A 51,459-nucleotide genomic window follows, 5' to 3' on the forward strand; every position below is an offset into this window, starting at 1 on the left:
AAAGACCAGACTTAATGGTCTGATTGAGGCTGGAGGAGCCCCTGAAGCCATGGCCCCCAGACGCTCTGCTAACCCAGAGCTAAAACCTTTCCTGAAGACCACTTTTCAGACAAAGATTGGACTGGTCTGTAAAGCATAAAATAATACTCGTGAAGAGTGTGCTTCTTACACAAGACCAAATGGGCAGCTCCTGTCCAGAGGCAGGATGAGAAGGCAGGAAAGGACAGAAGCTGGTTAGACGGACACGGGGAAACCCAGGGTGGAAAGGGAGAGTGTGCTGTCACATTCTAGGATTACAACTACGGTTACGAAACAATATGTGTATAAAATTTTGTATGAGAGGTTCACTTGAGCTGTAAACATTCACCTAAAGTACAATTTAAAAGAAAGTTGGGAGGGTCCACCCAGCCCTGCCTCAGATTCCCTCTGGGAGGGGGGGCCTCAGTTTCCCCACTGAGCCTGAAGAGGCTGAGTCCACGACCGCTCTGGCCCACTTCCCTGTCTGCCTCCCCGGCCCCACCCCACTCCACGAGATCTGCCCCACTATCACCGGCCCCACCCCTACCTCTTCCCACTTCCAGGCCACGCCCCTCCTCCCAGCACCCTGTTCTCTTACTCTCAGCGCTCCCGGGCCTGCCCTTCTGCTCTTCTCTCTTCCCACCCCCTTGCACCCTAGCGGCGCTCCACTTCGCTCCCCGGCCCCACCCTGCTGTCCTCCAGCCCGGCCCTAGGCCCCGCCCCACCCCTCTGGCCCCACCCTGCTGTCCACAAGCCCTGCCCCAGGCCCCGCCCCACCCCCTCTGGCCCCTCCCTGCTGTCCACAAGCCCTGCCCTAGGCCCCGCCCCACCCCTCTGGCCCCACCCTGCTGTCCACAAGCCCTGCCCTAGGCCCCGCCCCACCCCTCTGGCCCCTCCCTGCTCTGCACACGCCCCGCCCCCTGGCTTGCCCAGCTCCTTTGGCCCCGCCCTGGCCTCTGTACGCAGGGCCCCCAGGTCTGGCCCCAGCGTCCCCAGTTCTGCCCCTGCCCCTCCCCACTCCACTCCTGGGCCTCACCCTGACCACGCCCTCCCTGACCACGCCCCTTCTTTGACCACGCCCATACGCGCTCCGCCCCCCGCCCACCCGACGCCCCCGCCCCCTCCCAACGGCCAACTGCCGGCCGAGAGCTGAGGGACCGCCCCACATCCCCGCTGGTCGCTCCAGCCTCGCCACCCAGGTGTGTCCCCCGAAGAGGCTCACCTGCGATGCCCCAGACCCCGGCCACCCCGGGCCTACCGCGACCTCCCGGGCCGGGCTTCGGGATCTGCGGAGGGGGAGGTTCCGAGGGCCCTGGTACCCCCGTGGATGGGGAGACCCCTAGTTAGCCATCGGGGCGGCAGGACCCCCCCCCTCCTCCATCTCGGGGGCTGGCGGGACCCCCTCCATCAACTCAGGGGGCGGTGGGACACCCCCTCTGTCATCCCACGGGGCGGCGGGACTCTAGTCATTTCAGGGGGGTGGCCGGACCCCCCTCTGTCATCTCAGGGGGCGGCGGAACCCCATCATCTATGTGGCGGGGTGGACGGCGGGACCACCAGGTCATCTTAGGGGTAGGGACCCCCTGCGTCATCTCAGGAGGCGGCGGGATCCCAGTCATCTCAGTTCGGTGCTGCAGAACCCCGTCATCTCAGGGGGGTGGCAGGACCCCCCATCTATGCGGGGTGGGGGTGGGCGGTAGGACCCCCCCAACATCTCCGGGGCGTAGGAACCCCCTGGTCATCCCCGAGGGGCGGCGGGGCCCCCTCCCAGGTGGCCAGGCTCGGGGTGCCCCTCACCTGCCCTCGTGGTTGCAGGTGCGGCTCCTGGTGGGATCGAGCCGGGCGCAGGGTGATGTCCGGCCGCGGTCCCCTCTGCCGACATGGACGAGGCCCCTGTGTTCGGCGGGTTGTGCAGCCCCGAAGACGAGCTGGTGCCGGACCTGTTCGGCGCCGAGGGTCCGTTCGCGTCTGAGAACATGGTCCTGCAGGCCCCGGCGGCCGTCCAGCGCGAGGGGGACCAGTTCCACGTCTTCAAAGACGCCTACCTGAGTGCCGCCGACCCCAAAGAGCCGCTCCTGCGGGCGCTCACCTCCCCGCCGCCGGGCGCCGATTGCCAGGCCAAGGTCAAGGTGGAGCTGGAGGACGAGCGCGACGACCAGGAGGGCCTTGCGGAGTACCCGGGTCTCCCCGAGCTCAGCCCGATGGAGGACGCCCTGCTGGCTCGGGCCCCGCCGCCCGCCTACAACGTCCACTTCCTGTCCTCGCTGCTGGCCCCGCGCAGGAGCCCCGCGGTAGTGCCCCTGGGCGCCTGGCCACGGGAAGGGGCGGCCCACCCCGGCGTCCGCGTGATTCCAGTAAGAGCCCCCTGGGAGATGGGCGCAGCCCCCCTTTTTACATTCCCACGTGTACAGGACAGACTGGTGATTTATCCCGAAGGTTCCCTCTAAACACATTTTCCCATCCCACTGGATTAGCTAATTGAACCGTGGCACACCGGACTGAGCCCACTCAGATGAACTAGGGCCCTGTTGTTCATTGCCTCTAGGAAAGAAGCCCTGTTTGTCAGAATAGCTAGCTTCCATGAAAACAAGTGTAACACTGAGTTTTCATGCGTTTGCATTTTGCTTTTAAAATTGATTTATTTTGTTGTTGAGACCCTCCCCCATTAACATAAATTCACTGCCCCTTTAAAGTTACTATCTAATTTTTCAAGTTGCTGTTGTCATTTTGATCCCAAGCATAACACTCAGGCCAACACTCTGGTGGCACAGTGGTTAAGTGCTATGGCTGCTAACCAAAGGGTGGGCAGTTCGAATCTGCCAGGCGCTCCTTGGAAACTCTATGGGGCAGTTCTACTGTGTCCTATACAGCCTCTATGAGTCAGAATGGACTAAACGGCAGTGGGGTTGGTTTTAGCTAAACTACTGTTTGGTTTGGAAACCCTGGTGGCATAGTGGTTAAGTGTTATGGCTGCTAACCAAAGGGTTGGCAGTTCTAATCTGCCAGGCACTCCTTGGAAACTCTATGGGGCAGTTCTACTCTGTCCTGTAGGGTCACTATGAGTCGGAATGGACTGGACGGCACTGGGTTTGGTTTTTGGTCTTTTATTGTTTGGTTTTAAGAAGACTTCGGAGCCTATTTTTGGTTTAAGGCTTAAAGATTAACTCAGGGCAGTAGTTTCAGGGGTTCATCCAGCCTTGGTGGCTCCAGAAAGTCTGTAGTCTAAGAGAATTTGAAATTCTGTTTTGCATTTCCCCCCTTTTGATCAGGGTTCTTCTCTAGAATCTTTGGTCAACATGTTCAGTAACGGTAGCTGGGCACCATCCAGTTCGTCTGGTCTCACGGCAGAGGAGGCAGCTGTTCATGGAGGCAGTCAGCCACACATTCCACCTTCTCCTGCATTTTGCTTTTTAAAAAATTTTTTACAAGGCTTTTAAGTCTCAGCAGGGACTCAGAGTTAACACTTGTATTTGCTGAGCCCTGAAATCAAGGTGTTAGACCTTCCTTCTGCTAATAAGTGATCGTGCTTGAAGCACAGACTATATAAAAAAAGTCGACTATATAGGCGACATAAATTCCTGCTAATTTTCAGCAGCTCCGTGGAAGAAAGGCCTAGAGATCTGCTTCCAAAAAGACGACAGGCTAGAAAACCCTGTGGGGCAGTTCTGCTCTAACACATGGGGTTGCAATTAGTCGGAATCGACTCGACAGCGCCCAATGTGACACGTAACAATTCTCCATTATCTGAAGGAGCTTCGCTGTTGATGGCCACCGGTTCAAATCAGGTCTTAAAGGAAACAAATAAAAAAAAACCAAACCTGGTGCCGTCGAGTTGATTCCAACTCACAGCGGCCCTATAGGACAGAGTAGAACTGCCTCATAGGGTTTCCAAGGAGCAGCTGGTAGATTGGACCTGCCCATTTTTTGGTTAGCCGCCGAGTTCTTAACCACTGTGCCACCAGGGCTACATGTGCTGGCTTCCCAAAAGGCTCTAGTTTGGAAAACTAGATAAATCGCCCATTGGATCCCTTTAGCAAGTTATAGCCGGAGCCCGTGTGGAACGTTTTGAGTCCTCAGTAAGCTGGCCAGAGCCTGACTTCGCAGAGGAAAAGCCATGGCAGGAGGAGCTTGGGTGTCTGCTTTTCTGGGTTTCCCCTGGCGGGCCTGGCGGGGCGGAGGCAGGACCACTGCTCCTGGGCGTGGAGGAGAGGGTGGAGCCAGGCTGGTGGCCAGTATGTCCCAGTTGGTGCCCGGAGGATCCTCGGAGAACATGCAGTCCCTCCAGCCTTCACCCAGCCAGAGGTCTTCCTCAGAACTGCCCTCACTGGGGTGGACCTTGCTCTAACTAGTCAGTGGGAATTTCCAAGATCCCCTGTTAATATGGTCCAATTTTGACACAAGGCTGGTTTGGCAAAATTGAGATATTATTTGAATTAAAAAAAAATTCATTTTTTGCCTTTTTGAATTTTTACCAACACTTTCATATTCATTAATAAAATGAAAATGATTCCACGTGGACACGTTTATCATCGAAACAGAATGGAATTGTTTTCCGGTAAACGTTCAGGCTAAATTGCTCATTTCCTTCTAGAAATTCATTCTCACGTGCTGATCTTTGTTTCTACGCATTCTCTAAAAACGAGACTTTACCGTCATTTAGGAGCCCTGGCGGTGCAGTGGTTCACAGCTACGGCTGCTAACCAAAAGGTGGGCAGCTCGAGCCTACCAGGCGCTCCTTGGAAGCTCTCGGGGGCAGTTCTACCTTGTCTTATAGGGTTGCTATGAATCCGAATTGACTCGACGGCAACGGGTTTTTTGATTTTTCGGTGGTGCAGTAGTCAAGAGCTTGGCTGCTAACCAAAAGGTCAGCAGCTTGAATCCACCAGCTGCTCCTTGGAAACTCTGTGGGGCAAGTCTACTCTGTCCTGTAGGGTCTCTAGGAGTTGGAATCGACTTGACGGCAACGGGTTTGTTTGTGTTTTTACTGTAATATAAGTAGTCGAGGTATTAGTTACATTGATAAACTTATTATATAAGTATTTGTTAATTATAGGAGATAAATTAAATCTCAACTTTGATGACATGGGCATGGGGGGTTCCCCAAAGCAGGAAGCTGTGAAATGGAAGAAAATGCCCCAAAGCAGGAAGAAAATTTGAAATGTTCTATATTTCTAGAAAATTTGAAATATCTAAATAAAGCTGTAACTTGACATGCAGCTAAACTTTCCCTTATCTATTCTAAGATTTATACCTAGATACTAGGTGGCTGTGCCAAGTAATTTACCAGTTTGTGTTAATTGTTAGTATTTGTTTGGGCCTCTGAGTTTATTAGGTAGGAAAATCTCCAAGTTTGAACCAACATCCTCTCTTTGAAAAATAGTTACCTGTTCTGTGATTTTATATGTGAGGTCTTTAGGATATGACCTTGGAATACTGCACTTGAGACTCATCTTTTCTGAAGGACTTTATTGCCTCCTGGCCTCTTGGGAGGCTCCCATGGGCTCTGCAGTGGGAGAGAGACAGAGACACAGAGAGAGAGACGCAGACAGAGAGACACAGAGAGAGAGAGGAGGGAGAGAGGGAGCAAAAGTGATGCAAAATATGGGTAGGCTGCTGTTTCCTAATCTTCTTTCCATTCTTACCCAATTTTAAAAGAAACACCCTGGTTTTGAAACACTCAATTCTGATGGCAATTTTCTTAATTACAAAAAAAAAATTCAAAAATCAACATTTTCTTTAGTTTCTCATTTCTGATTTCCAGTAATGTCGTTGGTATTTGTCTACATCTTTGTGATTTTGCTGGTGTGTCATTGAATTGGGCCTCGTTGCAGAGGAGAGCTTTAAAAACAAAGTGGGCAGCCATTGCCCACCCTTGCTGCTTCACGTTAGTTATTCTCCCACTGCTCAGTTAGGAAAGTTGACTATTTTTTTTCTTATTTAAATCAGCTGTATTATAACTGAGTTTTTTTTGTTTGTTTGTTTTTATCAAACAGCAGCAAGGCTTTTGGGCTTCTTGAGGAAAGAAAACAAAACAAAGAACCCAATAAAACAATTGGCTAGGATATTTAATAAAACGAATGCATTCTAGAACGTCTGATGAAGGGTTAGACGAAGGGCTAGCGGTTCAGGCGATTTTAAGAACGCGCAGACTGGAGTTCCAGCTCCGTTAGCGTGTGGGGCTGTGAAGCGATGTAAGAAGCCACCAACCAACTGGGGGATCCTCTCAATTACTTTCGCCGTTTTTGGGAACAGCATGTGGGCCACATCAAAATCGTTTCTCCACGCCTCACTAGCCGCTGGTTTCTGTGGCCCTCAGTGGTCTCTCATAAGGTGACTGGTGAGGCTGGTCAGGTGGCTTGTTGCCCCGTAAAGAGAATAATAGTTTGAGTTTTAAAATCACCAGTGAGCAAAGAGAATTGGGGTGCTCTTTACTTTAAAAATGTAACTTCGCATGAAACTTGAATTTTCTTTTTCTTTTTTATGCAACTGGAGTCCTTGGGTAGTATGACCTGGTTAACATGCTCAGCTGCTAACCCAAGGGTCGGGGGTTCGAGTCTGCCCAGAGGCACCTCAGAAGAAAATCCTGGTGATCTACTTTGGAAAAATCAGCCACTGAAGACCCCACAGAGCACAGTTCCACTCTGACTCTCGGGGGTCTCTGTGAGGCGGAATCCACTCGGTGGCGATTGGGTTTTTTATTACGCAACTGCAAAACCCAGTGCCTACGAGCGTTGCCTAAAATAGCGACTGTGTTGTTTTTTGTTTTTTTTTTAGGTTGAAATAAAGGAAGCAGGTGGTACGATTACCGGTAACAACCCGGAGGAGGCAACCTTTCCGAATCCTCACGCCCAGGAATCCTGTTGCAAGTTCCCAGCATCACACGAACCCGAGGGCCCCTCCGACTGTTCCCACAAGGACTCGAATCCGATGGTAATTATGCCACAGAAAAGGTGTATGCTTAACACTCTAGTAAATGTTTGGCCCTTGTCACCACTCGGTCAGGTTACCTCAGTCATCACTTTCATCCTGGTACTTGTCGAATCAGCGTCTTCGGTTGTCTCACCTTAGAAAAGCACTGATTAAGGCCCTTTCCAAGGCTCCTTTCACAGCTAAGATTCTCATGTCTGCTTAATCTTGGCAAATTAGATAAAGATCAGGGCACTGCTGTCTTCTTTAACTGTCAGCGCAGAGCGGGGGTCAGGCACCGGGATGGGGGAGGTGTGGCCGGGCCGTGTGGTTTGGGGGATCGCTGGGAGCGTGGGGCTGGGCTTCTCAGGCTTTGGGGCCGAGGCTGCTTCCCTGCCTTTGCCTCACCCCCAAACTCTTAGTGACCTCAGCTAACGCCTGTAAGGGAGGAGCCATCGGTTAGTCACACTGTGGTTCCTGTCATATTTTTGCACATGACTTCACTTGATCCTCATATAGCTCTGAGGTGGGCGTTATTTGTATCCCGACTTTACGGATAGGAAAGCAGAGACATGACATGCGTGGCTTAAGTCTTCACAGCTTGTAAGGGGTGCAGCTTGGACTCCAGGTCTCCCTGCGGTGGGGGACCAGAGGGAGGGGCCAGGAATCCTGCCCAGGGGTTCCTTTTGGCAAGCTGCTTAGAGGCCAAAGAACAAACCATTGCCTTTTCCCACAGCGGTTTTTTATTCCAAGAAAGGGGCCCTGGCTCGAAGGCATACACTTTAACTGTGAAATCCTGGGAAACGAGCCAGCCCCAGCTTTGGCTTAGCGAGGCACACACCGGTAACTCTGTCTATGGCACAGCTTTCCCAGGCCACCCAGGCGGGCCATCGGGAGGTGGCTAGCATACTCCCCCAGGAGGGGACTATGGGGCTGGCAGGTCTGGAGATGCCACGCTGAGCCTCGCCCCTGCATGTGTGCCCCTGGTGTGCCCTGCGTGTGGGCGTGTGACACCAGGACAGTCCCACCTGCACACGATGTTGCTGGGGCCCTGAAGCTCTGGCCCAGGGCAGCTCCTCTCTGCAGAGGCTCCATTCGTGTTGCTCACATGGATGATAACGTGGGTACCTTATGCTTCTTTGAGTTTTCCTGTCTAGACTATAAGCAACCCGAAGTCAGAACCCACAGCTTCTCTGTGTATTTGTGGTTTTGCCTATGGAATTAGAAGCTGCCTGCGGGCAGAAACGGCGCTGCTGGCCAGCGATGTGAGGGCCGTGCTCACCCTCAGCTCCCGTCTCTGCTTTTGCTTGGTGCTCTGGCCGCAGTTCACCTGCTGGTGAGGACTTGTGTGAGGTTAGAATCCCACCTGGGCTACCTGAGCCTGCTCCTCAGGCCCAGGAAGATCGACACGCATCTTAGAATTTTCAGTTCTTAGATTAGACTTTCTAAGCTGCGCTTGTAGGAAATAAGAAAAGACATTAAAACAGACTCCTGTGTTAGCAATAACCAGAGTGTGTGGCAGGAAAGCCAGCAGTGCTGAAATTAAAGATGATTCTAAGTTCGCGGGCAGCCACAGGATCGGGGTTGGGGACACAATCTACCCTGCGCCGGGCCGCAGAGCAGCTCGTTCCCCTGACCGTGTAGACGATGGAGCCCGAGGACATGTGACGGAGGCTCTGGTGCCCAGTCGCCTGACCTTGACCCCAGTCTGCATGGCCAGACACCTGCAGAGAGGCCACGAGCAGGCATTCCCGTGGGCGCGCTGAGCCATCTCTGGAGAGGTTTCCCTGCTCTGTGGTCCCTCCAGACAATGCGCTGTTGCAGGGGGAGACACGGAGAGCAGCCCTGTTGTTCCCATTCTCCATTTCACCCGAAATCCTGGATAAGGCTCTTTCCTCAGATTTATGTTTATTTCGGTTGGTATTACTGGAATTAACTTTTGAAAACGAAACCTGATCGCTATTTTTCTTTTAGGTGATCTGTCAGTTGAAAGGGGGCACACAAATGCTGTGCATAGACCATTCTGGTGCAAGAGAGCTGAAAGCCCTGCATCTGCTTCCTCAGTATCAAGACCAAAGTAGTTATCCACAGTCAGGTACGAAGAAACTGATTAAAAAAAAAAAAAAGTTCTGGCATGTATCATATATAAGCTGCTAAGTGAATATGTTCGGGTTTTTATAGAGACTTGAAGTGAAGGAGGTGGCTAGGGTATCACACGGGCAGCTGGCCAACCTCACGGTCCGTCCGCGCGAGCCTGGGACAGGAAGCATGTGTCTCTGCGGACTGACCCGTAGCCATCGCGCGGGCCATCTCACACTCAGACGGTTGGCTCCACTTGAGCTACCTGCAGAGATTTGCATCCTGGCAGGTGCCTGCCAACCTGTACCTGTCGTTAATTCCACAGGGGGCACGCCTAGGGTGCAACACCAACCTTTCCCAGGTTGGGTTGGTCGTTCAGGTGCAGTAAAGATTTATATACACATTTATATAAACATGTGGCTGTAACCAAGGAGAGTGACCACTGCGGCTTAATCGCTGTGTGTTGTGAAATAACTCTCAAATGCTAACCTGTCTGACACGTATTCACTCAGAAACTTCTTTAAACTGGCACGGTGTTAATAAATGACCTATAAGTACTTGGTTATCCCAAAATGCCTTAGGAACTATTAAAGAAAGATTAAATGGCATAGTTTTAGGATTGTGCTTAACAGAAGTTAGACACTCGTTCTTGAACACTGGGCACCTCTGTGATTTTATACATAACCACGTTGCACTGGACGTCAAGTTATTCAGGGCGTTTCACTATCAGTGAGTCACTGGCCTTGCCAATAATTTAAAATCACATCAAGTCTAGAGGCAGTTTCCAGTGGACAGACTCTGGGAATCCAGGGCAAAAAAAGCGTGGCTCCTCACCTCCCTACCCCACCCTGACGTTGTCTTTATTGGAGGAAGGTAAACACCAAGACAGCGAGCCCCCAGAGCCCTTTGCTACACCAGCTGTGGGCTTTCTTCTCCTGTTTCCCGTAGGATGGTGCTGCATGGTGATCCCCAGCATGGGCTGGGAGGGGCTCTTCCTATCACCCATCCTCCCGCCCATGACAAAATCCCAGTGCCTCGATTTCAGAGTGTTTATACAGTGTTCTGCAAACTGGCTTCCTTGTTCTTTAATCATAAAACCCCCACCAAATCAAAAAACCAAACCCTCTGATGCTGAGTCAATTTCGACTCATAGCAAACCTATAGGACAAAGTAGAACTGCCCCATAGGGTTTCCAAGGAGCGCCTGATGACCTTTTGGTTAGCAGCTAAGCTCTTAACCACTGAGCCACTAGGGCTCCAAAACCCCCACAGATCCCTCCTATTATGGTGTCCGTGTACACACTAAACCTCACCGTAAATGTTACCTGAGTCCCCAGGTAAACCTGAAAGGATGCTTAGGCCTCAGAAGGATGTGTATTGAGCCCAGTGGTGACTCGAGAGAGTAAGTCACCTCTGTCCTTCCACTTGGACTGACTTTCACCCTTAGCATCTCAGGAGCCTTTGACGGCACCCTTACCCGTTGCTGTTGAGTTGATTCTGACTCAGTGGCCCTATAGGGTAGAGTAGGACTGCCTCATAGGATTTCCAAGGGGTGGCTGGTAGATTCTAACCGCCAACCTTTCAGTTAGCAGTCATGGCTTTTAACCACTGCGCCGCTAGGGGGTAAAGAAATGCCTATTGGTGGGTGTGATTAAGTAGTTCAGTCCAAACAGCTTGATGGGTACTTATGTCCAACCAGCGAGCAACCTGTAAAAGAAGCAGGCACACAAATGAAAAGTAGTTCACATGGCGTCCAACAGATGGCGCTGTGTTCCCTCAAAAATGTAACCTGTCTGGTGGCGGGCGCCCTGTGTGTGTGCTTGGGAACCTGGGCGCTAACACATTTTTACTCCCTGGAAGCTTGGGTCAAGTAGTTTTATGACAAAAAAAAATTGGGTGATAGTTAAAAAAAAAAATACACAGACCCAAAATGTTTTGCAGAACAAAAAACATAAATAGGACCAAGATAAACTGGATAAGTGTACGCGATAAATCCGTAACCTGTTATTTCTGTACTTTCTTCCATGTGTAGGTGGAAGAGGAATAATACATGCTATCAATTAATTTTAATTGTCTTCCTTACAGATGTCCCTAAACCAATGACTACTTTAGTAGGAAGATTTTTGCCAGTACCAGCAAAATTAAATCTCATTACTCAACAAGTGAGTCATTGCTTTATTAAGAAAAAATACAACCGGGCATTGTTGTCTCTGGAAATTTTGATGGTCGCAGTTGGGATTACTCAGGAATAGAATTTCTCTTCCGTTTTAAAATCAACAGGGAAACCTTCACCAGTCCTCGCTGTCTTCAGCAGTGGGAGGAACGGAGCAGGTCTAAGGCACGGCTCCTTGCCAACCCTGAGAAGCCGCTCTGCCCTCCCCAACAGCCTCCTGCCCACTTGTGCCCTGGTCTTTGCGGCCCTGCCATCAGCACACTTGGTCCCTCACCTTCCTCGGGGTCACGGAAACGTTTTCTAAAGTCAGCTTTTGTGATGACACCGTAATACACATACGTTAGATACAAAGCACTGTGCTCCTTTACCCGCGTCTTCCTCAGGAGAGCCCCCCGGCCCTCAGGGAAGAGCAGTGGTCCTCACTGCCTGCACCTGCTTCTCACTGTACCCCAGCACTGTCACCATTCCATGTGCTCTGGTTTCTCTGCCTGTACCCGCCCACGGGGACGTAAGTGCCACAGGGGCTGAGGGTTTGTTCATCCCGTGAACTGAGAGCCAGAGTGAAGCCTGCCTCACACTGGGCCTCTGCACACCTTTGCCAGGGATGGCACCCATCTGAACTAAGTGAGCCCCAAACAAAACAGAGCACCCAGCTCTGCCCTCCTGCAGCTTGCGTCTCAGCATGGGAGACAGACAATAAGCACAGCTCACAAATACACAGCTTACACACTAGGAGAGCAGAGGAAGGGGCTTGGGAGACAGGTGTGGTGGACGGAAAAAAGCCGCAGTTTTACAGAGGTGGTCACAGTTGGATTCATTGAGAAAGTGACATTTGAGCAAAGACTTGAAAGTGACGAGGGAATGAGCCATGTGTATATCTCATGGAAGAACATTTGAGGCGGAGGGACCACCATGAGCCTAGGGAGAGGTCAAGTCCTCTGTAGGGCCAGCAAGGCAGCCGGTGGGGCTGGGATGGAGTGTACGAGGGACAGTCACCCAGAGGAAGCTGAAGGCAGTGGAAGGACCGAGTTTCCGCTCTGCTTGAAAAGGGGGCCCTAGGATTTTAAACAGAGGTGTGACCTCCTTTGAAGGCAAGGATCACACTGGCCTGTCTTAGATGCACTCAAGGGAGGGGCTGGTGGTGGGGCAGAGTGGAAGCAGATGAGCTACGATTGTAGCAATCTGGGGAGGGATGAGGTGGCTCAGACCAGGTGGTGGCAGCGGAGATGGTGAGAAGCTGACTGTCAGCTCTGGCGATGTTCTGACAGACAGACTACCAGCTGGGGTTGCTGATGGATTAGATGTGGGATGTGAGACGGAGGAGTCCAGGTCTGAGCCTGACAGCTTGATGTCAAGCTTTTCAGTCTGAACAATGGGAACGATAGATATTCCATCAACTGGGACGGGACAGAGTTCCCTCTGGACAAGTTCGGTTTGAGGTGCCCCTTAGATACCCAAGCGAGGACATTGTGTAGGAGTCGTATCTACAAGCTGAAGTCCAGCGTGAGTGAGGGTTGGGCTGAAGGATCAAGCTGAAGTCGCCAGCTGTGGAAGGGATTTTGAGCCATGAGACCAGACGAGATCCCTAAGGGAGTGACCATAAAGAGAGTTATATGCTTATTAAATGAATACATGAAGGAGATTTTTCTCAAATGATGCATCGGCCAAAGGGGAGAGAACATTGAGCGGTGCAGGTAGAGTCATCCTGAGGCTGTGTGTAGATGAACAAGCTGAGCCTGATCGTGTGAGCCCAGACATGGAGTCGTCCTGAGGCTGTGTGTAGGTGGTCCTGTGAGCCCGGACATGGAGTCGCCCTGAGGCTGTGTGTACACCCTCGTCTCCTGGCCTCCTCCACACCAGACCTTCCTTCCCTCACTGCTTCAGCCGCTGGTCAGGAAGCCACGCACTGGGCTTGCTTGTGCAGCCCCCACCTCGAAGCCCGTGCCCTGTGCAATGCGCTATTGGACCACAGGCATCCCCAACCCACCCCCTCCCGTCTCACCCTGACTGTGCTGACGGAGGTCCCCATTTTGGCTCCCCAGACCTCTTACCCAGCGGGGACCTCAGAGGCAATCCTTTCTGCAATGCTTCCCTTGCTTCCTTGCCAAACCCTCAGTTCTGGACTTTCTCTTGAGCCCCGCTACTCCAAGTGCAGTCCAAAGGCCAGGAGCATTGGCATTGCCTGGGACCTTGTTACAGATGCAGAGTCCCAGGCCCACATGAAGCCCACGGAGTCAGAATCCACATGGTGACAGGATCCCAGGCAGCTAATGTGCACAGTACAGCCTGGGAAGCGCCATCTTAGGGCCTACTGGCCTCTCTCCTCAGTGGCCAGGCATTGCCTCAGAAAGCCGTGGGCTCCAGCATATGATGCCCTAGACTTAGGACCTCTGTAATGCTTCAAAGAAACCTCGTTTTCTCTGCTTTGCTTTGGGGCTGAGAGAGCCAGGAGAAAACAGAGTCATTGTGCCTGGTTTACACAGACAATTGCCTCCGCCCTGACAGCTGGAAACCCTTTCTCCAAGCGAAAGCACGACTCAGCAGACAGTGTGCGTGAGGACGCAGTTAGATATCTGGATGGCTGCAGAAGAAACGCTCGTTTGAGTAACTTCTGGACACTTTCCTCCTATAACCCAAGTGCAAGGACCAGACTAAAGAAAAGGGAACTCTTGGGGTGAGAAACCCCTTTGGGACTTAGAATTCTTATTTGTAAAATGAGGGAGTTAGACCCAGAGTGATTTCTTGATGCCTTCCAGCCCAAACAGTAATTATACAAAATTTAAAAAGGGGCAGAAGAGAGAAAACGAAGAGGATGAATAAAATGTGTTTTCCCAAGACTATATAACCACCACAGGTATGTCAGTTTGTCATACTGTGGTGGCTTGCATGTTGCTGTGATACCGGAAGCTTTGGCACTGTTATTTCAAATATCAGCAGGGCCGCCCTTGGGGAGAGGTTTCATCGGAGCTTCCAGACTAAGACTAGGAAGAAGGACCTGACAATCCACTTCTGAAAGGTTAGCCAGTGAAAACCTTATGAATAGCAGTGAAACACTGTCTGATATAGTGCCAGAAGATGAGCCCCTCAGGTTGGAAGACATTCAAAATACCACTGGGGAAGAGCTGCCTCCTCAAAGTAGAGTCCACCTTAATCATGTGAATGGAGTCAAGCTTTCGGGACCTTCATTTGCTGATGTGGCATGACTCAAAATGAGGAAAAACAGCTGCAAACATCCATTAATAATAGGAACGTGGAATGTATGAAGTATGAATCTAGGAAAATTGGAAGTCGTCAAAAATGAAATGAAATGCATAAAGATCGATATCCGAGGCATTAATGAACTGAAGTGGACTGGAATTGGCCATTCTGAGTTGGACAGTCATATGGTCTACTATGTCAGGAACAACAACTTGAAGAGGAAAGGCGTTACATTCATCGTCAAAAAGAACATTTCAAGATCTGTCCTGAAGTGCCACGCTGTCAGTGATAGGATAACATCCACACGCCTACAAGGAAGACCAGTTAATATGTCTACTATTCGAATTTATGCACCAACCACTAAGGCCAAAGATGAGGACATTGGAGGTTTTTACTAACTTCTACAGTCTAAAATTGATAAAACTTGGAGTTAACATGCATTGATAATTATTGGCGATTGGAATGTGAAGTTGGAAACAAAGACGAGGAACAGTAGTTGGTAAATATGGATTTGGTGATAGAAATGGTGCCAGAGATAGTGTGATAGAATTTTGCAAGACCAACAACTTCTTCGTTGCAAATACCTTTTTTCAACAACATAAACAGGGCCTATACACGTGGACCTCTCCAGATGGAATACACAAGAATCAAATCGACTACATCTGTAAAAAAGAGGATGGGAAAGCTCAACATCATCAATTGGAACAAGGCTGGGGCCAGTTGTGGAGCAAACCATCAATTTCCCATATGCAAGTTGAAGTTGAAGAAAATTAGAACAAGTCCATGAAAGCCAAAGTATGACTTCAAAGATATCCCACCTGAATTCAGAGACCACCTCAAGAACAGATTTGACACATTGAACACTAATGACCAAAGACCAGACAAGTTGTGAAATGACATCAAGGACATCATGTATGAAGAAAGCAAGAGGTTGTTTAAAAGACAGGAAAGAAAGAAAAGACCTGAATGGATGTCAGGAGAGACTCTAAAAGTTGCTCTTGAATGTAGAGTAGCTAAAGTGAAAGGAAGAAATGATGAAGTAAAAGAGCTAAACGGAAGATTTCAAAGGGCAGCTCGAGAAGATAAAGTACTATAGTGAAATGCGCAAAGACTTGGAGTTAGAAAACCAAAACGGAAGAACAATCTCGGCATTTCTCAAGCTGAAAGAACTGAAGAAAAAATTCAAGCCTCAAGTTGCAGTATTGAAGGGTTCTACGGGGAAAACGTTAATTAAATGATGCAGGAAGCATCAAAAGATGGAAGGAATACGTAGTCACTGTACCAGAAAGAATAGGTCGACATTCAACCATTTCAGGAGGTAGCCTATGATCAAGAATCAATGGTACCGAAGGAAGAGATCCAAGCTGCACTGAAGGCATTGGCAAAAAACAAGGCTTCAGGAATTGACAGAATACCAACTGAGATGTTTCAACAAATGGATGCAACTCCAGAAGGGCTCACACTCATCTATGCCTTGAAATTTAGAAGACAGCTACCTGGCCAACTGACTGGAAGAGATCAATATTTGTGCCCATTCCAAAGAAAGGTGATCCAACAGAATGCAGGAATTATCAATATCGTTAATATCACACACAAGTAAAAGTTTGCTGAAAAACATTCAAAACCAGTTGCAGCAGTACGTTGGCAGGGGACAGTCCGGTGTTCAACCGGATTCGGATGAAGACATGGAACAAGAGGTATCATTGCTGACGTCAGCTGGATCCTGGCTGAAAGCAGAGAACACCAGAAGACGTTTACCTGTGTTTTATTGATTATGCAAAGGCATTCGACTGTGTGGATCATAACAAATTATGGATAACATTGTGAAGAATGGGAATTAAAGAACACTTAATTGTGCTCATGTGCAAACTGTAGTTACACCCAGAGGCAGTCGTTTGAACAGAGCAAGGGGATGCTGTGTTTTTTAAATTCAGGAAAGACATGTGTCAGGGTTGTATCATTTCACCGTACTTATGCAGTCTGTATGCTGAGCAAATAATCCAAGACGCTGGACTGTATGAAGAAGAACGGGGCATCAGGATTGGAGGAAGACTCATTAACAACCTGAGCTATGCAGATGACACAACCTTGCTTGCTGAAAGTGAAGAGGACTTGAAGCACTTACTGATGAAGATCAAAGGCTTCAGCCTTCAGTATGAATTACACCTCAACATAAAGAAAATAAAAATCCTCACAACTGAACCAATGAGCAACATCATGATAAACGGAGAAAAGATTGAAGTTGTCAAGGATTTCGTTTTACTTGGATCCACAATCAACATCCATGGAAGCAGCAGTCAAGAAATCAAAAGATGCGTTGCACTGGGCAAATCTGCTGCAAAAGACCTCTTTAAAATGTTGAAAAATGAAGATGTCACCTTAAAGACTAAGGTGCACCTGACTTGTGGTGTTTTCAATTGCCTCATATGCATGTGAAAGCTGGACAACGAACAAGGAAGAGCGAAGAAGAATTGATGCCTTCGAATTGCAGTGTTGGTGACGGATATTGAATACACCATGGACTGCCAAAAGAACAAACAAGTCTGTCTTGGAATAAGTACAGAATGCTCCTTAGAAGCAAGGATGGTGAGACTTCATCTCACACACTTTGGACATGTCATCAGGAGGGACCAGTCCCTGGAGAAGGACATCATGCTTGGTAAAGTAGAGAGTCAGCGAAAAAAAAGCAGAAGCCCCTCAACGAGACGGATTGACACAGTGGCTGCAAAAATGGGTTCCAGCCTAACAACAATGGTGAGGATGGTGCAGGACTGAGCAGTGTTAAGTTCTGTTGTACGTAGGGTCACTATGAGTTGGAACCGACTCGACATCACAACAATGACAAACTTATTTTTTAATTGCTCTTGGCTGCTAAGGGAAAGGTCAGTGGTGGGAACCCACCAGCAGCCCTGCAGGAGAAAACCCTGGCGATACAGCCTGGGAAGCCCTATGGGGCAGCTCTGCTCTGTCGCATGGGGTCGTTAAGAGTCAGAATAGACTCGACATCACTCAAAGGCAACATTTTTAAATTTCAATTTTGGGGAAGGGGACAAGGGATATTCAATTGTGATATACACAATCTCAAATTTTATCTTAGGGCAGAGTTGGGTTGGCTTCTTCTTCCCTGTGAATACCCTTCGTGAGCCCCGCTAAGGAGTAATATAATGAAAAAAGACGAGAACTTGCAAAGCAAAGGGCGTGGGTAATGCTGCCAGTGTGCTACTGTTTCCAAGTTACTAAAAATTGGCCACGAAATGATATTTTGAATAGAAAAAAAACGAAATTAATGCTTGTCAATGAGACTTCATATACCAAGATCGCTTATGTTATATTAAAAATATAACATATTATGTTATATTAAGACTGTAAAAATAATAATTTAAGGTCGTTTTCAGTTTAAAGGAATTTGTAATTGACTTCCTTTCACAATTTATAGTTCACTCAAATGAAAGATATTTCTCTTACAATGTCCTTGGCCACCAACTCCGGCTGTGCAGTCCTGCCCCCAGGCCTGCACCTGGAATGCAGTTCTCAGTGTCCACACTGCAGACCTCGGGGGAGGGTGGCCAGGCCAGGCGGGTCCCACCCTGTGCAGAGCCTGGGCCCGTGCCTGCTCAGGGTGGCCCTTAAGGACTGGACGTTGTTGTAAAGGGCTGGTGACTTAAACCTCTAGCAGAAAAAGCATAGTTTTTATCTGTGCCTGGGGGCTGAGGGTGGAGTTTAAAAAGCCAGCCTGCTAATTAAGAACACTCTTGCCTTTGACTCTGCAGCTGGAGAACGGAGCCTTGTCACCGGTAGTTAACTCATCGGCTCTGCCAGGACCACCAAAACTGACTTTGGCTGGGTAAGGATTAAAAGCAGTACGTTGTCACTCATTTTAATCAAGAGGTTCAGAGGCTTTGGGGTGCATCTGGGATTTCCTTCTGAGTTACGGAGCTAGTGTTCCCCGCCGACCTTCATGACCCCTGAGACGTTATTTCTTAGCTGGGTGGATGCTGAGAACGGCGTGGCTGCTTCCCGCCTGGTTTTGCTGTTGAAGCAAAGATGGCTCTGTAACCTTGGTTGGTTTCCACTTTACTGTCTGCTGTCCTGTGTCAGTGTTTCCCAAGTTTGTCACCATTTACCGCTCTCTCTTGGGTTCACATTGATCCAGTCTGAGCTGGTCTCGTTCTGTTTTGTGGTCACCAACATAAGTCAGGACGTGGTGGTCACTCAGCGTGGACAGGGGTCTGTCGTGTGCCTCTGTGGGCTGCCCCTGCTGCCTTATGTGCTAAGCGGGCTCTCCCTCCATCCAGCTGCCAAGATACACTCTCTCCAGGTGGACGTGGCTGCGTTTACCAGGGACCTTGTCTTTTCATTTTAGAGTCTCGTTAATAACTGTAACTAATGGAACTAATCAGCTGATTGGAGCTCTGTGGCAAGTCAGCATCGTGCACTAACAGTTTCGGCAGCCCTTGGGTCACTGAGCCCTACGGAGCTTGGGCATCCAATCTAATGCCGCTGTATGTGTTCCTATGGGCCTGCGGGCCCAGCACCCGACAGAAGTCAGGCCGAGCAATTGACAGCCTAGACTGTGTCCTCTAGTGCTTCCCGGCCCCGCAGGGGCTGCCACCCCTCATCATCATGGCCTTGGTAAGTGTGAGAAGAATTGTCTGGGGTGTGGACGAAAGGCTGGGCAAACCTTAGGGCAGGGTCCTGGAGACATCACAGAATTCAGTCAACGCCCTCACCTCCGAGAATTGTCACTGAAGTGTTTCAGTTGCGTCAATGCTTTGCTGATTCCGTTTTAGCGGTTGCTCTTCTAGCTGTTTCTAAGCCGTGCGACGGTCAATGGCTTTCCATCACTCTGGTGGGATGAGGCTGAAGGGGTCCTTCTCCTGGCTTCATGCTCTTGCTGTGGTGGGGCTGGGGGGCTGGGTTAGCGTGACGATATGTGGTCATGTCATTGTGGTTGTTAGAATTCCTGGACAAAACCAAAGCTGCTTAAGCAATTTCCAAATCCTGTTGACAGCATTCCATTTTTGGTGACACGGTGTGATCTCAGATGTTAGGATCCTGAAGAGACCTGCTTTCTCTTTCTTGTGACTGGGAGCATTTGGTCAACAGTAGTGCATTCCTGTGCGCCTCATTGTGCCCTGAACACTCGATTCAAGTATCAGTTAGAATCTGATATTCTAGAACTTTATCCCAAGTATTTTTTTTATGTGTGCACCCAGTTAGGGTGCCCTTTGAGGGGGCACCACTGGGGTGCCGCTGACGTTTGTTTACACGGAAGCACAGTAACGAGGCCATTCCAGCTCATTTCTCCTTCTTTCCTTTCCCCCTCCCTCCTCCACCGCATCTCTCTGTCCCCTTCCTCCTCCTCCTCTTCCTCTTCCTTGTTCCTCTTCAAGCCAGTCTAGACTAGATTTTCTCCATGAAGTAGTGTATTTTTCTTTATTTTGAAGTAATTATTCAGATTGTAAAGGATTTTTCCATTATAATTGATGTGTCAGAAACAACAGGGGCTTTGGGTTTATATTTTTGCTGCAAGGAATTGCTTGATTTGGTGTCACTCGGTGAATCGGCACTGGTGATTTTTATCTCGCCTCCCCGGTCCTGAGACGGCATTCCGGGATCTCTATCAGTTAAGTATTTGAGTCAGGAAGCGGAGGCAGAAAACTGCTGGCTGGTTGTTTCCTTCTGTACGTGTCCCCAGCCGTGATGAGTTTGCCGTCCTCTTCACCTCTTAGGTGCTTCTTTAGCCTTCTTTTTGACCTCCACGACTTAACTAGGTCTGAGATATCAGAAAAGAAGCTGTCAGCCCAGCCCAGTATGGGTCAAACACAGAAACAGGTCAGCTGGCTAACGCATTAACTAGCTTATCGTATTAATAAAAACCCTTTTAATCCAGATTGACACCCTGCCCCTTGGTATAGCTTTAATAATCTGATTATCCATCAGGTAGTATACGAATTCTGACACCTCCTTGACGCTAACGTTTTTGGTTAATTTAATGAACACCATAATAAAGAATATTCAGGAGTCCGCTTCTCGGGAGTGTTTTTCTTGCAGCTGCGTCTGTATCTCACTGTGGTGGAGCTGAGTCAGAGTGCCCTTCCCAGGCCAAGGGCTCTACCAGCCAAGCTCTCCAGACCTCTTCTAACTCTTTAATTTTCAGATTTGCGCTAGGAGAGTGATCAAGGGCTATGAGATCAGTGGAACTTTTTCGAGTTTTGTTTCCATCACAGTCATCTGGTCCCTCTCTGGCCCCTCAGTCACCCTGTGCTGCTTCCTCACATGGCCAGCGTCTTTGTCATGCTGTTCTCTGAACTGAAACGTCCTTTGGACCAATGAAAAACCCTCGCCACCTGAAAGGCCGACCGCACCTTCTGCCTCCTCCAGGAGCTTTCTTGAAGTCTCTCCACCCCCGTAAACCTCCCTGTCTCTGCATTCTTACAGCATTCGCAATCAGTCTGACAGGTGGTGATGTGGCACCTTGTGTACTCTGGTTTTTCAATGGTACATATCTCATGTCCCTGGCTATTTGGTGGATTTATGGAGGAAAGGCACCATAATTTTTTCAAGAAAATATCTTCGATGTCCCTGAAGCCCTCGTCAAAGTCCTGGCTGCACAGTGATGCAGCCTCAGTAAATGCCTGTTGGCACCTTAGATACTCACTGAGCTACACTCTATCCTTCCTCAGTCACAGTCAGGTCACTGCTGGGGTGTCTCCTCTGCCCCCACTCAGTTCCTTGGGGCCACTCTGTGTCCCAGCTCAGGGGCAGGGTCGGCAGGGCTGTGACTAGGGCAGTGAAGTAGGTCTCAGCACCCTCCTCCGAGCGTCCATATGTGGTCCACAGGTGGGCAGGCCACACCCGCCCCTCCTGGCACCCACCAGGGCATAAGCTACAACTGTCCTATCTATAAGGGGCAAAATCAGGCCAGATGAATAATACTTTAACATGGCATTTAGTGATGTGGTTTGGGGACATTTCCTTGAAAGTGGGAGACATCTCCAGAAGTCACCAGGCGCAGCCTGTCTATGTAGATGTCAGGCGTATCCTTCTATTTCCATTGAGGGGCACAAATAGCCAGCAGAGTGGGGAGGGCTGATGTGTCAGGCAGAGAGGGAGCCCATGCAGAACAGAGAGAAGGGTGGGCCGAGTTAGCATTTAGACCTGGCACCAATCCTGACAGCCAGTCAAGGGTGTGAAGGCACAAAGCATAAGACAAAAGGATATGGGCATCAGTCATACCCACCTGGCAAACAGCACGAAGTCACTCCCACGCTCTGTGTGGCAACGTGAGACTGGCAGCACGCGTTAATTGTGGGCCAAGCACTGTTGTAGTTCTCATAGGAAACCCAAGGCCAGGTACGGTTCTCGTGTGGAGGTGGCTGCTGCCTTGCAGAGATAGAGTCTGCATCTACCATCCCAGGAGTCCACTGGTGGAATGAGCCGCACGTAGTGCCCAGGAGTGCCCTTTCCACAAGGGACTCTACACAGTGCCTTCTTTTCGCCGTGACCTGTTAAGCTTCTTACAGGGCTAACATTCTGAGCTCCCTCAGTAGGCATCATTTCTAAGCAATCCTTGGGAACTTTCCCTCATGTCTAGCAACAACCACAGGCATGGGATCTTCCCTGTCATCAGGCCCCTGGAGATGGCTGGTGGGCTAACCCCCAAGTGCACAGTTAGGAGGGTGACCTAATCCCTTCTTCAGCTGGTCATGAGGCCCCCAGTGACCACATGATGCACTCAAACACGCTTAGACATGGTGGCGACGTCTTCACAGCACCTTCAGCTCTAACGTGGGCACAACAGAACACAAACCATGCTTTATCTAAAAAAAAAAAAAACAAAAAACCAGTGCTGTCGAGTCGATTCCGACTCTTAGCGACCCTATACGACAGAGTAGAACTGCCCCATAGAGTTTCCAAGGAGCACCTGGCAGATTTGGACTGCCAACCTCTTGGTTAGCAGCTGTGGCACTCAACCACTACGCCACCAGGGTTTCCATGCTTTATGTAGTGCTCTTTAATTCATACTTCCCAGTAGTGTCCAGATTTGGGAAAATATATGAAAAAAAAAAAAGAGCTGTTTGGTGGGTGGGAAAGGGGCACAAAATAGAGGTTTAGACAAGTCAGGGTAAGAAACTCCAGGAAGGCTTCTTGGGAAGGGGCCCAGCGTAGGAACCTGCTCCACACCCACAGCCAACATTCTGGGGTGCACAGCTGGCCCTGGCAAGGTGGCCCCACACTGCATGAGATAGGCTTACCTTTCCCAGGTCATGACAAGGCACCTGTAAATAGCACCTCTAGCTGCCTGATGTTGAGACTTTCAGTATTTGCTCAAAAACACCAGCTACTTAGTGAATTCTCTTTTTGAAGAGTAACCATCTGAATACATTTTCTCTTTTAATCTTTATAGAGTAACTCTTAGTTCATGGGACACAAAGTCTAAAAAGCCATGTAACTGTACCAAATCCCAGTGTCTGAAATTGTAAGTAACCATGAACCCTTCATTATTAAATAAGAAATAAGGTGGTTTAGAAACCAGCAAGTGAGCAGAGTCCAGACAAGCCTAAGTGGCCAGCAGTGCCCACGCTACAGTTAATGTCCAACAATTGTGTCCCCACGCTTGCCGCAAACCAGAACGAGATGGCGCCACCCTTGCAGTCTAAGCCTGGTTTGGATCTTTTGGTCTCATTGGCCAACTGTCTTAGTACCTGAAGCTGCCCACACTTGAAGCAGTGTCGAGCCTTGGGTTTGGGTTTACGTTCTCCAGCCCCTCAGACAAACGCTGAACACATCATCATTGTTGAACGTTAACTGTTACATTTCCCCATCCCAATTTTTTTTTTTTTTTTTTAAGTTTGGTGAATTGGTTTACTCTTTGTTTTTAATTGAACCAGATCAAAAACTCTGGTTTCTCAGAAAAATTCTCCCCCAGGGATGTTAGCTTCCAGACCGCTGGGTCAGAGGGTGGTAGGGTGTGGGCTGGAAGGAGAAACTATGGCTGAACTAGGAGGCGGTCCTCAAGTCCCTGAGTGACAGCACTGCCATTGTCAGCTCCCTTTCCACCCTGCCAATTCTAGACTGTGTTGTTCTTGCTTGCCCTGCTTGAAGCTCCTGCTCTGGGCTGCGGGCCTTCTGCCCCTAACACCCACCTAGCTTTAAGGGACACATTGGAGGAGAGAGAACCCGTTCAGTCCCAATGTCTAATAACCCTAACTGCATCTCCACATGGTCTTTCCATTGCAGAGCTCCTTCTGAAGTCGGAGAGAGAGCTCCGTTGGTGGAACAGTGATGTGGGGGTCAGACGTGGGTAAAACCCTGCAGCCCGGGAAACTTGTTCACAAAACAAAACTGACCAGACAGATTGAGTTAAAAAACAAAAACAAAAAACAAAAGAATGCTGCCTTCTAGGGTTGACTGGTTGAGCGTATTGAGCTGTCGTTGGTGTGGTCTGTGACTGCACGTCATTTACTTTCTGGATGCTGGAGACACCAGGAGACAACCAAACAGGAAGTTTAAAAAGCAGCTCTGGGTGAGGTGGAAGGAGGACAGAGGGGAAAAAGCCAGGACCGTGTGGCATTGTCAAGCCAGAATGGCCTGCCCAGATGGACACTCCCAGTGTGGCACAGGACAAGGTGGTAGTGTCTAGAGTGGACAGAGGCCATCAGAGTAGGAGACACCTCTGGACAGAGCTACTGGCTGGTGTGTGGGTCGGGGAGCTCCAATAACCCATGAAGCCTAGAGCGAAGTGTAGAGTGTAACTGGGGGCAAAGTGAGGCAACCCCTGAAGACTTGGAGCTAAGATGACCCTGAGAAGGGTTAGCTTGTTGAATGACCTCGTCATGGAGCTGACACGAATATCTGGCCTAGAAGCAGCTTCCTGGACTAATCAGTGGGTCCACCACTGCCTGTTCACTAATGAGTGGGCCATAATCTTTGTTAATAGCTTGTACCTTTTTACTCCCCATAGCTAAGTCATGTAACCAAGACAACGGAATCTCACTTTCATGGGGGCCTTTGTACTACTTTAATGGAAGTCTTTACTACAGAAAGGCGAGAGGGACCACTATTAACTGGCCATGAATAAAGGGACAAACAATCATCGTATTTTTTAAGAAAAAGTAATACATACACACAGGCAAAAATGACTAGAGTCGGGCTCCTGAGGGAAAGCAATAGAGCCCTGCTGCCCTTCCCCACTTTGCCCAGCCTCCTCCCAGGAAGCTCCGGGCACTCAACACTTATGGCTGAAATGAGTGTGCTTCTGAGGAACAGAAGTTTTTAGTTTAAGGTACTCAGAATTATCACTTGTTGTTCTTCTTATTATTCCTTGTTGAAGAGGTCCGGCCACATCCTGAGGTCAAACAGATGTCCTATTAGAGTTTCACCTAAAAAACTTAAAGGTCTGCTTTTCACCACTGAGGCCTTAATGCGCCTGGAATTGATTTTTGCCAAAGGCATTAGGTAGGGATCCAATTTTATATGGACACTTAATTGTCTAGCCCCTTGATCTGCAGCCCAGCCCCTGTTAACTCTCGAGGTTTGGTGTGCGAGTGTCCGGGGTGGGCTTCTGTCCTGCTCCACACACAACCCCACCGCATCTCAGGGGCTGCAGCTCCAGTCCAGGTGTTGACATCTGGAGGGACACGGCTCTCTCAGCATTTGGAGGTTTTGATTAGAATTGTACTGAACACGATAAGTCATTTGTGAGTTACTGATGTGTTTTCGAGGTAGAGCCGCATCTATGGAGATGGCAAATCTCTTCACGTATGTCTACCTATGTAATGTCTTTTAATAAAGTTTATATATTTTCTTCTTCATGCACGAATTTTAAAAAACTTTTGAAATGTCTTGCACATATTTTATTGGGGCTATTTTTAGGTAACTTATAGTCTTATTATTATGGTAAATGGTGCCCTTTAATCGCTGGGGTACGTAAATGCAACTGATTTTGATAGATTGATCGGATAGCCAGCTATTAAACTCTTCCTTATGGTCTCTAACAACTGTCTGTAGACTTTTTGGGTGTCCGTATCAGCTGTGAATACTTAAAGTTGTTTCTTCCTTTCTAAGTCTTAACCTTTTATTTCTTTTTCTGTTCTCACGTGCTAACGGGACTGTGGAACAGAAGTAGAGAAAACGAATGTTCTCTTGTCCCTGATTTCAAAATGAATATGTAATGCTTCTCCACTAAAAGTGATGTTACCGTCCATTCCTGGCTTCCTGAGAGTTTTTATCATTCATGAGTATTGAATTTTATCAAAGTTTTTTTCTGCGTTTATTCAGATTATATCATATGATATTCGTGCTTTAATATGCTAATGTGGTGACTGACTTTTATAGATGTCTTAATTCTTGCACTCTTGGGATTCCTGGGACAAGTCCAGCCTGGTTATTTCGGATCACCTTTACTTTCTGTGCTCCTGGACTGAGCTGGTTAATGTTCGGTTTAGAATCTTTGTGTCTGTATTTGTGGGGTTACCTTGTGGTTTTGGCATCTCGGCGGTTCTCGTATGGTTGTGGCATAAAGGTTAGGGTGTCTCCGTGGAACGGGTTGGAACGTGTTCTCTGCTTTATTCTTTGGGTCTCTGGAACACTTTGTATAAGATTGAAATGATCTGTTCCTTGAAAATTTGGTAAAATCCACCTATAAAAACACCTGGTTCTGACATTTTCTCTGTGGGAGAATTTTGAACTATCACTTCTATTCCTTTAATAGTCTTAGAACGGTTCAGGCCTTCTATTCCTTTAATTGTCTTAGAACTCTTCAGACCTTCTGTTTCTTTAATCGTCTTAGAACTGTTCAAACCTTCTATTTCTCCTTAACTCTGTTTTGGCGTGCTCTTATTTGCTGAGAATTTGTACATTTTATCTACGTTTTCAATTTTCTTGCCATAAGCTATTCATAATATGATCTTATTTTCTTTTAAAAATGTGTGTCTGCACCTGTGGGCCCCCTCCCTGCCTTCATTCCTAAGTCATTTATTCGTGCCTTCTTTCTTTCATTCTTGTTCGTTCTTACCAGAGGTATATCTTATCTGACTTTTCAAAGAACCACCTTCTGGCTTTTTGATCCTCTCTAGTTTATTTTCTATTTCATTAATTCCTGCTTTCATCTTCGTTCCCTCCCCCCCCCTCGCCCCCGCAACTGCTTCAGCTGGATGCTGATTACTTTTCAATCGCCCTTCTTTCTTAAGATAAGCACTTAGGCAGATAATCTTCCTTTGAAGTAACTGTCGCTCAGTTCCACCAGTTTTGATAGGTACTTTTTCCATTATTATTCAGTTCTAAGTATCCTAACATTTCCACGATGATGTCTTCTTTGATCTGTGAGTTGTTTAGGAGCCTGTTTTTGATTCCCAAATGCGTGGAGTTTTTAAACGTACTTCTCTGATATTGACCTCAAACTCAATCGTGTCGAAGCCAGGGAACAGGGAATGACTTGGTACCAGTCTCTGAAACGTGTTAGTCTTGCTCTGTGGCAGATGGTTGGTTTTTTCTAACGGCTCTGTGTGTGCTTGAAAGGAGGGCGTCGTCTTCATTGTTGCTTTGAGTCCCACATAAGGCCATTACTATAGAAGTCTCGCTCTTCAAGTGTGCTGTGTAGCCCTCCCGTACCTGGACGAACCTCGTCTGCAAGACCTGTCCATGTGCCAGGCCGGTTCTTGACGGCTCAGCCTGCGATGCCCAGCGTTCTGGTGTCTTCCTGGCCTGCCTGCCACCACCCATTCACTTTCAACTTTTCTGTGTCTTCGGGAGAGTCTTTGCAAGCAATTTAGAATTGGACTGAAAAATCCAATCTGTCAAGTTTTGTATTTTAACTGTGAGTTTAGTCATTGATATTGATGGTAATTGTTGATACGTTTGGGCTTGGGTTTTTTTTTTTTAATCATATTTTTTGTTGGTATTTGTCCCAGGTCTTCTCTAGTTTTCTCTTCTTGCTTGCATTTTGGGAGGAGGACTGATTAAGTTTGGTGGTTGTTGACATTCATTTTTCTTATCCTAGTTTTCCCCCAGTACCAGTTTGGAATTGATAGAGTGTAATTGTGGTTTAGTGATTTACCTTGACATATTTTTATTCATATCTAACTTGTTATCTTAACCTCATCTTGAAAAATAGCCTTTAACTCTGACCACCACCCTCCCCACCGCCTGAAACATGCTATTGTTGTCCACTTTGTTCGTCTGGTCCTTTTATTAATCCCAGAAATTTATCAGTGTCATTAAAGTCATACCGTACATTTTATTTGATCACTGTTTTTTCTTGGCCCTCATACTGCCTTCTGGTGTCATTTTCCATCTTGCTGAAGTACATTCTATCAAAGTTTCTTTAGCGAAGATGTGTTCCCTGTCAGTCCTTATTCTTTTATTTTTAACCCTCATTGCTAATAATAGGAGGGTATCTGGACAACTCCAGGTTGACAATCCTTTTCTCTCATCGTTTGGAGGTGTTGGTTCCCTGTCTCCTGGTTTCGTTGTTGCTGTCAGGAGGTTCTTCTGGATCTAACTGCTCTTGTCTTTTCTCTGGCCGCTTTTAAGATTCTTCTTTATTTTAGAATTCTGCAGTTTCGCTACAATGTGTCATTCTATCCTGTTTGATAAATTTTGTGCTTCCTAAATCTGTGAAATAATACCGTCCACTAATTCTGGACCATTCTTACCATCATTTCATCATATAATATCTCTATTCAAGTAGTTCTCTCCTCTCCTTCTGGGCACCCAATCGCATGTGTTTGGCCCTCTCATTCTGTCCTCCATATTGCTGCATCTTTCTTTTCTTTCTCTTAATTTTCCATCTCCTTATCTCCTTGCAAACAAGACCCTTGACCCTAAAGCTGATGGAAAGGTGGGGAGTGTTGGGCTGTGGTTCATTCTGGGTAGTATCTCGAGCTCTATCATCCAGTTCATGAATTCTCACTTCAATTTGCCTAAACTTCAGGTTAATCTTATGTACTAGGGAAATGAGCAGCGACTACACAGACAACCTCAAAATCCCACTGGCTTAACACCATGAAAGCTTATTTCTTATTCAGGCAAGGCCTGTTATGGAGGTTTCCAACCCACTTCCATCTCGTGGATCTGCCATCTTGTGATTTCAAAGTAGCCTTTCCATCATCCAATCAGTTGTTGTTGTTAGGTGTCATCAAGCCAGTTCCAACTCATAGCTAGCCCATACACAACAGAACAAAACACTGCCCAGTCCTTCGCCATCCTCATAATTGTTGTTATGCTTGAACCCATCGTTGCAGCCACTGTGTCAAACCATCTCATTGAGGGTCTTCCTCTCTTTCGCTGACCCTCTACTTCACCAAGCATGATGTCCGTCTTCAGGGACTGATCCCTTCTGATAACATGTCCAAAGTATGTGAGATGAAGTCTCACCATCCTGGCTTCTAAGGGGATTCTGGCTATACTTCTTCTGAGATAGATTTGTTCATTCTTCTGGTAGTCCACGGTATATTCAATATCCAACATCCTTTGCCTATGCCACAAGTCAGTCAGTACACAAGGGAAACAGAAAAAGGTCAACCAAGGAACGCTGCACAGGACGTGTCACGACCAGTCCTGAGGTGTCATCTACCACCGTCATCACTTTCCTTTGTCCAGACTCAGCAAACGGCCCGTGTAGATGCAAGGAGGTCTGGGAGATGGAACTTAGCTGTGTCTCCATGAAATGTATTACTAAGGAAGGAGAGCCACAGGTTGGCGAATGGTCTCCTGCCGCATGAGTCTGTTCAGCAATGAACGTTTCATTTGAACAGTTATATTGCTCATTTCTTCTAAGATTCATTTGGTTCTTTTTAGCTTAGAATATTTTGTAATTTTCCCTGTAATGGTCTTTAACTCAGAGTTGTTTAGACATGCATTTCAAGGTAGCCACAATGTATGTATATATGTGTATATGTGTATAATTATAACATTTTTTAAACATGTAAAACATTTTTATTGTTAATTTTTAAAATTTAATTATGCTGTGGCCAGATATTGTGGTGTGTTTGATATCAATTCTTTGACATCCATAAGACTTCTTTTATGATCTAATGCTTGACCAATTTTTCAAATAGTCTATATTAACTTGAACATGTATATTCTCTATTTGCTGGGTGCAGCTGTCTACCCATTAGCTCAAGTTTGTTAATTTTGTTGTTTGAATCTGCTATATGCTTATGAAGTTTTGTATGATTTATCTGTTTTTGATAAAAGTATGTTAAGACTTGTCACTGTGATTGTGGACTTCTCTGTATTTTTCCTTATAATTCAGTTTTTGGTTTATACAGTTTGAGTTTATAGTGTGAAGGGTACATAAATTTATGATTATTATATCTTTTCGGTGAATTCTTCTATTAACTGTTAAATACCATGCCTCTGTATCCCTGTGCTTTTTGCCTGAAATTCTTTTTTGTCTGAGGTTAGTATCGCTGCCCCATATTTTATGCTTTTTGGATTATATTAGCAAGCTGTGCTCTATAACTTCTCTTTATTTTCCCACTTTCTGTGTGGTAGTTTTGTTTTAACTGTGTCTACTGTGACCTATATATGGCTGAATTTTAAAAGAGTAAATCTAATAATCCATGTCTTTTAATAGGTTTCTTTAACCCGTTTGCATTCTTTGTCTGATTGTTGATATCTTTGGACTTATTTATCCACCTTACCTTGTATTTTCTGATTATTGCGTTTTCTTTGCCTCCTTTTGCGTGATAGATGTGTTATAGAAAATTAGCACAAAAGGTAAAGTTAAGGAAAGAAGTCTCAAGTAGAATTAGGACGCTATTGCACCACCAGAGACAAGAGGTGAATACCTGATCTAAGGCAGAGGTGGTAGCTGTAAAGGAAAGCCATGGGTTTGAAAGACATTTCAAGCATATTTATTGTAGCATTTTTCACTCACTCATTTATTCCACAAAATTTTTTGAGTGCCCATGATTTGAGGAACAAAGAAAACCGCAGTGAACAAGGTAGCCATGGCCCCAGCCCTTCCGACACTCACCGTCTAGTGGGAGGCGGCAGACGTGATTTAATAATCACAGAAATAAAGGTCAGAATGGGCTTGTGGAAAATGTGGCCAAGGAGCAGAACAGGCGGGCAGGCTGGGGAAGCTGGTTGACCCAGTGTGGCATCCAGAGTAGGCTTCCTTGAGGAGGTGGTATTTGGACGAGGAGGAGTTAATTAGGTGGGGGTAGATTGAAAGTGGACGGCTGAGAGCGTTCTACACAGAGGAAATAGCATGTGCAAAGACCCTGCGACAACAGAGAGCCAGTGAGCAGAGTGTTCTAGGAAGAGGAAGGAGGCCGGTGCAGCTGGTATAGTTTTGATTTCAATTCTAAAATGTTTAAAACAATCTAAATGTTCAATATGCAGGAAATGATTAAATAAACTATGATGCTACTATAGAAATGATACATTGAAATGATACATGAATCTATATGTGAGACATTCATAATATATTGATAAGTAATAAAAGCAAGCTGTGGGACAGTGTGTAGAGTATGATATAGAAATATATATGATATATAAACAACATATATTAATTTCAATGTGTATAATTTTAAAGAAATAGTCAAATATATTCACCAAATGACCATCTCTAGGGAGTGAAATACTGAGTAATTGAGTTTGTTTTTTGTTTGTTTCTTTGTATTTTAAGAATTTCTACAATAAACATGATTTACTTGTGTCAAAAAATGAAATCAAAAAAAGCATTTGTGAGCAGAATCAGGAACTCAGCAACCTGTTGGATGTGGGAAAAAAGAGGAAGGTATTGTCAGAATACCTTGTCAGAAATGACTCAGGGGTTATGTTACTCTGTGGGTGGGGATACCGTGAACCTGAGATAGGGAACACGGGAGGAAGGAGCAGCTTGAGCCAGGTGAGGGATGACGAAGAAAATCATAAGTTAAGTTTTGGACAGATTGAGTTGGAGGCAGAGATATATGGTAAGAAGTTGGGAATGTGGTTTTGAAGCATAATATCAAATGCTGCTGACAGATAAAACACATTGAAACGATCCTTAAGCTTTCCAATAAGAAGGTTGTTGATCAACTTGAGAATCAGTGGGAGTGGAAAAGTCAGAATTTGATAGGTTAAAGAATAAATTGGAGACCAAGAAGGTCAACCAACAAGTGTGGGCAGCCATTTCATGATGTTTGGGAAATAAGAGAATTTTAGGACCTAGAGCATGGGAGAAGAGAGCAGGTTTGGTGATACAAATTTTAAAATCAACGTAAAATTAAAAGTTGAGAGGCAAGAGTTAATAAAATCATTCAGCAAAAGTGTGTAGAACAAGAAAAGGAAATAAATGTGCCTAGGTAGTTGATGAGTAAAGATATGAGTAAAGATAGTTTAACTAGGTATAAAATTCTAGATCAAATGGTTTTCTCTCAATGGTTTGAAGATATTATCCTACTGATTTTCATTATTTCTAACAAGAAATTAACTCTCAGTCTAGGTAATCAGTCTTTTTTCTCTGGCTGCTCTTAAGACTTTTTTGTCTTTGGTGTTTTTTATTTTTATTTCTGTTTCCTGGGTTTCACTAGGCTTCTTAAATCTGAGGATCCACAAGTTACATTAGTTCTGGAAATCTCACAGATATTCTCACTCCGAATATGCATCTCCCCCATTTGTTCTCTTTTCTACTTCTGTAATGCCCATCAGACATATATTAGCCCCTCTAAAAATCAACCATTTCCCTTAACCTCTCTTCCATATTTTAATCTCTGTCTTTATATACTGCATTTTGGGTCTAATTTCTTAATATTTCAGTTTATTTATTCTTTCTCGCTCTCTTAGTTTAGTTGTTTTCATCCAAGTTTACACACACATATGCACACAGTTTAAAGAACCAAATAGTTCTACAAGGCGTGTGACAAAAAATAATAGTTCTCTGACAATCGTTTCTTCTTTTCTGTTCTCCAGGAACTTTCAACTCTTTTAACTTTTTTTAATTGGCATATTTACTTCCATAAATCTAAATAACTTGCCTGAATTGCTACTTCTTGACTTTTCAGTTTTGGCATGATCTATTTTTTTTATACCATGAAAGATGTGGATTTAGCTGTTTTTATTCCCCTCCCCATCATAATTCCTGTCCCCCACACAGATTCCCCATACCCAGACTTCAGATATACTTGGTTAGATCAGCATTAAGTATTTATATTTTATGAAAACACCAATCACCGCTGAGACATGATTCCTGTTCTTTTCCTGCACTTATTTACCTTTTCTCTCAAGTTAAATACTTAATACTTACTTCTCTCTGTACATAACACTGATTTAATCTTAACCTCTCTTCTGGTTGTGTAAATCTCTTCTCAACATGCCCAAATACATTTGTCTTGAAGAAGTCTTTCAACCTGCTCCACTCTGGAGTGGCTGGTCTCTAGGCCAGCTTGGTCTTGCCCTTTACCACCGTTCTAAGACTTTCATTTACTTCCGTTTTGTGTTTGATTCCCTGGATCCTGGATCTTCCTCATTTAGTTTACTGCCTTGTTTTGGTATAGCACATCCCGCAGTAGCTTTCTTGAGGAAGATTGCATGGGAGATAATTTTTTATACTTTGCATGTCTAAACAGGCTTTAGTCTATCCTCACACTGAGATGACAGTTTGTATTAGGAGTATAACTCCATGTTGGAAATCATTTTCAAAACTTTGAAGGCTTGGCTGCATTTTATTCTAGCTTCTGGTCTTGTTATTGAAATTTTGATATCATTTTTTTTTCTTGATTCTTTGTATGAAACCTGTTTTTTTTTTTTTTTTTTTCTGAAACCATATAGGATATTCTCTTTGTTTCCAGTGTTCTGAAATTTTATAATGGTATGTCTTGGTTTGGGTCTCTTTCATCTCTTGTGCTTGGCACTTTGCAGACTTTTAATTTGGAAACCTATATCCTTTAGTTCTGGGGGATTTCCTTGAATTATTTACTCCCCTTCATTTTAAAAATTCTGTCTTTCTGAAGCTCTTCTAGGTATTGGACTTTGTCTGGTCTCCTGTGGTTTCTTTCCCCCCTCCTCTGTTTTATTTATTATTTTGTTCTAGTTTTCATCTTTGTTAAGTATTTCATCTCTGATATCTTTATTTTCCAGGATATCTTTTTTTTTTTTTAGCATCATGTTCTTGCTTCATGGATGCAATCACTTTTCTCATCTCTCTAAGGAGATCAATCATCCCCTCATCCACAGCTTCCTTTTCCCTGCACAGTCTCTGTTTCCTCCATGTTGCTTTTATGGTTTGTTTCTTTAGGCCCTAGTCTTTGATACTGGAAGGTCTCGCAATATGTCTGCTGATTTCTAGTTGTTACTCTGCTGATATTTAAGGATAAGGCATAAGCTAACTGGGAGTCCTTGGTGCTGGGAGGGTGCTTGCTCACTGTGGCTTCACTATAGGGTGCTATGACTGGGCCATTTTATTGGGAAACCTCAATGTAAAGCTCTCTCTGTATTTTTTTTTGGGCTGTTCAGAGTCCTCAAAGAAGAATTTTCCAATTTCCTTCCAGAAACCTAGGAGCTGAGTAGGAGAAGACACTTGGGGGTCTCGGCATTCACCTTTCCTTCTTTTGCTCATGGTAACATCTCAGCCCTCAATTGTTTTACCTCAGAGCATAATTTCCATCCTCTGCCACGGCGGTGGGGGGGTAGAACCCAGCTTCTTGAAATGGGAAGGAATGTGGGGACTAACTGTGTCCAAAAATAACATTGATAATTTCCTCTGTTTTTTTCTCACCTTCACTCCACCTCAGGGGAACCTGGTGCTGCCAAGTCCCGACTCTATGGGAGCTGCTTCTCCCCTCTCCTCCTGCTGGCACAAGGCCAAGTTGATTTCCTCTCACCCCGCCGCTTCCCAGCCTCCAGGCCTTCCTGTTACTGTCTCCTTCCCCTTCGTCCATCCTGTGAGAGAGTCTCAGGAAAAACTTTCATTTTCCCCTCGTACTCCAAGCTCTGGCCCAGAGAGGGCTGTGTCAGCCCTCTCCGCCTGTTGAGTAGACTTGCCTCTAATTCATCCACTGGCAGGGGGCGGGGGGAACGAGGTGGTGGTCTTGTCAATGACCCATGCTGTGGGAAGAGAACTGGTTCCGATTAAACATGGTTTTGCCATGAGGCTCAGGCACTTCTGGGTCTTGTCTGGTCACTATCGGAGTGGAGTGGCCGGCGAGCTTCCCGAAGTCTCTCTCGGGTGCGGGTTACAGGTAGGATATTAGGAGTCCTTGCTTGGGCACCAAATTTTTACATGAGTTAAGGAAAGTGTCTTGTCCTTGCCCATGCTGAAAAATCTAAACCATAGGCCTGCAGATGCTTCCGTGGTGGAGCACGAGGGCAGTTCTCGGCTACAGACACTGATGGATGTCTGAGGAAAAGCCGTCAGGGAAGGGCCCTGCAGCTGCCATCCCGCCCCAGGAGCGCCGTTACGCTTCAGGAACCCCAGGATCACCGTGTTCCCGGAGGGACTCTACTGATGCCGCCATTTTTTAGAATCCAAATCCCCGGGCGACCCTGGCGTTATGATAACAGCAACGTGATCGTGTGATAATAGAAACGTAATGGCACTCGTTTCACACGTCAGTTTTCGCTCCCCACTCGTGTCTCTTTCCTCCGTGACACGGAATGGAAGTCATTAAGATAAAGGCCAGGCCAGGTTCACCTCCAGGTCCCAGATAACCATCGCCTGTCACTCACAGCCAAGGTCTAGCCGGGAAGTGACCTCGCCTTCCGTCGTGGCTGCAGCTGGGGGTGGTTGATGGGAAAACGGCCCTTCTGTTCCTACCCACCAGCTTGTAGAGCTGCTGGGAAAACCGCATGGGCATTTGGGGACGGCTTGTTTTTGTCAGGAAGGGGCTGCCCTTTGCAAAGTCCTGTCTTGTGAAAGCAGTGGTTCTTCACTAGTTTCTCCTTCTTCTGTCACCGGAGAACACCGTCCCAGGCGCTCTAACTTTCATATAAAAACGGAGCCGGAACCGTCTGCATGAAAGCGTTTCTGACCACCCTTTGCCAGCACGTTTCTGTCCCCCTCGCTGGCCGGCACCACAGCGTCGCCCCGTCCCTCTGGGCCCTTGCAACGCTGTCCTCTCCTTGCAGGTACTGCGACTGCTTCGCCAGCGGAGACTTTTGCAACAACTGCAGCCGCCATAATTGTTGCAACAATTTACGCCACGAAATTGAACGGTTTAAGGCCATTAAGGTAACAAAACTCCTTCAAATGCATGCATTTTAAAAAGCATTTAAAAGTGCTTGAGACGTTCATGAAGCTATCTCCAGAGATTTCCAATCTTAACATTGGGAGAACCCAAAGTTTTAAGGGATATCCACTGACGGTGACCCCGTTCCGGAATGTGGGGGTGCTGGCCCGTGGGGGGGCTGTTACAGAGCTCAGCTTTACCCTCCACCCACGTGGGGTGGCTTCAGAGGTGTGGCTGCATCCAGGGAAGTTCTGATTTAAAAACATGGAAATGTCCAATCCGTCTTGGCTTGGACTCTAGGAATTTGGGTCACATCATGCAGCAGATAACCAGAGTTCAGTGTGGTCTGAAAAGGTCAGGGTGGTCCTCTGTCTGCAGAGAACTGGGCGAAAGCTTGGCCATTGCATCTTGAAGAATTTATAGCCCCCGCACTTCTGGGTGAAGGGGAGAAGGTAGGCTTTTCTGAAGGGGCAGAACTCACTCAGATAGCCTGAGGGCTACTCAGCTGAAGTCTAAACGCAGGAGCTTGCTGTCTTTATACCTGTCTCTAGCACTGCAGATAGTCAGAGAGGAGGGACAGCCAGGTTTGGGACCAGCGACCTGCTCCAGGGAGTCCCCCCGAGAGCTTGACGGAGCCCCATCGAGAGTAGATTTCAGACTCTCCTGTGCCGACGGAACAAACTCATCATCCTGTGCCATGCTTGGTCTATTTATTTTGTCTAAAATAATTTAATTTTCCTCTTGAATTATGGACAAATCAGTAAATCAGCTTAAAAAAAATCAATTTTGAACAGCCAGATACATAGGACGCAAGAAATTCATGATGCCTCTAAACCTCAGTGTTGTAGCACTTTCTCAGGGGTAAAGGGGGCTGCCTGCAATTAAACATGTGAAAATCACATTTAAAAAGCTTCGGGATTCTCATGCGTTGCTGGTGGGCATGTAAATTGGTGCAACCACTTTGGAAGATTATTCGGCAGCAGCTACTAAAGCTAAACGTTTGCATATGCTGTGACTGAGCAGTCCCATTCCTAAAGCTGTAGCCAACAGAAAGGAGTGTGAATGTCTGCCAAAAGGTTTATAGAGGGACACTCATAGCAGCTTCGTTCATGATAGCCCCAAACTGGAAGCACCCCAAATGCCCACTGATGGTAGAGTGGGTAAGATCACTGTACTCTGGTATCTGGTGGAATATTACACACCAGTGAAAAAGGAAGAAGCACAGCCTTGGGGGACAAGGCGGATGAATCTCACAGATGGCTTGCAGAATGAGAGAGCCAGACAGAGGACCTGCCATGGGGCTCCGTTTACGTGAAGCCCCAGAGCAGGACTGATAGAGTGCTGACATCGGATCATGGTTCCTGTTGGGGTGCATCACTGGAGAGGAGACACGAGAGTTTCCAGGGGCTGGAAATGCGCTCTGCCCTGCCCGGGGTGTGTGCAAGTGTGCATGTTCCTTACTCGTCACCCTTGAGATGTGAGCCTTTCACTATGTGTCTGTCATGCTTCAGTAAAACGGTAAAAACAGTCCACTCCAGGCAACACTGTCCAATAGAACTTTAGCACAGCTCCCCATTGGGAGCCTCTGGGGTGCGTGGAGGGAGGCAGAGGGCCTCCTTCACCTTATCTTCTATATTGTTGGAATTTCCTCAAGAAGCACTGAGTCGCTTTGAAATTAAAAACTATGTATGTGATAGATGGATGACAAACAGAGAGATAGATAAGTAGGTAAGTAGATAAGCAGGTAGGTAGAAGAGCTGCAGGACACCAAGAGCTACGTGTGCTGTGTGAGAAAGACCCAGCCCAGTGGCTGAGAGCCTGGCTTTGAAGTCAGCATGTAGACTTTGGATCCAGGTTCCATCACTTACCTACCATCTTGGGCAATATATTTAACCTCTCTGTGCCTCTGCTTGGAAACCCTGGTGGCGTAGTGGTTAAGAGCTGTGGCTGCTAACCAAAAGGTCAGCAGTTCAAATCCACTAGGTGCTTCTTGAAAACCCTATGGGGCCATTCTACTCTGTCCTGCAGGGTCACTATAATTTGGAATCAACTCGATGCCAACGGGTTTGAGTTTTAGGTGCCTCAGTTTCTGTAAAATGGGGACAACAACAATAGTATTTACTTCCCCAGGTTGCTGTGAAGATTAGATGAGATAGTACCTATAAATCACACAGCAAGACATCCAATGGTATGAGCTGTTATTACAGTACCATGATCTAACTATCACGGAACAAACTGCACGAGAAGTGCTGGGAGGAAGGATGGCATGTGGAAAGAGTAATTTTCTTTGAGCCTTTACCTTCTATTAGCTTTCTACAATAAATACACATGACTTTGAAACTCATAAGAAAGCCAAGTCTGAAGGCGCTATGGGAGCCCTCGTGGCGCAAGTGTTAAGCACTCAGCTGCTAACCAAAGCTCGGCGGTTCCAACCCACCAGCCGCTCCGCAGGAGGAAGATGTGGCAGTCAGCTTCTGTGAAGATGACGGCCTTGGAAACCCTATGGGGCAGTTCTACTCTGTCCTGCAGGGTTGCTATGAGTCGGGATCGGCTCGACGGCACACAACAACAACAACATACGTGTAAGTGTGGAAATTCTTATAAACAAGGAGACACACCTTCTTAATTATGGAAGGAGCCTCACTGTTGATTGTGGCTCATCTAAAATTCCAAACTGTTTTAAATTATGACTGGTAGGTAAGGCACCTTTCACTGAGCATTATTTTTAAATAATAAAGTACGTCTTTATGGAGTTTTGCATTTTCCATCTTAGGCATGTCTTGATAGAAATCCAGAGGCGTTCCAACCAAAAATCGGGACAGGGAACCTGGGAGACGTCAAGCCTCGACATAACAAAGGCTGCAACTGTAGGCGGTCAGGCTGCCTCAAGAATTACTGCGAGTGCTACGAGGTTAGTAACCCGCTTCCTAGCATTGTTTAAAACAAAACAAAACGGGTCAACTTTTGGTCCAAGTAAAGAGAGGGAGCCCTCAGTCCCTGGCAGCCAAGCAGCTGGGAAGCTTCCTTCAAAGGGTGTCTTTCTCTGGGCTCAAGGCTCTCAGGGTGCCTGTAGGTTTGTTTAAAAGGCTGCTGTGAAAGGCCACGGAAACCCTTGTGTTATAGTGGTTAAGTGCTACGGCTGCTAACCAAGAGTTCAGCGGTTCGAATGCACCAGGTGCTCCTTGGAAACTCTATGGGGCAGTTCTACTCTGTTCTATAGGGTCACTACGAGTCGGAATTGACTCGACGGCAGTGGGTTTGGTTTTTTGGTTTGGTGGAAGGCCAGGCTTAAGAGACGAACATTAAAAGGTCGGAGTAAGCCGACCTAGCAGCCCCCCAGCCCAGGACTCTAAAACACAGCCAGAAATCTTTGCTCCCTGAAGGGCTCACCGGCCCCAGGAAACCTTTACCCAGCCCCCCTCCAAAGGCCCTGCCATGTGGAGGGAAGGGACATCACAGTCCTTTAGTGTTTGCATTCAAAAGGACCAGAAATCCTGAAAACCCTCTGCTCCAAATCCCCCGGGGTGCTGAGTAAATGACAGCCCCCCTTCTAGAGGCGTCTCTGACCTGGAAAGGGCATGAGGGAACCCATCCCCACCCCCAGGGCTGAAATAGAGGAAGCCGAAAACCACTTGGCAGCTCCAGCCTCTGACTCCCCACTGGCATTTGCCAGCGCTGGTGGCCGAGGGACACAGGCTGTGATTGCTCTGAGGTGAGAAAGGACAGGGCTTCAGGCTGGTGTGAGGGCAGAGTTGGGCCCGGGTTGCCAGGTGCAGCACGGACACCCCCCATGCACATGCTCACAGCCACAAACGCCCCGACATGGCCCCACTTACACCCATACACGCCCCTCCCCCTCCTGCCCTGGCTGTCAGCAGCACGGCTCTGTCCCCACGAGGACCACAGGCCATTTGCACCTCGATGCTCTGCCGAGGCTGCTGCTTCTCCTCCTCCTCTTCCTCCTCCTCCTCCTTTTGTATGAAAATTGGCAGATTACACACACATGCACACAAATATAAACAAAGGACTCTAAGGCAGGACTAGGGTTTGCCAGTCTTGACGACATGTACCCGTTAAAACCCACTGCCGTCGAGTCGACTCCTATGGTGGCGTGTGGGGTGAGCTAATTTCATGGAAGCATTTTATATTCCCAGGCCAAAATCATGTGTTCTTCTATTTGCAAATGCATTGGTTGCAAAAACTATGATGAAAGCCCAGAACGAAAAACGCTAATGAGCCTGCCGAACGCCATGGAAATTGGAAGACTGGACGACAGCCACTTTTCGTCACCAGCCAAATTCTCAGCCCTACCCAAATCCAGAAAAGATCGGTGGGTACCCTGATCTCATTCCTCCTAAGAGGGAAACAGGTGCCTTTGAGGGGAGAGTTCCAGACAGCCGGTGCATGGGAAGACGGCACCTGCAGGGGGGAGCGGGGCGAGGAAAGGAGGGACCCCTCTGCTCTGCTGGGGCTGCTCCGTGTTTCCTAGGGGCCGCTGCTGGAACCCGTTCCTCACTGAAGTGGTTATGGATCCAGAGAGTAACTGCGTATTTTCCCTTTTAATTATTTTGAGACCACATTATAATCCCCTTAGGTCTCAGACTTTGAGTAATAATTTTACTATGAGTTAGACAAGATATATTCATTTAAAAATGTCTTTGGGTTCAGTGTAATGGATCATGTCATGACAAAGTTCCTGATGTTGTTAATTAATACCATTTTGCAAAGCCAAACTCATGCTTATTTGGTTAGAGAGACATAACAAATGTCCATCACTGAACCTTGCAGAGGTCTTTGTCAGTGAAAACGTGCCAGAGCGTGGCCACATACTTGGTTAGGTTGTGGGTGGCAGTGTTATCCCTGAAATCGGAATGTGCACGCTGGGTTGACTGTTGTGGCGGTTGTTGTTGAGTTTGGTCTGGTGACGTCGCTGTACTTCTGTCCCGAGGGCAGCTCTGCCCTCTCACCTTCGACAAGGGCCATTTCATCGTTCGTGTTTAAAACCCAGTTGCCAACGAGTCGATTCTTACTCAGGGCGACCCCATGTGTGTCAGAGTAGACCTGTGCTCCATAGGATTTTTGTTGTTGTTGTGCTTTAAGTGAAAGTTTATAACTCAAGTCCGTTTCTCATACAAAAACTTGTACACACATTGTTATGTCACCCTAGTTGCTCTCCCGCTGATGAGACAGCTTACTCCTCCTCTCCACCTCGTATTTCTGTGTCCGTTCAATCAGCTTCTGTCCTCCTCTGCCCTCTTATCTCCCCTCCAGACAGGAGCTGCCCACATAGTCTCATGTGTCTACTTGAGCCAAGAAGCTCACTCCTCACCAGTATGATTTTCTGTCTTATTGTCCAGTCTAATCTTTGTCTGAAGAGTTGGCTTCGGGAATGGTTTTAGTTTTGGGCTAATGAGACTCCAGGGGCCACGTCCTCTGGGGTCCCCCAGTTTCAGTCAGACCACTAAGTCTGACCTTTTTACTAGAATTTGAGATCTGCACCCCACTTTTCTCCTGCTCCGTCAGGGCCTCTCTGCCGTGCTCCCCGTCAGGGGTCACTGGTGGTAGCTGGGCACCATCTAGCTCTTCTGGTCTCAGGCTGATGGAGTCTCTGGTTTATGTGGCCCTTTCTGTCTCTTGGGCTCCCCAGACCCTCTGTAGGGTTTTCAAGACTGTGATCTTTCAGAAGTAGATTGCCAGGCCTTTCTTCCTAGGTGTCTCTGAGTGGACTCAAACCTCCAACCTTTTGGTTAGTAGCCAGGTATTTAACGGCTTGAGCCACTCAGGAACTTCACAGTAATTTCGCAACTCCTGGATTGTCTTTACATACAGACTTTAGCCAATCCCAGCACCCATGTCTATTTTCAAAAACCAATACTTCTCAATGTTTTATAAACTTTTGCTGGAATTTTTCACGTGGGCACTCCATGAGGAGAAGGGCTGGTCCTGTGAGATGCAATGGGCTTTGTCTCTCAGAGCCTCTGTCTAGCCTCCGAGGGGCACTCCAAGGTGAGGCCGTCCTGCAGGGGGTCCCTTCTCATTACCCAAGTAGCCCCACCATCTGTAGCCCCAAATGCTCCTGGAGGGAGGGCACCCCCAGCGCGGCTGTCGGCAGCTGGCTCCTTAGCACAGACCCTGTGCCCAGGGCTCGGGTCAGCCTGGCCCAAGGACCTGCCTTGTCCACGATCTGGCTGCACTGGCTGTGCCCGGCCCTCAGCAGATGACTGGGCCCAGGGTCCTCTGGCTGGGTTTGCCGGTGAGTTCACTTTAGAGGGATGTTTGAGAACTGGCGGATTCTCCTGTCCTCTGCGTTGTCAAAGGTAGTGGTTTTCAATATCCGGAAGGCAACATTAGATTTTAGCCAATGGCATTTTTAGAGATGCCATGGACAAGGGTGTTCCCTTGAGTATGAAAGGCACCAAAGGACAACGGGAGCTTGGCTGTGACCTCTGCCTGTCTGTCTGCAGGCGGTCCTTCACGTGCATCTCCTGGGAGGTGGTGGAAGCCACCTGTGCCTGCCTGCTGGCTCAGGGCGAGGAGGCAGAGAAGGAACGCTGCCCCGAGTGCCTGGCCGAGCAGCGGATCCTGGAGGAGTTTGGGAGGTGCCTGTCCCAGATTCTCCACATCGAGTTCAAGTCCAGAGGACTGAAAATGGAGTAGGGTGCAGCACAGAAAGAACACATGTCGGTTTTGTCTCTGTCCTGACTGAAATCTGTAGCTTGGAAAGGTTCAGTGAGAAGCGCAAGGCTGGGTCTGCGTCAGCAGCCAGATCACCGTCCCCTCTGCATCAGTGAGGTGACTCGGGGGCTCGCTAAAGGATCTGGCAGTCACGGTGCCTGTTTCTGAGGAGGCGTGTGACAGAACAGTTGTTTGCCAGTCCTGGGAGCACGGCTGGAGGCCAGGCCTAGAGAGAACGTGAGTCCGTTCCCATCAACTTCCTCCTCCCCAGGGACCCTTCCTCCAGAGGCGGCCTGCACAGAGTCCTCCCGGGTTTCATTTTATCAAATTATTTAGAAACAAAGCCTCCAAATGGGGTGTTATGATACAACTTAAAATCTCTAGAGAATTCCCAAATGCCCCAGATAATTTCTGCACCATGGGCACCACCCAGGGAGGAATGAGGGACCGGGGTCTCCTACGGCCCTTGAAGGTGAGCTCGGCCACCAGGTTCCCACCGAAGTGAGCTGCGTTGTGGGGCTTAAAAATCTAGTTTGTTAAGTCTTTCTATTTGAATTGTGGAAAGGACCTAGAATTCAATTAACTTCTCCATAATTATTGTTGCATATTATTATTGTTTGTAAAATATGGTTAAAATAGTTCGTAGAAACCATTAGGTAGGAATGGTTATACAGTTGACTGTCTTTTGGTTCTGTTGCAAAAGCAAAGATGAATAAAAGTTTCAAATGTCTTCAGTTGTTGGAATTTATTTAGTAATTGAAAATACATGCTTCTATGGATAAACCAAAAAGCAAACCAAACCTGTTGTTGTCGAGTCAATTCTGACTCATAGTGACCCTATAGGACAGAGTCGAATTGCCCCGTAGGGTTTCCAAGGTTGTAACCTTTACAGAAGCAGAGTGCCACATCTTTTTTCCGTGGAATGGCTGGTGGGTTCGAACCACCGACCCTTTGGTGAGTAGCTGAGCACTCAACCACTATACCACTAGGGCACCTTTGTCTTGTAGATGCCCCCCTGAAGTAATCGAGACAATGGCCTTCACGTTTCTGTCTTCATTGATGGTGCTGGCCACTTAGAGGATGCTTATAAAACTCATCTGCTGACACGTCAGGGCAAGGGACACTCTGGGGACCAAGGAGCAGGAGGAGCTGGCAGCATTCTGTAGAGCTGTATCTGGGGCAGCCCAGGTCAGACAGGGCACCAAAGAGGGAGAAAGAACCACTTCTTCCCCACTGCATCCGCAGCTGACCCCTAGGGCCCACGGGCTGCAATGGAGGGCAGATGTGGTCACCGGCAGGTCTGGGTGCAGCGTCCTGTTCCTATCGATGCCGAGACTGGGGCGCCGAGGGGGGTTCAGAGCCCTGCATAGGGAGTGAAGGCCGAGAGCTTTCCATGTGAGTGGGGTTTGCTTCCATACCTAGAGTGGTGGCTTTATTTGACACACGGAATTTTATTTATTAAGAGAGAAGAAATCAGAGCTGCAGGTGTTTTGATTGGGTAGATAACTGCAGTGTTGACTGTAACTACAAGCACAGTATTTTATTATTAAAACGTGGGTCATAACTGGCAGGTCGGTTGGACTATCAAGTTATCTAGCTGCTCTTTGTCAGGCCTCGCCATTCTAGTTGTAGAGTGTCCAGATTTCTCTGTCCTTGCCCTCTCTTTACTCTGTACGGTGAAATAATCCCCAGGAAAGAAGGGCAGCGCTGGGTAAGCCAGTTGCCGTGGGGAGACTCGCCTCACAGTGGCCCCTTGTGTGTCAGAGTAGAGCTGTGCTCCACAGGGTTTTCAAGGCTGTGATCTTTCAGAAGCAGATCGCCAGGCCGTTCTTCTGAGACACCTCTGGGTGGGTTGGAACTGCCAACCTTTTGGTTAGTAGTCGAGAGCTTAACCTTTGTGCCACCCAGGACCTCCCACAGTCGATCAAGTAAAACCTTGCTTTTTATACCATTGGTACAACTAATAGAGCACCTAGGAGGATTCAAGGATTCAAGGATTATGCTGGGTTGGCCCAGAGCTACACTTAGTAACGGCTCAGAAAACTGTACTCAAAACTGAGGCTTCTGGACCGTTTATCTGCAAAATAGCTACGACCTCCCAACCCATCTAATCACAAAGTTCCAACACAGCCAGCTTTCCTTTTTCTGTTTCTAATTCCATTTCCATTAAATACCACAAAGGTAGTAAATAGAGTGAATCTCAAAAAAGTGGCACATCTCATTTTTTAAATGAGAACATTTCTGTAGTATAAAATGCTATCCGTAATTATGATTATTATAAAATGCAGGGTTTGATTAAGGTGAAGAAAGAAAGCCAATATCACCGAAATTAGCTTGTCGGAATTCCAAACCGAAAGAATTGATGAAATCACCAGCTACACTCCTGACCCTCGAAAACCTTTTCCCCAAAGAAATGCCACCACCAAAGGACAGTGCACAGTTTTCTACGTTTTTAAAACATGGTTGATAATAGGAAATGTCATGTGGTTTCTATCTTCTATAAAATTATAATTGAAGGCAGGGATCATGCCAAGCTTCTTTGTGTAACAAGAATTGGCTATCAGGGAAAAGTCTGAGTCCCTTAAATATGGTATACTTTCTTTTTCAGCAACAAACTTTGATAAAAACGCTAAGGCTTGATTTTTGTTTTGTTTTGTTTTTGCCTTGACTGTTGAGAAACTCAGAACTAAATGTACTATCCCATAGCAGAAACTACAGTAGCCCAGGTTTGGGGATAACTCTCTCCTTTTCTCCACAGCACTTTAATTTTTTTTATTTGGATTTTATTTGTCCTAGTGGAGCCCTGATGGCACAGTGGTTAAGAGCTGGGCTGCTATCCAAAAGGTCAGCAGTTCGAATCCACCAGCCGCTCCTTGGAAACCGTTTGGGCAGTTAGTTCTACTCTGTCCTATAGGGTCACTAGGAGTTGGAATCTACACAACAGCAATGCGTTTGGTTTTTTGGTTATTGTGTGCAGAAGAAACCCTGGTAGTGCAGTAATTAAGTGCTTGGTGGCTAGCCAAGAGGTCAGAGGTTCGAACCCATCCTCGGGGGAAAGACGAGGCAATGTGCCTCCATAAAGATGACAGTCCAGAAAACCCTCGGGCAGTTCTACTCTGTCCTGTAGGGTCGCTAGGAGTCGGAATTGACTTGATGGCACAGGACTTGGGGGTTATCGTATGCATCTTTTGCTATAAAACCATTATGTATCTTTTTTGGAAATAGGCAGATTATTAAAATATTGTTCCAGCGTCATGAAGACAGAGGCTGCAGCAGCAATCTTTTTGTTTCTTTTTTTCGCGATTCCCTAAAATATTTGTTTACCTTTGTTTTTTTTTTTTTCAATTAAACTTTGTGTTCTGAGGTAAGCCTAGATTCACTTGCCTCGTGAGAAGTAATACAGGCAGAGCCGGCGAGCCCTCCGCCCAGGTTCCCAGTGGCGGCGTCTTGCAAAGCCGTGCTAGAGATCATGCGAGAACGTTGACGGGGACACAGAACATCCCGCACCACAAGGTCCCTCCTGTTGCCCTTTTACAGCCACCCCCATCCCCACCCCGCCAACCCCCTCTCTAACTCCTGGCAGCCACTAATCTGCTCTCGTTTCCATGATGCTGTCATTTCAAGAATATTATATAAATAGAGCCATATAGTACCTAACCTTCTGGGATGGATTTTTTCACTCAGCATGGTTCCCCGAATGTTCCCTAAAGTTGCTGCGTGGATCAAGGCTTCATTCCTCTCTATTAGTAAGGAGTAAGGAGACCTGGTGGCACAGAGGTAAAGTGCTCGGCTGCTAACCAAAAGATCAGTAGTTTGAACCCACCAGCTGCTCCATGGGAGACGAGATCTGGCGATCTGCTCCCATAAAGATTATAGCCTAGGAAACCCTCTGGGACAGTCCTACTCTGTCACATGGCATTGCTACGAGTGGAAATGGACTCTACGGCACCCAACAACCACAACCCGCGGTCTGGATGGACCACCGTTTGTTTACCTCCCGCCCCCCACCCCCGCAAGGACACCTGGGTGGCTTCTAGTTTCTGGTGATTATGAATAAACCTGCTATGAACGTTTGTGTACAGGTTTTTGTGTGAACATAAATTTTCGTTTCTTTGGGATAAATGCCCAGAGCTAATTGCTGGCTTGGTTGTATGGTAGTTGAATGTTTGATTTTTAAGCAAACTGCTGAACTGTTTTCCCGAGTGGCTGTGCATTTTACATTCCCACCAAGGGATAGCCATCCAGCCCCTCGGCCTCCTCCAGCGTTTGATGTGGTCACCGTTTGTTATTTCAGCCAATCCAATAGGTGTGTAGCGACATCTCATTGTGGTTTTCATTTGCATTCCCCTAATGGCTAATGAGGAAACCCTGGTGGTGTAGTGGTTAAGTGCTACGGCTGCTAACCAAAAGGTCAGCAGTTCAAATCCACCAAGCGCTCCTCGGAAGCTCTATGGGGCAGTTCTACTCCGTCCTGTAGGGTCACTATCGGTCGGAATTGACTCGACCGCAATGGGTTTGGTTTTGGTTTAATGGCTAATGAAGTTGAACATCTTTTCATGTGCTTATTTGCCATTCGTATATCCTCTTCAGTGAAATGCCTGTTTGTGTCATTCACCCATTTTCTAATTGGATTTTTTTTTAACTGTGAATTTTGAGAGTTCTTTATATATTCTAGTCCTTTATCAGATATGTGGTCTGATAAAAAAAAAAATCTTTTTCCCAGACAAAGCTTGTCTTTTTACCCTCTTTGCAGGGTCTTTCTCAGAGCAAACGTTTTTAATTTTGATGAGGCCCAGCTGTCAGCTTTCCCTTTAATGGATCGCGCTTTTGCTGTCAAGTCCAAGAACTCCTTGCCTAGATAACAACAATTTTCTCCAATGTTTTTTCTAAAAATTTTATTGTTTGACTTCTTACAAGTAAGTCTATGTTGTGGATTGAATTGTGTCCCCCCAAAATATGACTTAACTTGGCTAGGCCAGGAGTCCCAGTATTGTGCGATTGTCCACCATTTTGTCATCTGATGTGATTTTCCTGTGTGCTGTAAATCCTACCCCTATGATGTTAATGAGGCAGGATTAGAAGCAGTCATGTTAATGAGGCAGGACTCAATCTACAAGATTAGGTTGTATTTTGAATAAATCTCTTCTGAGATATAAAAGAGAGAATCCAGCAGAGAGACCAGGGGGCCTCCTATCACCAAGAAAGAACCTGGAGCAGAGCACGTCCTTTGGACCTGGGTCCCTGTGCTAAGAAACTCCTAGACCGGGGAAGATCGATGGCAAGGACATTCTCCTAGAGCCAGCAGAGAGGGAAGGCCTTCCCCTGGAGCCAGCACCCTGAATTGGAACTTCTAGTCTCCTAGACTCTGAGAGAATGAATTTCTGTTTGGTGAAAGCATCCACTTGTGGCATTTCTGTTAGAGCAGCACTAGAGAACTAAGACGGTCTCTGATCCATTTGAAGTTAATTTTTTTTATACACTGAGGCCCCTTTTTTCCCTAATGATGTTTAATTTCTCCAGCACCCGGGTATGCTGAAAAGACTATCCTTCCCCCATTGAACTGCTTTTGAACCTCTGTCAAACATCATTTGGGCATATTTATGTGGGTCTACTTATGGGTTAAGGAGCCCTGGTGGCCCAGTGGTTAGGCCGTTAACACAAAGATGGGCGATTAGAACCCACCAGCCCCTCCACGTGAGGAAGAAGTGGCAGTCTGCTTCTGTAAAGATTACAGCCTGGAAACCCCAGGAGGCGGCTCTACTCTGTCATAAAGTGTCTCTCTGAGTCAGGATCAATTTGAAGGCATCGGGTTTGGTTTTGACTTATGAGTTCTCTGTTCTGTTCTATTGATCTGTGCCAATACCACAGTCTTGATTACTAAAACTAATAAGTTTTGAAATCTAGTAAACTGATTCGTCCCACTTCAATACTTTTTCAAAATTGTTTTAGCTATCCTAGTTCCTTTGTCTTTCCATATAAATTTTAGAATAATCTTGCTATGTTTTTAAAATCTATTGCTGGGATTTGATAGGAATTACATTACATATTGACTATACCAGGGACTGCCAAAAGAACGAACAAACCTGGCTTGGAAGAAGTACAGCCAGAATGCTCCTTAGAAGCAAGGATGGTGAGACTATGTCTCCCATACTTTGGACATGTTATCAGGAGGAATCAGTCCCTGGAGAAGGACATCATGCTTGGTAAAGCAGAGGGTCATTGAAAAAGAGGAAGACCCCCAATGAGATGGATTGACACGGTGGCTACAACAATGAGCTCAAGCACAACAAGGATTGTGAGGATGGCGCAGGACCCGGCAGTGTTTCGTTCTGTTGCACACAGGGTCATTATGAGTTCAAACTGACTCGATGGCACCTAACAACCACAACAAGCATTAAACCTGTCTGTCAGTTTGGAGAGAATCCACGTCTTTGCTATGTTGAGGGAGTCCCTGAGTGGCACACATGGTTAAGTGCTCAACCACTAGGTAGAAGGTTGTTGGTTTGAACCCACCCAGAGGCGCCTCAGAAGAAAAAGACCATGGCCTTAAGACCCTATAGAGCAGTTCTACTCTGCATACACGGGTCACCGTGAGTCAAAATCTACCGGATAGCAACCAGCAACAACTATGTTGAGTCTTCCAACTCACGAACCCAGCGTCTTAGTTATCTGCTGCGATAACAGAAATCCCACAAGTGGGTGGCTTTAACAAACAGAGTTTTATTTTCTCACAGTTTAGGAGTCTAGAAGTCCAAATTCAGGGTGCCAGCTCCAGGGAAAGGATTTCTCTGTTGACTCTGGGGGAAGGTCCTTGTCGTCTATCTTCCCCTGGTCTAGGAGTTGCTCGGTGCAGGGATCCCAGGTCCAAAGGACATGCTCTACTCCCGGCTCTTCTTTCTTGGTGGTATGAGCTCCCTTTCTTCTCTGCTCGATTTTCTCTTTTATATCTCAAAAGAGGTTAACTCAAGATACAACCTAATCTTATAAATTGAGTCCTACCTCATTAGCATAACTGCCTTTAATCCTACCTCGTTAACATAATAAAGTTTAGGATTTACTACACATAGGAAAATCACATCAGATCACAAAATGACGGACAGCCACCCCACCGTCTGGGAATCATGGCCTAGCCAAGTTGACACACATCTTAGGGGGACATAATTCAATCCATAACACATGGTATGCCTCTCCGTTTATTTCGACCTTCTTTGCTTTCTTTAATCAACATTGTTTAGCTTTCAGCATGCAAATCCTGTAGGTGTTTTTCTGTATTTATAGTTATTATTTTTTGAGTGACTGTAAATGGCACTGTATTTTTTCCTTCAGTGTCCCTGTATTTATTGCTGGTGTATAGAAATACAACCAATTTTTGTATGTTTCCTTTGTATCCTAAGGCCTTGCTAAACTCACTTATTTGTTCTAGAGTTTTTTAGTAGATTTTTTGGGAATCACGCCATCTGCGAATGGGGACAGTTTTATTTCTTCCTTTCTGGTCTGTACAACTTTTATTTCCTTTTCTTACTGCACTGGCTAGAATTCCCGGAGCAATTTTGGACAAAAGTGGCAAGAGCAGACATCCCTGCCCGGTTCCCAGTCTTAGCGGGAAAGCGTTCAGTGTTCACCATTAGACACCATGCTGTTGTTGTCGTTAGGTGCTGCTGAGTGGGTTCCTACGCGTAGCGACCCCGGACCCCGTGTATAACAGAAGGAAACACCGCCCGGTCCTGCGACATCCTCACAATTGTTATGTTTGAGCCGCTTGTTTGCAGCCACTGTGTCAGTCCATCTCATCAGGGGTCTTCCTCTCTTTCACTGACCCTCTGCCTTACCAAGCATGACGTCATGCCACCTGTGGGTTTTGGTAGATGTTCTTTATCAAGTTGTGGAAGGTCTCCTCTAGCCTTATTTTTCCGAGAGGTTTTTTTTTTTTTTTAATTATCAGTGAGTCTTGAATTTTGTCTTCAGTGTTTCCTCTACATTCATTTGGAAGTGCACCAGACCGTGTTAACAACTTTTACTTCTACTGCCAAACAGGGAGGTGATGGGGGGGAAGCCAGGGGACAGCTGTGTGTGGCCTCCTGGGTCTCCCGGGGCTGGGCTGCCCTGGCGGTCCCTCCTCCGTGCTGGGCCGCTGTGCTGGCTGTCCATGCACAAAGTAGGACATGTCCCTGAGGAGCCACAGTGCAATGAGGGGGGACCATCAGCAAACAGAGAAGTAAGTATAAGCATCCGACCTGAGCGGGGGAGCCCAGACGCGCCGGGCGAGGTGGAGCAAGGAGCTCCTTGAGAAGGTGACCCCAGAGTGGACACTGGTGGATGTGTAGGAGTTTACCAGGTGTGGGGAGGGATGAGTGCAAAGGTCTCAGGTGAGGGAGGCAGTGTGGGACTGCAACTGCGGGAGAGCTGAGCAGAGGGGCTGGTGAGCCAGGCTAGCTGCGGTGGGGGTGTCCACAGCTGCGGCTGCAGGGTGGAAGGGGCGAGGCTAGAGGGGATGAGACAGGAGGGTGGGCTGTGTGGATGACGAGCTGTGTGAGGCGTGGGCCTGACCCGCAGCAGCACAGCAGCACGGAGAGCTTGTCAGAAGGGCAGGTCCAGGCCCCATCCCAGTGCCGCAGGCTCAAGCCTCCTGGGATTCTGATGCAGCCCAAGTCCGAGAGCCCAGAGTTAAAGAAACATTGCAGAGGACACAGGAGGATGATGAGGGGAGGGAGCCGAGGACGAGGCAGCTGCTCAGACCACGCAGGGGATGGGCCAGGACTGACTACGCAGGCCTGGGACAGGGAGAGCCAAGGCCCCAGGAGGAACGAACGTGTGGAGGAGAGGGGGCCCAGAGGGGACCGCAGGGCCCATGTGAAGGTGGAAAGAGACACGGAGCAGGGCAACGGGTCTGGTCTTACCGAGGGTCTCAAAGGGGTGGGGGACGGAGGTGCCCACAGGTGAAGGACAGAAGCAACAAGGCTTGGGAGATTCAACAGGGTTACTACTTCTTCCCCGAGGCAGGACTTAGGTGGCGATTTGCAAGCTCAGCTGCCCATCCAGTAATCTGGGAGCTTTAGGAAACCGTGGGGGCCAGGGCACTGGGCTCTTTAGAACCGCCCCCCACCCCCAACCACCACCAAAGGCTGGTCCAAAGCCAGGGCTGAGCACCCCTGCTGTGGGAAGACAGTAGAGGAAGATAAACATGGATAAGGTGCTGGGCAGCCAACCGAAAGGCTGGAGGTTCAAGTTCACCTACAGCACCTAGAAG

At 47.3% G+C, this 51,459-nt stretch overlaps 1 protein-coding gene across 1 annotated transcript; it reads left to right on the forward strand.

Moving 5' to 3' along the window:
* Window positions 1-1,898: 1,898 nt before the first annotated feature.
* On the forward strand, window positions 1,899-42,456 carry TESMIN (testis expressed metallothionein like protein). Its single transcript, XM_003419535.3, has 9 exons — window positions 1,899-2,372; window positions 6,793-6,948; window positions 8,899-9,019; window positions 11,088-11,164; window positions 18,144-18,217; window positions 35,437-35,539; window positions 38,311-38,448; window positions 39,692-39,867; window positions 42,002-42,456. Exons 1-9 carry the CDS (start codon window positions 1,899-1,901, stop codon window positions 42,192-42,194), a joined length of 1,512 nt encoding a protein of 503 aa, XP_003419583.2. The 3' UTR covers window positions 42,195-42,456.
* Window positions 42,457-51,459: the final 9,003 nt, after the last annotated feature.

Source organism: Loxodonta africana, chromosome 7 (genome assembly GCF_030014295.1).
Source record: "Loxodonta africana isolate mLoxAfr1 chromosome 7, mLoxAfr1.hap2, whole genome shotgun sequence".
Lineage (NCBI taxonomy): Eukaryota > Metazoa > Chordata > Mammalia > Proboscidea > Elephantidae > Loxodonta > Loxodonta africana.

What these genes read in the sequence shown, in the direction of transcription:
- TESMIN (XM_003419535.3), top strand. Translation starts at nt 1,899, where the DNA reads ATGGACGAGGCCCCTGTGTTCGGCGGGTTGTGCAGCCCCGAAGACGAG. An exon ending in AAGTAGTTATCCACAGTCAG is followed by an intron (nt 9,020 to 11,087) that starts GTACGAAGAAAC and finishes TCTTCCTTACAG; the next exon opens with ATGTCCCTAAACCAATGACT. An exon ending in ATTACTGCGAGTGCTACGAG is followed by an intron (nt 38,449 to 39,691) that starts GTTAGTAACCCG and finishes TTATATTCCCAG; the next exon opens with GCCAAAATCATGTGTTCTTC.